The sequence below is a fragment of the Ammospiza nelsoni genome, chromosome 15 (genome assembly GCF_027579445.1).
Source record: "Ammospiza nelsoni isolate bAmmNel1 chromosome 15, bAmmNel1.pri, whole genome shotgun sequence".
NCBI lineage: Eukaryota > Metazoa > Chordata > Aves > Passeriformes > Passerellidae > Ammospiza > Ammospiza nelsoni.
This window is the reverse complement of record NC_080647.1, coordinates 14,598,073-14,659,020: the sequence shown is the minus strand read 5'-3', so window position 1 is coordinate 14,659,020 and position 60,948 is coordinate 14,598,073. Positions and strand designations below refer to the sequence as shown.

Sequence of the window (60,948 nt, the reverse complement as noted above, 5' to 3'; positions counted from 1 at the left end):
CCAGAATTCAAGGATCTTCCTGAGGTTCAAGGCTTGAAAGCAGATTCTGCTCATCAAACATATAACAATTGGATTAAAATGTGGGGCAGTGAGGCTTTCTTTAGCATTTTCTAATCACAGCTCCAGAGCCATTTTTGGAAGAGAAATATGCAGCACCGGGCTCCCGGTCTCGTCCCGCTCTCGGGATGCCTCTGTTGCCAGGAGGATCGCGGTCCCGATCCCGCTTGCGATCCCGCTCCGATCCCAATCCCGATCCGCTCCCTCAGCCCCGGCAGCGCCCCCTAGCGGCACACGAGCCCTCGGGCACACAGCCGCCCGCCCCCTCACGGAGCCCCGCCCCTCACCGCCGCCGCCGCCGCGGATTGGTTGGCGCGGCCGAGGGGCGCCGCGAGGCCCCGCCCCGTCCCGCGGCGCCCCCTGCGGGCCCCGCGGCGCCTGCGCAGCGGCCGCGGCCGTTGTTGTGGAGGGGCCGGTCAAGATGGCGGCCGGGCAGGGGGGCGGCGGCGGCAACAACGGCAGCGGCAGCGGCAGCGGCAGCGGGACGGCGGCCGGGAGCGGAGCGGCGGGGCTCGGCATCCCCGCGCACCTGACTCTCTCCTTCTCGTCGGGGCCGCACTGGGGCGCGGCGGCTCTGCCGCAGTCGCACACGGTGCGCAGCCTGGAGCGGGCCCTGGAGGAGGCGGGCAGCTCGGGCATCCTGTGCCTGAGCGGGAGGAAGCTGCGCGACTTCCCCGGCAGCGGCTGCGACCTGAGCGACACCACGCAAGCAGGTGAGGGGGCCCCGGCATGGCCGGGCCGGGGCTGCGGGCGTCCAGCGGGGCCGGGCGGTGGCGGGTGCGGGGCCCGGGAGCGGGGATGCAGCGGGGGGATCCCCGCGGTGGCGGAGCAGGGCTGGGGGCGCAGCCGAGCGGTGAGCCGGGAGCGGCCGCTGTGGGTGAGGAGCGGGGATCCCGCTGGCTAAGGGCACTGGGGGACAGCGGGGAGGCTCCGCGTTTGGGGGGCTCTCCGTGCAGGCAGCGGCGTTTCACTGAAAGGACTCCCGGAGGGATATTGTGAAAGCTGAACGCTCTCTCGGGGCTGCCTTGTTGCGTGGAATTTTCCAGCACTGACAGTTTTATTTTCCTGATAGCATCTGGTTAATTTTCCCTCTCCCGTTGCAGGTCACCTGAGGCGTGGCTACGGAGAAGCTCCTCCTTTGGTGAGTGGATAGGAACCTTTGTGGTGCAGCCGATTGCCAGCCTGGTGGGCTGACTGAAAGTTCCTGTCAGTGCCTTTGTAGCAGCAGATGCTAAAGGATCCCTGGCCGTTTGCTCCTCTTTTGGTGAAGAGCTTTTGAACAGCTACAGGAATGATTTTGCAGACAGAAGATTGCGTGCTGCTTTTAGCCGTGGTGGAGTATTTAACTCACAAGCGTAAGTGGCAATGTCTACTTTAGCCCACTGTTAGTTTGAACACCCCAGAATGCTATTTCTCCTTAGTGCAGCTGAGGATAAATAAGGCCATAATTTTGATACAACTTCCTCATGCTACTGTCTGTCCACAAAGCAGAGTAGCTGCATCAGGGGCTCCTCTAGCTCTGTCTGTCTCCAAAGAGAAGGCTAAAGAGCAGAAGGACAAGGAGGCTGGGGAGGAGGAACAAAGTGAACTTTCCTCTGTTCTCGGAGATGATGGTGAACTTTCCACGGTTCTTGAAGATGTTGGTGAATTTCCCACCATTCTGGAAGATGCCAGCAAAGCTCCAGCAGTGTGGATCGAGGACAGGGAATGTCTTGCAGTGTAGGATGAGGAGTGGGAACATCCTCTGGCACAGGAAGAAGGAGAACAAAGATCTCACAGTGTGGGAAGAGGAGGGCAGACAGCCAGAGGTGTGGGACCAGGACAGGGGACATCCAGTGGCGTGGGAAGAGCACAGTGAACATCACACCATGGGGAAAGGGAAGGGACAGCATCTCCCTGTGTGGGAAGAGCACCATGAACTGTTTGGGAAGAGGATGGTGAAGCACCAGCTTTTTGGGAAGAGGACAGTGACCCTCTCTCTGTTGAGGTATCATGGGCTGAGCATTCTGACAGCAGCACAGCCTCACAGCCAGAGGGGAGAGGAGAGAGGTGCTTCATGCAGCTGAGCACATCTGCTCCCTGTCCTGTCTGCTAGAGCAGAGTGTGAGGTGTGTGTGCCTGAGCATCAGCTGTGCTCAGTGTTCCTCTGCAGCTGAATGTCAGAGTCCTTTGTTGCTCTTGCCCACCCAGAGCATGGAGCTGCATTTTGACTCTCCTGCAGGGTGGGGTCTCCATCTTGGAGTGACCACACCTTTCCTGTTGTTATTTTCAGGGAACACTGTGAGCCTGGGGGAGCCTGCCAGGAAACACACTGAAGCTGAGCCAGCTGGCCAAGGGTAAGTTTAAGTCAGTGACTTCTTGGCAGTGATATCTTTCAGAGCAGGACATGCTGGCGTGGTCTTAATCTCTAAAACTGTTAATGCACCAGCTAAATGCATGGTGATGTCTCCACAATGGGTGGCCAAGAAAATTTGGACCAGACCAATGGTCTCCTGTCCATGGGCAGACTTTGGGAGAGGCTGGGGTGTACGAAAACTAACTATAAACCTAACTGCATCATGGCTGGGCTGCTGCTGCTGGCGCCTGCCACTGCTCCCTTGCTCCCTTCTCAGCCCTACCTTCTCCCCTACTCTTTTTCTTTGTTGAGGATGCTAGGAAGATGAGATTCTTGTTTCCAAAAGCACCTATTTTGCCCATTTTTCAACTGCCTTGCCTTTCTGAAGGTTCTTTAAGCAAGGTTTTCCAGACAGTTGACCACTTTTGTGCTAAGTGGTGCATGGCCTCCTCCCATGGATAATTCTGAGAGTTGTGGAGTTACTGGTGGAATTGCTGAGTTAAGGTGGTGAACCAGCTGGTTCACCAAGTGTTGTGGGTTCCAGACTGATCTTAGGGTGTTCCTAAGCACATTTTTCACATGCTTGCCATGAAAGGCATCTCCTTTTTCACATCTCCTTCTCCTTTAGACTGTGCAGATTTCAAGGACAGTGCAGCTGCAGGAATGTCTCTCCATTTTACTCTGTTGATTTACAAGTGACCTGGAAGCAAGACTCCCCTGCAGTCTTTTCCATAAGGTAATTTAGCTGTGCACATTCTTCTCCATGCCATTGTCATCTTCTTTCAGCTACCTCTTGATGAAGATCTCTGGTTGGTGATGGAGTCCATGGATGGAGGAACTTCACAGGATGTTGTTAGACAGACATGTGTGGCTGAAGGAGGGATGGCAGCTGTCAGCCATGAGGAGAGGGCTCCTGCTTGTGCTGCCCATGGCTTGGACATGATGGTCCTTCAAAAGAGATGGTGAGAACAGGAATGGCTTCATGCTCAGAGCTTTGTTTCTGTGTTGTTTTTATGCCCTGGAGAAGAGATAGCCTCTTAAATGAACTGCCTGTAAGTATCCCTGCACTTCTGCTCTTTCTCTTCTATTACTCTTTCATACTGTTGTTGTACTCTGTTGCTGTCTCTTTTGATTTTGTTTGCTGTTCTCCACTTTACTTTGGACCGTTTGTCTGGAGTTTGTCTGCACTGCACTCCTTGCCTGTCAAAGCAAAGTTTTTACCCTTGTGTTTTTTGAATAAAAACTCTGTTAAACTTCAATTCCCTTGAAGTCCCTTCCTTATCACCCTGCAATTCATCTGACCTGAGCAATGGGAGGGGAGAGTGGGCTCAGCCATGCCCAGAGCTGAGCCCTGGCAGAGCCCAGAGCAGCCTCAGCATCTGCAGAGCTGGGCTGGAAGGAGGCCCTTGATGCTTTCTCGAGTGCATCTGTTTCTTGTTTACAAACTCTGGGTGGTGAAAAATGCCCTGGTGCTGGAGGAGGGCACAAGGAGCTTGGTCCCAACTGTTCCATGCAAGGGAAAAGCACGGCCAGTGGCCGAGAAAACCCTGTGCCTTTATCCCCTCCCACTTCGGCCAAAAACTTGAATCCAGGGCGAGTCAAAACAGGGCAGGGGAGGAGCTCAGGCCGCTCCGTCGCTGCAATCCAAAGCGTCCTTTGTGCGGTTCTGTGCCGTCCGGGCTTTCCTGGCCCCACGGGTGTTCCTGTGGTGCTGGCTCCAGCAGCCCGGGCCCATCCCGGCACAGGGTGGGTGCTGCAGGCTGTTGGCAGGAGATGCGATCCCGGGACACACATCTGGTGGCACCTGCGAGCCAAGAGAAGCATCGGTGTGAGCTCGCTGCCCGTCCCGTCCTCTGCCCTCCTCCTCCCTCCGTCCCGGCACTCACCGGGGATCCCCGAGCAGGTGCTGCCGCAGCCGCCGCTCCCCAGTAGGGAACCCACCCGTACTGCTCCGGCAGGGCCTTCCCCGCGGGCCAGACGCCTCTGTCAGGGCCGGCCCAGCTCCAGGACCCGCAGAGTGAGTGTGCCCCACGGCGAGCCAGGCGGAGCCAGACGTGGGACAGCCCCTGACGGCATCAGAGCTCCGGGCTCCACGGGTGCTCACCCGGCCGCGCCGCCGAGTGAGCCGAGACGGAAGGGGCGGCACCGGGGCCGGGAGGGAGCGGCGGGAGGGACGGGGACCCTGGCAGAGGGACGGGAGGAGGAAGGCGAGAGAAACAGCGGGAGAGCCGCCGCTGCCGCCTCCGCGGGGCCGCCGGAGCGCCGAGACCGTGTGTCCGTTGGTCCATTTGTCCGTTAATCGGAGTGCCGTTGGTCCGTGTGCCCGTTGGTCCGTGTGCCCGTTGGTCCGTGTGTCCGTTGGTCCGTGTGTCCGTGTGCCCGTTGGTCCGTGTGCCCGTTGGTCCGTGTGTCCGTTGGTCCGTGTGCCCGTTGGTCCGTTGGTCCGTGTGTCCGTGTGCCCGTTGGTCCGTGTGTCCGTGTGTCCGTTGGTCCGTGTGCCCGTTGGTCCGTGTGCCCGTTGGTCCGTTGGTCCGTGTGTCCGTGTGCCCGTGTGCCCGTGTGTCCGTGTGTCCGTTGGTCCGTGTGCCCGTTGGTCCGTGTGTCCGTGTGCCCGTTGGTCCGTGTGTCCGTGTGTCCGTTGCCCACCGGCCGAGCCCCGGGGCCGCGCAGGCCACGCGAGGCCGCTGAGCTGGGGGAGACCCGCCAGGCTCGTCCGTGCATCACTGGAGGTCAGTTAAAGACGCCGTGATTGATAAATCGACAGTGGGTACCTGCCCCCCTTAGGTTTTGGCTATCTCATGAGAGGCGAGATGCTCTATGGGCCCTACACTCGCTGATCTACACTTTCTTGAATGAAAAATCCTTAATTGTGTGTAAGAGTTTTAACCGCGGTAGTGCACAAACATGCCACGAGATGGCAAGTTGTGCCTGCATTAGGCGCCTCAAACTCACCTCACAACTCCAGCGAGGGAGTCACCGGGAAAAACCAAACTACGATCACTGGGATGGGGAAGGAACGTTCACAAAACTAATCTCATGTTCCTTTTCTCAAGATTAAAGATAGTTTTGAATCTATTTTCTGCCTTTTAACTTGCTAGGGTTCTCTGACACACGAGGGCTATTTTCCACAGTAGTTTCTGCTTTGTTTTAAAAAGCAAAAATAAAAATTGAGAAACAAAACCTCAGATTCTGTTTCTTAAATATATGCTAAGTATTTTGGGAGCTACTTGTTAAAGTAAAAAGTAACGAACCTATGTTTATTGTTTCTTTTTGTGGGATACACATGAGTCAAAAGCTGAAGATTAGTGACTGTGTTCAAGAGCAGGAATACAAGAACATTCCTACCTGACCAGTGCCATTCCTGTCTGATTCTTACCACCATCATTATTTTCAGTGGAAGAAATCTGTTCAGTTTTGGCCAACGATGACTCATAGGTAAAATTCTTTTTGAGAGAAATTACTTATCAAAATGTGAGGTAATATAATTATTGAATAAAGGCAATTATTACATATCTTATAAAGCTAACATTTCAACAGAAAGGGGGCTACATTCTACACCTTGTTAAGCCAAGTCTTGATCAAACATTTGAAGTCAGTTTAACAAACAATATCAAGGCTGTTTACCAAACCAAAACTGCTGAAAGGCAAGGCAGGGGAGAGCAGCTGTAAGAGCTTGGAAGTAGCAAGTGTCCAGGTTAGGAATCAAGAGAGAAACCCTGGTTACAATAAAGCCTCAGGGAATTCTGCCTTCAATTTCCATGGCTTTCACTTGCATGTAGTGTGAACAACCCCTGTCAACATTTATCCCTGCCCATGTTTGCTACTTTCTCCTCAGGAAACGTCTCTGCAGTTCATCTTGTCTGGTAGGATTCATTGTGTACAGCAGAAATCCCCTCAAACTGCCGAGACCCGGCTCCTCCAGCACGGAATAACATTCTCTGCACTCTGTGAGCCTGAGTGACAGCCAGTATCACAGCACAGGGCATCCATTCGTGAACATTTACATCATTCATATCCAGCCCTTCATCTTCCAGCACCGCTGGGGTGGCTCAGTGAGCAGAGCCCTGGCAAAGCCCTGTGACAGTGACGGGCAGTGATGCCCAGCCTGCTGACAGCCTGCCTCACATGGGCTGGTTCAAAGAGCATCGTGAGCACCTCACGATGCCGCACCTCCAGCGCAGCTCCACTGCTGCTGCCTGATCTCACATAAACCCTGAAGGTCAAAACACACTCTGTTTTTGGAATAAAGGGGGTGTCTGCCTTTATTCCAGTCCATGATGAGTGTCAAATCAACTCCAACAGAACCAGGGTTTTATTTAGGGCTTGACTTCAAACATCATCAAGCATCAGCTCCTCACAGGAAGCTGAACTGTTGGTGGTCTGTCTCACTTCCTGTGAAAAGACAGGACAAATTGGGAGTTTGTGCTCTAAATTGCTAGAGAACATAAAATTATTTACTTGTTCATCACTTGTCAACTCCCTGCTTCCTTGTATTCTGGTTTCTCTTTACATTTACTTTACATTTACATGAAATGCTTCGCTTCTGTTTGTGTACATAAAATATATATTCATAGAAATCAACATCCACAGGCCTTTTTTCCACAGAGATTTGAATAAGGTGCAGTTATATCTATATGTTTTATGTTTTGTAATATATCTATATGTATAACACATAGCTATATGTTTTATATTTAAAATACTCAGAATAATTTCTGAATTATTCAGTAATAGTTCTCTTTAGTTACAAGAAACAAAACCTTTATATTTATGTAAGATAGCATTCCATTAACTCTAGTTGCATTTAATTTTTTTGCAGTTAAAGACATTTAATCCCCAATGCTAAGAAGATGTCTTTGGAGACCATTAATTTGAAAATTTGTTTACAACTTTTGAATAGGATCTGAGGATGCTGACTTTCAACCCTGAGAAAACCACCTCACTTTTTATTGATATTAAAATTTCATGGACTTAAAATCCAATTTAAATATTCATGACAAATATGCTCCTTGTTTGGGGAGAAATGCATGCATTAAAAGGCATGCTGATTAAACTCAATGTAGTTTTAATGGAAACAGGTAAACACTTGATTAGTGGCCAGTAAAAATCTGGTTTAATTTACATAAAAACTCATCTTCTCTTTGAACCCAAGGTCTAGCTCATTTAACTTTATGCTGCTCGACATAAATAATTTTAGTATTGTTGTACCATTGCTAATGACTTTCAGCAGAATCTCATCACATATTCTGACACAGGGTTTATAACTTTGATGTTAAAGAGAAGTTAAATAAATAATAATGGATGAAGAAAAATATTTTTTTGCTACATATTTCAGCCAGTGGGGAGTCACCTGTGTGTGTGTGAACACAGACAGTGCAACTCACAGCTGTCATCAATTTACTGCTTGTGGCAGAAATAACCTGACACCCCAAGAAAATGATTTGGCAAAACCGAAACACTTCAGAGTCATCACTCATGGCTCCAGCAGAGCAGAGCTGACTGGGAAAACAATTTGCTGTTGTTGTTTTTGTTTTTTGTTTTTAAACTGAGCATTTGTGCAGTGGCATCTTTCAGTTTAGGACTCGATATATGAAACAGAACAATAAGTTTTAGCATCAGCTATCAAATTCTTATTTAATATGTAGGGTTCAGAATTCAGCAATGAGACAAATCTTCCATTTTGCAGGAATCAATATCTAATTTACCTTAGCAGTACTTCAGAAGCATTGGAAGTTATCACTGAAGTTGGAATCTGTGCTGCTAGCTCATGCTCATTCACAACTTATAACTCAAAAATCTATTTTAAAGACATGTTATGCAGTATAAAATATTACACACAAATGAGCTCGAAAGAACTGGAATATGTTTCATTAGCAACTCTCATCTTGTGTATGCATTAATTCCACTGCCCTTTGTGCAAATGAATTTAGATCCTGTGTGCTCTGGGTCAGTGAAGTACCAAGGCCTGAACAGGCCCAAGCCAAAGCTGACCTGTACATGAACTTTCCAACTAAATGTTAAATATAGTTGCTCATTAACAAAGTATCATTATATGTGTTTATTTATTGGCAAAACATGTTCACCTTTCTGTATCTAGAAACAGCATAAGGCTACATCTGGCCTAATTAGGGGGTACAGGATCAAAGATCCTCCCCTAGATCCTCCTTGAGCCCTGGCCAGGCTTGGGGAGAAAGCTGACAGGAAAATGAAATTAGAAATGAGGCCAGCTGGTTTGTTTAGCAGTGTAAAACCCGGGCCACTGTCACAGCAAAGCGGGGGAGCCCCGTGGCCCCCAGAGGAGGAGGCCCTGCAGGAGCTCCCAGCTCCTGGCGTGGTTCTCCAGCCCTTGGCTGTGACAGCTGCCCCCAGAGCTGATGGCTCTTGGGCCTGGGTGATGTGTGATGGATCTTCCATAATCACTGTAGGCATTCTTTCCTAGCAATGATTAGCATTGCTCAGCTTGTCCCCTTGCAACTCTTTGCTCATGGTTAGGTGCCTTGCTTAGCTTCTCCTTTTGTGATTCTTTGCAGTTTTCCATCATAGTAAATGCCACCGTTCCTTAAGTTGGTGTCTGTGTCTCTGACCCTACTCACCAGCAGAACACTCAGAGAACACATACATTTTCCACCCAAAATAAACATTTCTGTTTGTTTCATTGTAGTGTGAAAATTAGGTTTGTTACTCAGCAGTCAGCATTTTAAAGATCTAATGATTTGTTACATTTTGTTTTTTCACACATCCTGAAGTCATTTGAGTGTATTTAACCACAGAAAAATCTATCAGTAGCTTTCAAATAGGTTATGAACTACTTAGTAGTTTTTTGCTCTTACCTATCACCAGTTATTTCAAAAGTAAACCCCAGTAATGCAATTTCAGTTAAAATAAAATAATCTTCACTCCCCAAATTAATTTTACAAATACCTGGAGAGGAACTTACAAATTTTCTGTATTTGATGCTTAGGGATGTATTCTCTTGAAAATATAAAATCATAACCAACACAAGCCACAAGGTGACACTTTAGGACTACTGGAAAGAGATTATCATCATGACAAAATAAATAATTTTGACACTGGAATGAACTGGGGCAATTATGAAGTACACAGCAAGTGTGAAATTGGTCTAGGTCTTTTCTGAAGGGGATTGATTGCTTGGCTGCAAAGAGGCAGGCAGCCAAGTGCTGTATTGACCCACAAGGGGAAGAAAGGAACTCAGAAATTTTTTATTGAGGGCTCTGCTTTCCTGTTGTCAAAGCCATAAACCAGTTTTATTTATGGAGATGCAAAGCAAATCAGAACAGTGTGTATAACTTGAAAGTCTAGCATTTTCAAGGAGAGCACCCCCAAACCTGGCACTTAGAAGTGGCAACGTGAAATAAATGTGTGTGTAGCTGGAAATCAACTGCACATTCAGGAGTCTATAGATCACTGACACTTGTTTCAGCAGCTGTTCTCCAATATGCCTCAAGTGAAAGAAACCAAGTGAGGGGATATCATTTTACAATGTGCCTTGAGGACAGCTCTGCCACAAGCTACACAATCAATATTGGGCTCTAACAGCAAAGTTGGTATTAGAAAACTCTTATTCAATACTAACCAATCTTTCTAGCCACCAGTTCTTATGAAATCTTTGATAAAATTTCCTTAAAACCCCAACACTTCTATAACTAATAGTGGCATAAACACTGAGCACAAATATATACCTATTCCAAAACAAGGAAAGAAAAAACCAACACACTTGTGATTGTTCTTCTTGTCTTTTCCAGACCTTGCTATAGTTTCCCAAAATTATGTTCCTCCAAGATGCCAGCACAGGCCAAATTTATACACTTGAAATGAGGTGCTGATGACATTCTAACAAAGTGCCCCAGGCTCCTCAGCTGAGCAGGAACTGGAGTTCCCTCTCACTGCTCTGTCAAGTGATCCTGGAGCTTGTCTAAGCTGAAGAACCCAACTGAGGTTATGTAGTTCCTTGAAGAGGAGATGTACATTATTTTCCTGTTTCTTTATTGCTCACTTTCTACCAACTTGATTGTCCTGCTCAGACAGGTAAAGAGATAAAGGATTTGGGAATTTCTTGGACGTTATTCTGCTGTGTTAGAAAGTGCAGTGCAAATCTATCCCAACTATTTTTCCTAAAGTCACAGCCCCTGTAAGACAGTGCTGTGTAAAGGAAAAAGTCAAGACTTTGCTTTTTAAAACTCTGAGCATACATTAAAAAGCAAAAGTAAACAAGACTAACAATAAATTTTTTGAGTATGGGTAAAAGTTTAAGAACACAGCAATACCATTTTTTCTCTGTAAATCTGACAGAGATTTACAGATTTTAAAACACTAATTTTTTTAATGTTAATTTTAGCTCATTCTTGTTTACTAGGAAAGTTTCCTTTCCCTACTGATTTTACCATTTTCCATTCAAGAGCTACAGATTTTCTTTTTCCTCCCATTTCCTACAGGGAATAGGCTATCATGGCAGACTTTTGCTTATTTGTTTATGTACCTTTGCATTATTAATAAGCCCTGGGAAGAGGTTTTGTTACTTAAGCTCCCTCTGCTGGTTCTTCAGCAGCAGAAACACAACAAATGAAAGGTTTTTCACTTGCATTCCCTTTTCATTAGTGTTGGAGCTGGGAAGCTGCAGTTGCCAGAGTTAGCCCTTCCCCACTAAGGAAGTGCATAGGACTTGGAATACTAATGTAATCAAGAGGCTACAGGAACTGGGGACAGCAGCATCGTGTATAAAATATTACTTAGGTAAGGCTGTACTTGCTGCTTGCAACACTCAAGCAAGGCACCCACAAGGTGAGAAATGCATTTCCTTCCACCTTGCATTCTGACCTGCTTAGGATTTATAATACCAGTTGTGTTATTGACAGTCAGAATTTGTCTTGTTCTCTTGTTAGGCAAAGCTTTCTCAATTAGGAATATTTCACTCCCACCATTTCAAAATGTTACCTCAGTGCACAATATATACTTTGAATATTTAGGTAATATATACTTTGAATATTTAGGTCCTCACAAAGACTTTATACAGACTTTGCAGCTTCTCAGATTGAAATGAGTACAGCTGTTCACAATTTGAGAGTGCATCTTTGGAGAATAATCACATTTTCAGTTGCAAGCTTATTTTTACAGTTTGTGGAAAAATCTAACCTATGACCCCTTCTGGACTCTGCACCCTCTAGTTATCAGAATATTTTCCCCATATTTTCAAGCATTTTAGTTATTTACAGTCCAGATAAAATATAGGCACTGTCTTGCCTTGAAATCTCCAGGAATATCCTCTGTCTATGACCTTTGAGTCAGATTCCCTGAAATTCAGGCACATCTGTTAAATGGCCTCTGGGTGGGCATGGAGTCACATCAGGCTCACAGACAGAGGAGCTCCTCCACAGACTGAGGTGGAATTTTTTTTTTCTCCCTGCTAATTCCAATTACATAATTAGTTTTCCATTTTAGGTATCTCATCGTACTGGGCCAATCTTGTTCCACTTGTCTGTTTGGCAGTGAGGAAATGAGGACTGATATCCTCTCTATTCATTCCCTAGCAGAATGCTGATGTAATTTCAAAAGGATCAGTATTTTACCTTAACATGTGCTTTGAAATTACATTGTTCTTTTTGCTATGCTGGTTTTTTATTTCTTGCTGGTTCTTCATTGCAATCTCAAAAGGTATAAAATTCCTCGTCTTCATCCCTGTAAGACACTAACACATGAAACACTTTCCTTGGTTTAAAAGCAAAGAAAAAGTAAAGAAAAAGTATTTTATTTTCCTCTGAATTCTGCTCCAGCTGTTCCACCAGGACTTCAAGGATATTACTTCCCCCCTCCAGGAATATGTAAGAGTCTTTTAAAAACAAAATAATATTCTAGAGTCTGCAAAGAAAAAACCCAAGAATACCGTCTAACATTCCTCTTGATTCACAGCTTCATCACCTGATTTATATTAGCTCTCCACCTGCACCGAAAGGATCTGGAATAATTCAAAGCATATTGTTGAAGCCTGATAACTAAGCTAGGACACAAAAGCACCTTGAACGTTCTTGTAAAAGCCAAGAAGGATTAAACAGACATATTGAAATAAATAGGGATGTATAAGAAGTTAAAATCCATAGGGAATAAAGAATGTTGTTATTTTGGTATTTGATTTATATTTCAGTTATATTTAAGTTCATCAAAAGGACTGCCTGAAGACTTATTCTCTTGAGGAAAACAGAAACATCCCAACTTTGTTTCTGCCCTCAGTAAATGGTTTTTAAAGTCTTCTCTGAATATTCTTGCTCTGCAGGAATTTTAAGAAATGACAACACCCTCCCCAGTTTCTTTGCTGGAAGGATAAGGAACAGGCAGAGGGTTCATAGTGCTCTTTCCCTACTCAAGGCAGAAATCCCATCTCAGCTCTGCCCTGCATCTCCTCCCCTTCTCTTCAAGAGCTGTGTATACACCCTAAGCTGTTTATGGCTAAACTCATCACTTGACCAAAAGCAATGGAAGTTTTCCCATTTATTCAAAGAATGCCTGAAGGTTTAATTGGGATGGCAAACTGGTTCCTTCAAGTGTTTGACCATCCAGTAAATGGGCTACTCTGTATGAAACTAATCCTATTTCCCAACAAGTTTCATGCAGGTCTATTTTTCATTACAGGACACTTGGAGCTCAGAGGTTCTTATGGACATGCCTGTATTTTGACACAGTCACAATATAAAGATATTTTAAAAGGACGGTCACGTTGTACAGATCATCACAGAAAGCAGGGATGCACGGGGAGAGCAAGGCAGCCTTGGCTCCAGGGCCTTCTGACATCAAAGAGCTCTGATCTTACTGCATTGCTTTTTAGAATTCCCACAAGCCTGTTTTTAACCACAGCAAACACTTGCTGAAGCCTTTATGAACCATATGCTCAGGATGGCAAATGCTCCACTCTAAGAAAAGCCATAAATTCATTTGCATTTGTCAAAACTCCACAATCAGTTCATTCTTCACTATAAATTGCCAAATGGAAAGTCTCTTTCCAAGAACACAAGTGAAATTTGTGTTTTATTGCACATTTCATGCTGATGCACAGCCTTGTATCACTTAAAGCACTGGGGTTGTGAGCACCTTGAGGTTTACTCTGGGCGGGAATCATGAATGCTGGCTTGAGGAAATCCCAGATCAATGGATATATAGTTCTTTGCAATGAATATATAGTTATTTGTACTTCCAATAAAGCCTCCCTCTGTCATAAATGTGTGGATGTAATTTTTTTTTCCAGCAGAAACTCAATACCGAATTCTTCCTAAACAAAAAATTAGCCCAGTTTCACTGTTGTATTTAGAAATAATGGTAAGGAATATTGTTTAAAACTAAGAATTTGGAGTATTTGGCTTATCAGGATAGTTATAACCATGTGCATAAGCATGGTGAATATTCATCAGCATCTTACACTATTTCAAATGTAGCACATGCAGTTTAAGAGTCACTACCACTGATGTAATTTTGATTTCATTCATATTTTCTATTTATGTTTATGTTGCTCCTTCACTATTTCTCCTGTAAACTCCTCAGACTAGGTGCAATCTCTTAATCCATCTGTACAGTGCCCAGCATGCTGCAGATGAGTGCCTAAAGTAACAGCAGTGATGATTTCCAGTGGTTGCTATCTATCAGAAGCCATTTTAAGGCTTCCAGCAGAGGCCACAATTGCTCAGCAGTTCCCAGGAATGCTTTTCTGTACAGAAAACTAATTTCTGAAATCAAGGCTAGAAGATTTTACTGCATAGCTGAGACTTTGCTGCAACCAAACGTGCATTAGATTATTTATTGGTAAGGAAAAAAGATGTATCTAATTAATAATTGCCTCATATTTTGGGAAGCTAATGAAGTAGCTTTGGTCTCTTAGAAAAATAATTTGCCATAAAATATGAAGTCTCTGAACTAAAGCAAACCATTTCAAAGATTAACTGCAAATCAGTATTAATTTGCTTATGAAAAGGACACTTGTATTAGAGAGGATAGCTTTAATTTATGAAAAGTTAAGGGTTTCACTATTGACAATAAAAAACTACTTAGAGTTTAAACTCTGGATTTTCATATTTGCTAACAGCATTTTATGTATTCCTCTTTTATATCATAGGCCTACTTTGATATATACAAAGTCAAATTATTCTCACTATTACTGGATGAAAACTAATTATTTCTGTAGTAGAAAGAAAGAAAAGGCCCCCAAAATTACAAAGTGAAATAATGGAGAAAATGGCACCAGGCTTTTTTAGAGTTAAAAAACCAAACCAAGATAGTACAGACAAGGGGATTCCAGCTGAGTCAGTGAAAGTGTTGGGATAAAGCAAGATCAGAAAGAAAAGCATCTGGTCAGAGAGCAACTGGGAGTAAAATGAGGAATTAAAATGAAGGACAAAGAAGAGTAACCTGAATTGAACTAATAGTGCAGTAAGTCATACAGATCACAAAAAATTTTCCTGCTAGTTTACACCTGATTCTTAACCTTGGTCCAGGCTGCTGCTCACTAAGGATTTCCCCATTCATGCAGCCCTTGTGTCAGTAGAGGCTCTGCTGGGATTTTTTCCCCTCCATTCTTGACTTCACCTCCCTGATCATAATTTCTCCTTTCTGTCCTCCTGCCTCTCTTATGGATAATTCCTCACCAATAGTTTCCAGTCCAATTTACCCAGTGGCTTTGCAATTCCCATCTCACCCTCTCCTGTTTTTAATTCAGTCCTTGAAATAAGTTTTTAAATTTTAGTTATGCAGAATTCTAAAGAAAACAGAAATGTGATTATTTCTGTGTGTGACAGTCCCCATTACATAAGTAAGAAGAAGAGTGGGATACAGTTCTTGAGCAAAAGGTCACTAGAAAGTAATTAGAGCTATGGAAGCTTCAAAAAAATCTGCCTCCCTTCATTTTATTTTCAAAACAGTTACAGAATTTGAGTGAATGAAATGTGTAGAATAGCTAGGAAATGGAATTCATATCACCACAATTAATTCTTTCTTCATGTCACCACCAAAAGGCAAGCTTCAATTTTAATCCCAGCCAGAAACAAAGTGGTTTTGTTTTTGCTTTTACATTTGCAAGGATGAGGAATAATTATGTGCATACCTGCCACAGGAAAGGTAAAGTATCTGCCAAGCTCTTTTTGATATTACAATACATTGTGGAAAAAGAAAGTCTAGCCACATTTTATTATGCATTTATTTATCAAGAATCTGTCATGCACACCTACCCTACCCTTGAAAGGTAAGAACAAAGGCTGTTTGTTTTGGGTAAAGTAATCTGCAGAAAAACTCTATTGCTGTACTTAGCAAATGACTTGCATCCTCTGCAAGGGCAAAAAGGGAAAACAAACCATCACCTCAGAGAGAATGAGATTTATTTCATCATTTTAAAGTTTCTTGAATGTAGTTTACAAACTGATTCAGTCTACTGTTATTTATTCAGTCCTCTTCCAAGGGCTATCAGATATAATAAGCTGCATAAAACTGAATTTTCCTTCCATTTCTTTTATGGGCTGCTGTTTGAACTGGGTACAGAAACTTCACCTTTTTAGGTATTAATTCAATGAAAACAGAGGTAAGCCCATATCAAACTAACTACTAACAGGTTCCTGAGTCTATAAAATACTATAAAAAATTTGAGGGAAAATGCTGAAAACAACTCTGGGATAAACAGCTCATGGCCCAGTGTCTAATTGCAATTTTCAGGACAGTTTCTGCAGAGCTGGGTACTGAATATAACAGAACTGGTAAAATTCATCAAATTTTGAACACCTTTATTCATTTGTGCTTACATTTTTTATTTTATAGAGAGCCTTATATACATCTTGGAAAACATCTACTATATTAAACCTCCTACACTGATGACACTAATATTTTCTTGATAAATGAACCAGAAAATTAGCAAAAACTGATTTGGAGCTAATGATAAATGTTACTGTACAGATCATGAATGGCAATTTTCATACCAGCCCTAAAAGCAACACAGGATTTGGAAGAAAACATTTCTACCACAAAATCTCTTTGGCTACTTCAAGAGCAATAGCATATCCAACAAAATCCAGAGTTATTTTATAAAATAATAGAAAAAAATATTGGGTTTTGAAAACTTAAACATATGTCTCACGTGCCAATGTGCGCTGGAACACGAGGGTGTGCTCTGATGGTGCAACAATGTTCTGACCAGAGAATGATGTGTAAAAATAGAATTTTGACAAGATCTCACATCTCCCTTGAGTTCTCCCTCTCCTTGTTGCTTCCCCCAGAAGTGCAGCTCAACAGCTCTTCAGGCACTTACCCAGAAGCACAAAGCAGACTCAGGCATGAAACACCTCAGAATGAAGTTCCTAGCTTTTGGTACAAAGCTGGTTCTGTGAGGGGTGGGCCTGTATACCAGTTACTCTAGAAAAAGATAAATTCTGCTTTTTCTGCAAGTGCGAGGTTCTATCCAGGGAGACAGGTAATAATGACAAAACCAGACAGGGCAATGGGATTCCTCAGGCACACCCACTGACAGAATCCCCTGGGTGAATTGGGTGAGTGATTCCAGCCCTGGCCCTGTGAAGCTGCATCTGAGGGAATCCAGTCCTGGTCATGTTGAAAAGCTGTAATGTGGATTCCCAAATTCAAGCAAGGAAAGAGTGCTCTATTTAGCAAGAACAGCAGCAGAGTGAGAGAAAACAACTGCACATTCACATATCAAGTAATTCAGTGACCTTTAGATGCACAGATTTTGATCTAGGAAACAATGTAAGAAAGTGAATGGACAGAATACAGGTGTTGCTTATTTCTAAAGCTTAGAAGGAGAAATCTTGTTCTCAGGTAACTCCAGGCATTGCTGGCCCTGTTATTTTGAGCTGCTAAACAAAACCCAGCTGAGAGAATATGAGACCTCAGTAGAAGCAAACTCTAAAACAAAAATCAGAGGGAGAAGAAGAAAAAATAAACAAGTGTCTGCAGCAGTCTGGGCACAAACTAAAGGCACGTTACTAACATGACAGATCATTCTGCAGTGACTGTTCTTAGCAGGACATTCTCCACAGAAGAGGCTCATTCCCAACTGCTGAGCAGGTCCTGTAGGACCTACATGGACATGGTCCATGTGCATGGTCCTGTAAGGCGCAAGATGGCAGAAGGACCCCTAAAGCTTACGGTGCACTGGGCATGGACAGCAAAGCACACAAATTCTTGGCACATTTTCTCCACAGAGCATGACAGCAACATAAGATGGGATGAATCATGGAGCTTATAACAGCCTGATCCAATCACCAGGGCTGAGATGCATTAACCTTGGACAGAGCTCAGCCTTCGAAGCAGAGGATCTGCTGGAAGCCAAGCAGGAGATGTTCTCCTGCCCAGGGGAAGGGAACACTGCCTAGAGCAGCTGTGTTGGAGCACTGATGTAAGGGTCTCCTCCAGCCAGGTCCTATAAGCTCTTGGAGATCTATATCACACGAGATAGCTCAGATGGCATAAAATCAGCAGGATGGCTTCTGTGGCAGTGTTGGAAACAGAAAAGTTTTAATATAAGGCAAAATAACAAAGCTCTTTACAGAGAAAAACTGAGCCAGGGCAAGAGGCTCTCACTCCTGGTAAAACACCTCATAAAAGTGGTTATCTCCTTTTGTTATTTTCTTTTTCTAGTAAATTGCTTACAGGACTTTTTGGCTTCTGTCCAAACGGCTATCCTTAAGTTTGAGGTGAAGTCCCCCAAGTCCTACGAGGTGTCTTTTTACCAAATTGAGGAGAGAAACTTCAGAGCTCTTTTCCTTTTTTAGGAGATGAGGGATAATTTTGTCACTCTGTGACCAGGGGGCACATTCCTACAGAGCACCAGCAGTGCAGTTTTCCCTGGAGCACAGGGCTGTGAAGGGAAGTGTCCCCTGGGGAGGGGGGCAACACCCACTGGGACTGATGGGAGCCAAGGCCCTCACTCCTCACTCTGTGGTGAATTATTGTTTTTCTGCCGGATCCCCCTGAGGGGTTCTTTGGCCCTTTGGCTGGAACAGCTCAATCTGCTGGCTCTCTTGAGTGAGAGGCGTCCATGTGTGTGAGAGGAGCTTTGGGCCATGTTCCTGCCCATGCAGTAACTGTACCCTGGGCACAGCCAACCAGAAACCTGGGAGTTCACTGAAGCATCATCATGGATTCATCTTTTTTTGTCAGTTTTGACCACAGAATTTGGTTGTGAATTAAAGTTTCTTACCTGTGAAGCTGTTTTCCATGACATCAGTACATAGTTCATGTAGAAGATGACAAAAACCCTGTTTGTTTATGTTCTTTTGGCTGAGAAACAATCTTGACCATGCAGCATTCAGGTTAGCAAGAATTACTGATTAACCTCTCTGGCAGACAGGCTGGATAGCCATGATTAGCCAAATTGGCTTCCCAAGCCTGCTGTCTGAAAACACCTATTATTGGAACTCAGATAGAATTGGGGAGCTTATCTCTCATAAGGGATTAGAACTGCAAGTGCATCTGCAAGTGTATGTTTGTGAGACAGCTAAAAAAAGGTTTGTTACTCATTGCAAACAGAGGAACACAGCTGAGTGAAGGAAAAAGGATCATTTCATCTCAGTGCTAAACCCCACATTCCTACTGGCTTTCTCAAATGGTGACAATTAGTTTGATTTTTTAATTAAAAAGGAAAAAAAATTTAAAATAGGAGATAAACCATAGTCACTCAAGACCAAATGTTGAAGATTTGCTCCTAATTTTCACCTTCAGTTCAACATTCATTATCAATTATGGTGACTATGGCTGAGTGATTATACAGTGAACCCAAATTGCCAAATTCTACCCATTTCTAATGGTCAGAACTGGAGGCATGATGAGAAGCTGAAGCACTTAACCCTGAATGTTTATTATGTTTAAACACATTCTTGTGCAGCGATATCAATATACATAAAATTTGATAGATTTTGGAAAAAAACCTTGTAAACGTGTACATACATTTGCATATGTGTGTCTCTCTGTCCATAGATAAGGTATTCAGACACACAAAGTCACTCAGAGAGGCTTTATGGAACACCAGAGCTCTGGGCTCAGCTCTCAGTCCAATCCCAGCCACTTGCTGCAGCCCTGGGCTGTGAACATCCCCTGAAAACATCAGTGAAGAGATGAGCAGGTGAAGAAATGAAAGCAATTATCTCTCTGTGTGCACGTTCAGCTGCGTGTCTGCCAAGGCTCTTTTTGAGCTTCATTTCTTCTATTTAATCTTCCTTATTAAGGTTCAAATCAAGATCACCATCCAGATCAAGACAGGTAACGATAAAGGGAGAGCTGTAAGCATTGCGTATAAAACTAACTTTTCAGATATACAGACAAGGGTGAAAAGGAAATCATAGATTGTCTAGGCAATGGATACTTGTTTTAAGTTCACAGGAGGATCTTGGAACAGCATTTGTTTTAGTAGTGACAAAACTATGGGTAAGCAAATTCTGGAACAAGTGCATTCTTAGTAACAAATCTGCAATGAAGAGATACCTCAGTTCTGCAGAATCCAGCAAAGTGGAATGACCTGCTCATAAAATCCCTTTTAAAAGCTGACCCTAGAGCAAAAATATTATTTCAGTTTAAGTTAAAAAAAAAAAAAAAAGATAAGATAGACTTAAATGGACAGTTATATATTATTTCCACCTCCAATATCATGCTACAATTCTCTGTTGAAGAAAATACCTATCTATTCTCAGGGCACCTATCCATCAGGCTGGAATAACCCTGATAATCTCTTTCTGAGGAAAGCTGAAGACTGTATATGTAGCAAGGCTTAACAAGGCCATGGGTATCACAGCAGGGTTTAAAGGTAGATTGGTCTTGCTGGAGCAAGACACAGAATTAAAGAAAACACTGCTGTGCAAAAAATTAGGCTTTATTAGATTGAAATTTTAACAATATGTAAGCAATAAAAGGAATTGCATTGTTCTTCTTAAGTGTCCTCTTTATATTGTGGCCAAACAAAAGAAAGCTTTCCATTTGGGAAGCAACTTTAACAATTCTTATTTTTAACTGCATTAAAAGTTAAAAATACACGGAAAGAAAAACATTTTAAAAACAAACATTGCAAAACATGATGTCACATAATGGAAGACCTGTTATTAATTTGAAGGGTATAAACTTAAAAGCCAGAAGAAGCTTTTAAAAGCTTCATTTAAAATATATATTTAGAATACTTCAGTAATGATTCTACGTGAATGCTAATATGAGATGAGGGCTAAAAGCTTGTACAAAAAGGTATGTTTACTAAGTGGATGCACTGATCACTGAACTTTAAATTTTAATGAGTGATTTGAGAAGCCTTAGTTGTTTATAGTTGTTGTCAGAACTGTAAAAAATCCTATGAATTTACATTTACAGACTGTTTATCTCTTTGTAAATGACAACATTTTAAAAAGAAATCGAACAAAACCAGAAAAAAAAAGTGCCTCTGATCAACACTAATGGCCATCTTGTGTATGCCAGTAAATACATCAAAACCTGAGTGGTTGGGAAACTTTTCTGTCCCGCCCAGCTGAGAGGGAAGGAAGCCAAACACACTTTTAGCAGAGTGCCTGTTGTTCTTACTCTGCATTTACTGTGTAACTTGAAGGCCTCACTGAGCCTCACTGGCTCAGCACTGAGTACTGAGTAAACCAAGAGCATTAAAATACTCAAAGCCTTGACTAGGACTGAGCAATGGGCAGAAGAGAATGCCAAGGGCCAGAATATCAAAATTATTCCAGTCACCAACTCAAATCCTGGGGATGTGACAGCCTGGTCAGAGACAGAGAAAGCTGGATAAGTTTACCCAGAATCAGCCTGGGAAGCTGTAGGGAGCTGGAGATAAACCATGAAAGCCAATTATTAAAAACAACTTGCAGGTGTTTTTCTGATTGCTGTTTTTCTGTTCTTCTCACAAGATTGTTGATAAATGGGTGTCTTGTTAATTAGCCAGTCAGGTGAAATGCATTGATTAAATGACCTATCAGGTCCAGCTGTAGTGAACTATGCTATAAAAGAAGAGAGGCTAGACTAAACAGGGCTTATGCCACTTTGCCTTCTGATCTGACTTTGTGTCATCTCTGCCTCAACAGTGACAAAAGCCAACCCAAAGCTTGCTGTGAAGAAATGTGAGTTCTTGATTTCCAGGGTGAATATTCCGAGACTTTACTAATTCAAAAGGTGGAACTCTCTTTCTGGCATAGTTGGATACGGCCACATTCCTAATTCCCCAAAACTTATCCCAAGCTAAAGAACTTTTAAGTAACTCACCTAGAAGAAAACTAGTTTTTAGTCTGACTAATATATTGAAAACAACAACAACAACAAAAGAATCTTACTTTGAATATTTGCAGCATTGCAGAATATTTGAGCTATTCTGCTCCCCAGCTAATTTTGTTGCTTACTCTTTCTGTACATCACTTATCCAGGGGATGTACACAAGTATATCCAAGTGCCCAAGTGCCAGAAATCCCAGCTAACTATTTGAGAAAGTCTGTTCATGAATAAAGTGGAATAATAAAGAAAAGGTAAGAAATTATGTGGCTTTTAAAATTGCGCTTCAGCAGACTGCATTCAAAAGAATGTAGATTTTTTAAAATGTACTACAATGTCATTGCTGTTTTTCAAAATGTAAACCATCAATACAACTGAAAAAAATAATCCAGGGATTTAAGTCTTTTTAGACTGCATATATATAAGAAAAGAATGAGATAGAAGAAAAGATAAGTCATGTACAATGCTAGTAGTTTATTTATCTGATGCAGAAATACTTATTAGAATAAAAAATTCACTGAATCCAAAGAGTTTTTTTGGGGAAAGCAGTACTATTTATATTAACAAGGGTCCAGAGATTCTTACAGCTGATCTATGCCACTTTGCAAACATTAGCAAGCCACTATCCGAGATTTTAATGAGGTCCACCCACAGCAAAGCTGAATTAATGCTGTATAAAAGTGCTGTATACCCATATTTTTCCTTAATATCCAATTTTATAATACTGGAGTATTATCTACATTGCTGCTATAGGTAATATTATGCAAATAAAAAAACCCAATGTAGAAATGAACAACTCATAATAGATTTTTAAAAAATAAATATTTCAGTAAAATGAAGTGAGTTTCTAATGAAAATAACAAAATGAAATGCTGATGTTTGGATTAGCTTTATAATTGGACTTTAAGGCAAATATTGCAATTATTGTTCCAACTACATGTTGTGTCTTCTGGTGAAAAATTTCCCATCTTAAATATCCTTATTTAAAATCAATTCTTCTCATTGCCTCAAACAGAGGAGGAAATTGATCTATATAAAAATCTATGCTCAGAATGCCTCCTTGCTAATATTTCTTCTTTACTGGAAATATTAACTTTCTATTTAACCAGTAATGGAAGTTTAGATTTTGCTAAAAAAAAACAAAACAAACCAAACTGTCAACTAAAATTCTTCTTCTCAATTGACCTTCCTCCAGAAAACACAATTGGAATGTGAAAAGTAGGCTTTCAAAAATGGGCATTTTTGAAATTTTTAAAAGCCCTGAGTTGCAGAAGTGGGAATGATAATTGCTATCATAGCATAGTGAATAAACAAAAGCAATTTGCAATTAATTCATTGGAAATAATCTCAATATGGCTGCTGTCATGAAACTTCATTTTTGAATAAATTTTTTGTAAACAGAATAATGGAAGGTTGTACAAAGGCTGCACAGGAAATGTGGCTCTAGGCTACAATCTGAGCTCTCAAGCATGGGTAAATCTTTTAAGCATAGGTTCAAAGATTGGCTCTTTAATGTCAATATACGTCTCAAAAGTTCTTCTATTGCATGAAATGGCAGGGCAACAAAGCAGAAAATTAACTACATATTTCTGGAATTATATTCCTTCTTCTACCACTACACAAACCCCTCTTTTAATAAAACAAGGATTTTAACTAAAAGTTCAGCATGTGACATGAGCTACCTCAAACTTCAGAGCTGTTCAAATTTAAATTTAGCTATTCTATTTTTAAAAACTGTGACAAAAAATAGTACATCTGTGAAGTCTATGAAATCATAATGCAGTACTCCTGAGTATATTTGCAAGATTCCAGTGAGATCTAGAGGTGGGACAAAAAAAAAAAAAATCACAAATTAAATGTTTGTTGTTGCAGTGGATCATAAATTGGAATAATTTCCATAGCAACACCTCTGGTCTTCTCTCAGGAAAGATTGCCACGTTTTGTTTGCTCCTTATTTAAAATGCAATCTTTTATATGCTACCACATGAATAATTTCTTCCATACATTCTGAAAAAAAACCAAAACCCCAAAACAAACCAGTCTCTTCAGTAAGTCATGTCAAAGGTGTAAAAGTTGCCCAGGAGTTACACGAACCCATCATATCTTAAAACTAACTGCAGATAATGTATTTACAAAATTCGTGCGTATGGAATATGTTCTGATTTTTGTGTGGAATTTTGTCTGGGAGAGTTGGATCATGTGTAAAAAAGGAGGAACAGAAGTTGCGGTACAGCAGCTTTGGGAACAGAAATGGGAACTGTTTTTCCCTGCAGAAATGCAGAACAGTGCAGAGCTCGCTCCCCGCCCAGCTCAGCTCAGCCCCGCTCCCTCACGGCCTCCATTCCGCCCGTCCCGCTCGCAGTGCGGGCCCCGGGCCCCCCAAGCCCCGCCCACCCTGCGGCCCCGCCCACCCTGCGGCCCCGCCAATCCCGGCCCGCCTTCCTCCGCTCCGCCCAATCACAGCCTCCCTTTCAACCGGCCCGCCGAGCCCTGTTCGCTCAGCCCTGCCCCTCAGCCGGCTCTCCTGAGGCGCAGCTCCCGCTGATGCCGCCGCGGCTTCTGGAGCCGGCGCGGCCGAGCTGTTGGGGCCCGGGAAGGGCCGGCGGGAGCTCCCGTTCACGCCCCGGCCGGGAGTTCTCCCGGGGGTAGGAGCGAGCGGCGAGGAGTGGGCAGGGTCGTCCCCCCGGAGTGGCGGCGACCTGGGGGCGAGGCCTGAGAGGAGCGGGGCTCGGGGAGAGGAGCAGGCGGGCCGCGATTGGCGGGGCCGGGGGCTGGGCTCTGCCTCGGGCTGGGATTGGCGGGGCGGGACGGGGCTGGCTGTGCCGTGCACTATAAATGTGCGCGTGTGGGCGCGGTTCTCCGTGAAGCTGTGGGGCTGTAGTGGTGCGCGGTGTGCCTCCTGTGCCACCCGGGAGCGCCGCTGAGCCGGGACTGCGGGCTCGGGCGGGCGCTGTCCCGGCGCCGTGGTGCTGACCCGGCCCGGTCCCCGGAGTGCCCAGCGGAGGAGCGGCCGTGAGCCGCCTGCTCCGCCTTGCGGGGCAGTGCGGCAGCGGCTAGTGCGGGGCCTTCAGCACGGCGGGGGAAGCGGCCGCTGCCCAGGGGAGGAGGCTCCCTGAGGGAGAGGGCTGGCATGTGGCCCCGCGCGGTTGCGGAGGTTAAAGTAGTATGAAAAGTAAGGGCAATAAAACCGTTTCACTTTATTATTACTTTGTTCAACTTTTATTTTCTCCTCCTACCACCTTATGTTATTTTAGTGTTCTAGTTATTATTCTATTAATGTGTTATACAATGGCATTACTGTATTTTTAGTACTTGTTTGTTGTTTTTTTTTTTTCTTTTCCCGTTACTTGATCCATGATGCTTATTAAATAAAGGTGGTAAGGCTGAAACACCAATTGTGTTCACCCTGGGGCAGGAGCCAGCCCCAAAGTGATGTGGAGGTGAAATAATCCTGTGGGGAAGGGACTGCAGGAGAGGCTTTGGGGCCTCTAGACCCCAGAGGGATACCAAGCACGAATGCAGGAAATGTTGTGGAGCTGCTGGAGCCAAACTGAAGATCCTGCCCTGAGAACCTGGAGTAGCTTCACCTGCCAACGTTGATAAATGCAGAGCCGGAGCTGAAACGGCAGAGCTGGCAGGGAAATAAAGCTTTTGGGATGGAGCTGAAATGACTATGGGGCTGGGATAGGTATGCAGGAAAGGGGAAACAAGGCAGGGGAGGTGTTGGTGGGGCAGGGCATGGGAAGGTTGGGCTTGGCAAGGCCGGGAGGTGCAGGAAAGGAAGGAGAGGGGAAGGCAAGGAAGGGACAAGGGAGGCTGGGAAATGCAAGGAAGGGTTGGGCAAGGGAAGGCAGTTCAAGGGAGGGTTAGGAAAGGGAAGGGATTGCTAAGAAAGACGAGGCCTTCATTTGTTGAAAGCAGAGAGTGGTGCAGTGACAGGGGATGGGGAAGAAAATCCAGTGGTGCTTAATGCATTCATTTCTCAGTCTTTAATGTCAGGGCCAGTTGTCCTGAGGATACCCAGCCCCCAGAGCTGGACCATGGGGATGGGGAATTGAGTGTAGCCCCTGTAACCAGGGGGTGGTTGTTGATGTGCTCTGCCAGCTGTGTGGAGGGGATAGAATGTAAGAGAAGAGTGCAGAAGGCAATCTCACCCCTGAGGAGTTGCAGCTGTGCCAATCCCCAAAGAGTAGGAACAGGCCTGCCCTTAACAGGGCACAGCTGTGTCCAGTGAGGATGGGTGCTACAAAAGAGTGGGTTAGCTGGGTGAGGAGAGAGATGGACTTTGGTGGCTGTGCTGTGAAGAAGGAGTCAGTGCTATGGGGAGATACCCATGAGAAATCACCAAGAAGGTATGGAACTTTGCAATAAAATGACAACACAGTTGGATACTCATGGCTCTGTGGGCTCTGATGGGATCCATCCCACAGTAGTGAGGTAGCTGGTGAGAGAACTTGCCAAGCCACAGAGTTAAGGTGAAGGCAGGAATATATTCAGTTTACATGTACAGAAAATCCAAGCTGCCCTTGTTACCTGCTGCATACAAGATACTGAAAAACATAAGGCTATAAGGAAATGTAGTTTTTAATGGATTTTAATGTTAGAGCCTACCTTGTAATAATGCATGTATTACAAACTAAAAGGAATTCACTAAAATGACAGCTAAAATGTTGTCTCATGTCCAGTGACCAGGAGTTTTTGGAGTATAATGCAATTGCCTGTTACACCAGCATAACAAAAGGATGTAAACAGTTTCAATTTCAGTATCCATGCCTACTGCTTGAAGTAAAAAATTGCACTAACTGATCTAGACATTGTCCTATTAGAAGGAGACCTGAGAAACTTTGCTGATATCTTACAGATGTACAATCTCTACCAGAGCACCCAAAGGTAAGGTGAAAACTGCTTTAAAGCTACTGGTGACACAAGATCATGTTTCTCCTTAATGAACAAAATAATATATGACTCATCCAGAATAACGGGAATATTTTACTAATTCTGAAGCAAGACTTAATGCCTCTCTGATCTTCAGATAATTATTTTTAATTAAAGCAAGTAAAGTGAGAGCAAATAGAGCTATAAGGGATAATTATTGAATGAGAAATATGCCAGTCCTATATTTCTGAGCACAATTATACAGGGATAAATTTGCCATGTTATGTTGCCTTTTATAAGATGTTAGAAAGAGCCTTACCAGCACATGTACAGACTCTCAAAAAGGCCTTGAGAACTGTAAGTCCTTCCCAAATTACATTAATAACAGGAGATTTTTCAAATGTACTGAACAGCAAATAGAACTATTAATCTCAGGGGCTGACAGCATATATTTCACCCAGGATTGAACAGTGAGAGAGAAAAGGCCACCTGGGCTAAGTGACCTTGCTGCTGCTTTGCACTTGGCTGTGGGGAAGGGGGTTTCCCTTGAAATGCAGAGTTATTTAGAAAAAAGTGCCTCCTTTTTTTTATTAACAACCTCATAATATCAAATTGGATAAAGCAGTGCAGCTTTAGGCACATCACATGTGAACACAAAGCTCATTATAAGGTGGCTGAATTAGAAATGTGGGGAACTGAAACCCTTTGAGTTCCAAGGGAGCTGCCGGGTTCCATAAAGGGGCTGTGTTATCACAGGCAGAGGCATCCAGGGGTTAAATTAACAATTGAACCCTGAGCCACTGGGGTCACACTCGTCCCAGTCATGCTGCCCTTTTCCCTAGAGAGGAAAAACACCATTTCTGCTGCAGTTACTGCCAGCACTGAGCAACCTGTGACATTATGGTCCATGAACAGGACAGATTTCAGCTCATCTGCTGTTACTCTTAATTAGTTTGTTGTACCAGTTTCAGCTTTTCCAACATTTCCCTATGCTTTAAGAGCAAGCAGTATGTTAACAGGGGTACAAGAGGGTCAAGTAGTGTTAAGCTCTACAAAATGAAACTCAGCAATTCATTCTGAGGAGTCAGAACTGGCCTCAGTCTGCTCCAAATGCCCGACACATGAATATTGTGTTAACACTCACTACAAAACATTGCTAAGGATTTCAAATGTGTTTCTGTATTAGAGTTAAATGATGTTTTGCTGTGTCGTAGCCAGTCACAGGCAGCAACACTTTCAGCAAACCTTCTTTAGAAGAGGTAGAACACTGCCCTGCAGTGAATCTCAGTTCTGATGTGCAGACTTCTAATTTCTAGCCAGGTCACACTTGTCAAATTTTGGGCCAGCATTTTTCCCTAAATTCTCTTCCATTCCCCTCTACCCTTAAAGAATGACTATGTCTTTTGCCAAAACAAACCAACTTCTTTTTTCCTCCTTTTTAAATCAGGACAGTTTTCTTACTCCTGAAAATCTCACGAACTCTGTTTCATCCTTTATTCATCATTACTCAGCATGAGTGATTGGAATTTACACAGTATCTCAGATTAGATCAGTAATTTTCTGGTAATGTTCAGCTGTAACTCACCTGTTGCTTAAACAGTAGCAATAAATTAATACAGGATATTTCACAGAGTTCATTCCAGCTGTAGGCTGGGTAGGAATAAATTAAGACTCACCACTCACATCCTATATTATAACTTTTAAAATGTAAATTACTAATATCATAATAGCAGAACATTACACTCTGTTTCTGTTTGATGCAAAAAAGACACATTTCAGCATTATTCCTATGCGTCAATGGTGTTGCTGTTATGAGACTTCCAACTGATGGGGACATTTTGTTCTCAGTAACAGCTGTGGGAATTACTGAGGAAGACAAGAACAGAATCCGTCCAGACAAACCTGTCTTGTGTTTTTCCTGCACGGTGCTGAAAAGGTTTTTTACTAAACCAATTTAAAGCAAGCCATTAAACTAGTTGCACAATGAAATAAACCAATTATTTCGTAAACACTTAGGACTAGAAATGATTGGGACAGATGAAAAAAAAAAAAAGGAAAGGTTGTTGGAATATGATGCCAAAATATTTCAGAGGTGGTATCTGTTCTGTAACTGGAAATATTTTTTGACAAAAAAAAGCAGTGAGAGTGCCAGCAGCCTGCCAAACTGAAATTTACCCTGGTTCATGCAGTGACTGCGGTGGGAATCAACAAAGGGATCTAATCCATATGAGAAAATGCTGCCCCTTAACTAAAGTTGATATTAGCTGAGGAGGAATTAAAAGAGCAATATAACGTTTTCCTGAATATTTGCCCTGGTTTGTAAAGTGAAAGCAGCAACTGCATGAGGCTGTTTAAGATGGAAGACCTCCTGCCTATGTGATGTATTATGCAATGCATGCAGGGCTTGTCTTAGAATTAAAATGTGGGTGGAGGGTCAAAGTGAATAGAACATAAAATAGAGACACTTTAATGAATCAGTGTAAAAATACGGTTTAACGTTATTCAAGGCACAGTGCATGAGACTGCTTTCTAAATTTCAATTTTTACTGGCTTCAAAAAGAGAAAATCACAGCAAGTACCAAGGCTGTGGTTCTCGTACTAATGTGGAAACTGTGCAATTTTGGCTTTGTGTAAAATAAGTGTGAATGTGCTCCTGAATATCTGCTACAGATTCTCTTTAAATGGAAATGTCAGTGAAGAGTTCAGAGATGAAGCAGGAGTAGCAACATTTCCAAGCCCTAATGTGTTTGTAGAGAGCACAGGAATAATTTCTCTAGAACACAATAAAAGCCCCTCAAGGTTAAGATCACAGAGGAATGTGAATGAATCACACACCAGGAATAACTTGAAATGTGGCTTCTATCTTAATTGTCTCAAATGCAGAAGCAGGTTTATTTCTGTCTGTAATAGTTGCATTTCCTGTACAAACATCAGTTTGAAGCTCCATCTGTTGCCAAGGACCTTTTGAAAATGTATGTTTCTTGCCTCATTTTTATGAGTCAGACAATGTACCAATTGTTGGTTTAAACCAATTATACAGAGAAATGCTTCCTGGATAAGTGTTTATATTTGTAAATTTAAGTTTTGCTTTTGCAAATGGTTCAGCTTTTATAAGCTGAAAATTCACTTTCCAAAGCATTTGTACCAATAAAGTTCAATACTTCAAGTAGTAACCAAATGCAAACAAATAGAAATTGAGCACAACCAATGTGTGTCTGTACATTTTATGGACAAAATTATTTTTTACAATATTTTCTAAGGTCTAAATAGGAATGACAAAAGAAATAGCCTAAGGAACACTATTTATTGCAATATTAAACTTGGCTGTTTCAAGAGCATACACTGATTTGAGAAAATGTAGAGGCACGCATATTCCAAAATACAAAAATTCAGTATTTAAAAGCCTTCAGAGGAGTAGTTAATGATCTGATTTTGGCCTCATTTGAAGGTTTCACGCTAGGTTAAAAGTGAATGAAAGCAACAGGTTATGCAGGGGTAATAGCAGTGCCACCAGAGCAGCTCCTGAAACAGCTGTTCTAAACCTCATTTAGCATTTCAGAAAATCCCCTGAGTAGAACACAATTAAACCTTAGAATGCGCCTATTCCTCACTCCCCAGCCAAGCCACATGTCCCATAATAACACTCCTTTACTACTTACTGTTGCTATAATTCTTATACCATAAATTTTTATGTTTTGCTGTCAGTTTTGTGCTCCTGGGATGGCGTCAGAGGTGAGGAGGAGCTGGAGCTGTGGGGAGCAGAGGGAACCCCCAGCTGCCCTGGGAAGGATCAGTCCCAGAAAATGAGCTGAGAGCTGCCTGGGAGCAGCTGGGGGTGAGAGTGCTTGTGAGGCTCTTGGTAAAATGATTAATTATCTGATGCACTGCTGGGGAAGAAGCCTGGCTGCTGGAGCCCGTTGATGTGGCTGATGGCTGGTTCTGAGGAGATGGAGACCCTGGGATTTGTTTCCAGAGCTGTCTCATAGGAGTGAATAAGTGATGTAAACCAATTAATCTTATTTACCAGTGAAATGATGTGGATAAATAAATCCAACAACAGCATTAGGCACGTCTGTATTTGTTTTAGCATCATCTAAATATTGTTAGTCTAAGATAATTGTCGCTGCTAATTATTTTGTAATTGCATCTGTGAAAGGACACACTATGGAGAAATGCTTTTCCATACATTTTTAACAGAACAGGTTATGAAGACTCTAGAGTGAGGGCTTCCTTCCAGCCAGACTGATTCTGCTGATGCACTGTGGGACTTCTGAGTCACAGGCTGGGGGTGGAAGTGCTATGTCTACATCAAATGGCATTGAAAACCTTTTCCCTGCAGAATTCTCCTTGTTTTCTGCCTTTTAATTACAGAAAAGAGCATTTTCTTCCTCGTGGCTGGTTTATTTTGCTGTTTGTTCTGTTTTGTTTGGGTTTTTTTAACAAGTCAGGAAGGAAGTTTTTAAGAGTTAACTTGTACTGGTACTTGCTATGTAGTCCTGCTTAAGTCTGCAGAAATTATGCATTTCTGTAATTGTGGAACTCCTCTGCCTGTGACTGAGAAAATTTAAAAAAATAACTAAATTCACATCTATTAGAAATAAAACTTTTAATTTAAGAAGCCAGGCATCACACATGAAAGCTGTGCCACAAGGAGAACCCGAGTTTTTAGGTAAATATGTTTTCAGGCGCTCTCTGTAGTGCTCTTTGTGTGTGCACCTGCAGGTCATGGTAAGACCCCTTTGTTGGTAGGGCTGAGATGGAATTCAGACTGCAGGATTGTGTTTTGAATAGTAGCATGCTTTTTGGATAGGACTTGCTGAAAAATGAATTTAAATATTAAATGCACCAAATTTCAGATTTAAAAAGTGTGTGTGTTATGTGTGTGTCTGAACAACAACATGAATTTACCCACTGAAGGATTTCTCTAGAAAAGGAAGCGCCTGTCTGTGTACTCAGGTACCCCTCTACATTTGTAAATGGAACCATACAAAACAGTTGCCCTGCTTGTCATATGCAATTTTTTTTTTAATTTGACTAAAAGCTCTACGGGTTGGTATTTCACTGGAAAGCTAAAAAGCTGGATACAATGATTAAAATAACCAAACCACAGAACTGTTTCATGAGCTGTGAGAATGTAGAAAAATTCAAAAGGTAGCAGGTCAAGTACCAGTTTGCATTTTGAGCCATGACTCCAGCCCATTTCAGTGTTTCAGGATTTTTTTTTGAACAATACCTTGTCTCTGTTATTTCAAGTAACCCTCTTGCACTGCTGAAGGAAATAGACTTGACTGATACCTGACTTCAGCATCACCTTTTGAATCCCATAATCTTCTTCAATTACTCCTACTGTGTCAGGTTAGAAGTGGAGCTTGTCTGGCATTGGTATTGTGAGAAAAACCAAAACAACAACAAATCCCCTCTCTGTTTTATTTTCAGCAGCATTATTGCTTTTTGTTTTGCTCCTCCATAACGTGCAGGGAGAGGGCTGAAGTTCTTGTGAGAGCTCCAGAATGGGGGTTCTGGGTTTTATGGATGGGTTTGATGAAATTTGCTAATATATATATAGGCAGATATTTCAGCAAGTATTTCTGACTCAGTTGATTGCAAGGCAGGGGTTTTGTATCTGTATAGAAAAAGTTTTGCTCCCTGAAGCTTCCCTGTCACCTCCTTGTTGTTCCATATGCATTTTTGAGATGCTAAACCAGACTTTGGGGAATCTTGGTTGTGCTGTCTCTTGATTTCTCTTTTTGTCAGGACTATTAAGTGTAGTTTTTTGCTCACCTTCCCAGGCTACAAGGGCAAACTGCCTCTTTCTATCAGAGCCTGCCTCTTTCCCAAGCTTAGTAATATTTCAAGGGAGCCCTGAAATTTGCTGTTAATGCTGTTAACAAAATGAATATTTCATACCAAGATGAACACTGGTTCCTAGTCTAAGAGATTGTGTAGTACCAAACTTTAAATTAGGAAATGAAATATATTTAAATTATGTTGAAGAAGGCTCTGATTAACAGCCATTAGCATTAAACTTGGCATTTTATTAAAAACACGACATGCTCAAGAAGAAGTCTGTATCTTCTTAGAAGTACTTTTCTGTGTACATTTGTCTTCTTTTTTATGCATTGACGTGCTGAGCACCTTACAGAGAGTTTTATAAGTACCTGTTTTACCTGATGCAGCCAGAACTGCCTTTAAAATACTTGAATATTGTGATTCTGTAGTGTCTCATTTATGATGCATTCTCTGAATCCTATCCCTGTGCAATTAATCTCATACCTTTTTTTTGCTTTCAGGAAATAAATTATATTTAAGTTTAGAGCAACTCATTGCCATGGCATGCTCCCTGATTAGTAACTCTGGTCACAGAAACAGTGAGCAGTGCCTCCTAAACCTTGTTTTGTACCTAGACCCCTGTGAGGTAACATGGACTGTGATCTACCCTTCAGCTGTGGCATAATTTTTTTAAAATTTAAGATTTATGTTTTATGTTTACAAATATGCCTTTTAAGGTAATGACCTTTAAGAGTATATGTGCCTTTGTGAAGGTACAGGCAAGAAAATTAACATTCAAGAAAGAGAAAAATAATCTGCAGTCTTTTGTTTCCAGGTTTACCCACATAGCAATTGTAAAATTTTATTTGTGTGTTTTTAAGAAGTTGACAAATATACTCCTTGGGTGAACAAAAAGTAATGAAACCTATTCCAGAGATATAAGCTGAAATGTTGCCTGGTTTTGCTAGTGGTGAGATAACTAAGCATTGAAACTAGAGGCAGCAAAGGAAATATTTCATATTCTAAGACATTAGGTGTCAAGGAGATAAATGAAAATTCAAATGAAAATTGTTAGCAGTGTATCAACTTCAAAAAGTCCACAAACAATAGTAAGGTGGTGTTATTACTTTGGTTTTATGCATGTAAAATAACATCCTTTGGAGACCAAGTTGGCTGGCACATAGCTGGGACTATTAAATGGGCATTGGCCTACTAAGTGTTGGTGGATTATGGCTGGTGCAAATTACTCTCCAATTACATTTTCTTGTGGAATAAAGCAAACAAAGCTCTGTATAGGAACTGATCAGATTTGTTGGATATTCTTTAAAAGCAGTTTTAGGAACCACATCCCCAAACCAAAGCACTTCTCTTTAGGATGCAATGTAGGTCTGAAAGCTGGGTTGAATCTTCTAGTTGAAAACTTGATATTCTCATGAAAACGTTTGTGTGGTGTACAAATAAAGCATAGATTATTTGACTGAACAGTAATAATCATAATAGCAAACCAGATTAAGCAGAAAATCCCTCAAAATGAAAGAACCAACAGAAATGTTATTGCACACATACTTTATTTAAAGATTACTATCATTATTTGTCTGTTGTAGGTTTTACAGACAGAGCTTATTACAGCACTGCCAAACAAAGAGATGTGAGTTTAATGCATTCTACAGGAACAGCAGCTTTGTGCATCTTGATTTAGGAGCAGAAACTCATCCGTCCCCATGAATTATGGGGCTTTGAGTTGCTTCTTTAAAAATCTGGCTGCAAATAGAGCTGGCAGGTTATTGAGGGCAGAGAGGAGTTTCTGCTGGCTGGTGATAAGAGGAGCCTGGCAGCACAGGCTCCATCTGATAGAGGGAGGACAGGCTGAATGTCAGCACCGCCATGTGAGCAATGGCAGAAGTCACTGAAAGCAATAGTTTGCAGAAATTTCACTTGGTTGCTTCCAGTGTGGTTCATTTTCTGCCATCTGCTCCAAGACATCAAAACAATAAGATGAAACATGCAATTATCTGCATGTGTCATTTGCATAATGAGGATATAGATGTGAGCTGTCCTGTCTAACTGTTCAGCCTGGGCCAAACCAGGCTGTTTAACTTACCAGTGACCTGTTCACTCAATGTTAAAACATGGCTGAAATATTAATCAAACCTAGATACTCAGAGCTAGGAGTAAAGAGCTGTGCAGAGATTAAAGAGGGACAATTTCAAAAGTGTCATGTTTAGTTTTGGGTTGACTGAATAATCCACTGTGTAACAGCTTAATTTCCCATGCTTTAAAAGAGTGGAGAACATCTAAAACTTGCACTGTGAGAGTGAGTTAAAACCATTTACAGGAGCTCCCAGAGAGGCACAGAACGTGCCAGAAATCACCTGCAGCATCACCTGGAAGCTGGACTCAGGTATTAATTATCAGCTGTTTATTATTTCTTATCAGTAAAACAGTCTCACTACTCTGAGTTCGGCAGCTTTTCATTAGAAGGCACAAAATGGCCAACAGTCTCTTGTTACAAGGGCTTTTAAGACTGAACTATCCAATTAAGAACAACACCTGGATTATTTTCCCTTTTACCCCAATAACTGATCCCACAGAGCCCACAATGGGGACTTTTCTGCCCAATTACAAAATGCCACCCAAACCCATGGAGAAGAAGGAAGAAGAAGAATGAAGAAGAAACCCAGGACAACACCCTGTGCCCTCCATCTTGCTTCCATCCACAACACACTAAAAATCCCAAAACCTCAATTTCTCACTAAGTGATACACCTATGCTACTCTCTATAATCTGTTTCACACTTTTGTGGATTCCAGTCTATCTTGAAGTCCAGGAAACTTTCTCCATGAATGAGGGTCAAAGTCAGTGCAGAGAAATATTCCCAGTGCCCTGGGTATCCACAGAAGCTAAAACTGATTCATCAGGGTACCTGGGGCTGCCAGAGGTGAGGCAGCACAGGAGATCAGCCAGCAAACACCTTCCTTATGCCTCAGTATTCTGCACTCATGGTCACAAGGCATTTTTATTTTAGTTGCTTTAAGAGGAATATTGTAACTGCATGGCCACTGACGAAGGAAGGAACAATGAGGAGGACTCCATCTTATCAGAAGGCTAATTTATTACTTTATTATACTATATTATATTAAAGACTAATATACTATACTAAAGAATACAGAAAAGATACTTACAGAATGCTAAAAAGATGCTAGAAAATCTTGTGACTCTTTCCAGAGTCCTGACACAGCTTGGCCCTGATTGGCCAAGGAGTGAAAACAACTCACACCGGAGTTCAATGAAACAATCACCTGTGGGTAAATAATCTCCAAACACATTTCAGATGAGCACAACACAGGAGAAGCAAATGAGAAAAGGACTGTTTTCTTTTCTCTGAGGCCTCTCACTGCCTTTCAGCTTCCCAGGAGAAAAACCCTGGGCGAAGGGATCATGTTCAGAGAATGTGAATGCCACAGAGGAAAAACTCCAAGAGGACTTTATCCTTAGCGGTTGTCTAAAAAAAAAAAAAATCACAGAAAGCTCCAGGGCTGCAGCTGTGGATGCAGGGAGTGAGAGAAGTGATGTTTTTAACTCTAACCCTGCCTTTTTCAGTCATCCCTGTGCTGTCAGCTCATTCTCACTGCCCCAGAGTGATGCTGAGTTTCAAATGCCAACGCTGTAGCCAGTCGATTTAAAAAGAAAACAGAGGTTTGAACATATTTTTACTTGTTGTCAATCAGTTCTGAAGCCGGGGGCTGGCAGGGCAGGCTGAGCAGGGGTTGGCGCCACACGGTGGCACTGATGGCTCGGCAGAGGCTGAGCTGGCGCTGCCGAGCATCCTCAGTGCGGAGCTGAGCTGAGCAGCCCCCTGTGCCCTCCCTGGGGACAGCAGCGCTGTGGCACGGGCTGGCACAGCCGGGGGGGCTGGCACTGAGCACGGACACGGCCCGAGAGAGGCCCCAGCTCATCCTCAGCTGGGGCAGGGCATGGGCGGAGGGTCTGTAAGGGGGCAGCTGGGCTTCAGTGTCTGTATGTGCTCTGTAGTAATGCCTTCTCACTGATGATTAGGGGAAATACCTTATATTTCACCATTATTAGGTTTTCTTCTTCTCTCTCTTTTTAAAGTTTTAATATTTTTTTTCTTTTAATATTGCTTTTCTAAAAATGCTGCTCAAAATACAATGAAAAAATATTTTGACTCAGTTTTCATTAAGAAGCTGATAGGCAAAGTTTCCAGACCTGTATCCCCTTTGGTCACTTGAGTGCAGGACTGAATAAGTTACCATCACATTTTTATGTGGCACAATGTGTTTGAATTACTTTTTCTTGTAATTTTATTTTGTTTTGCTGATTGGATTTCTCCCTACAAGTTCATATGGGGAACTAGAAAATAGCATTGAATTCTGTAGTAATCTGATCTTATTTTCATCTCCAGCGTGCTTCCTTGTATTAGGATCAGAGAAGAGCTTACAACATAGCCAAGATGATCTCTTACTCTGTGATTGAATTCTTTGTACTTGGCCTTTAAAAATGTTTCTTTAAATAGCTGCCAGCATCCTGGGACAGCTTGTTTCCAGTCCTCACTTACTGAGAACTGTCTTCCCAAAAGCAAAATTGTTTTTATTGCAGTATTGGTTTTTTTGTCAGTGTTTTATTATTACTTTTTACCTGTCATCCCCTTTGACACCCTTAACCTTTTCTTTGCACTTTGTGTGACATCCAGAGGATTTCCCTTTTCACCACCATCTACCAAAAACCCCAGGAACCTGTGGGATTCAACAATCTGCAGATTAGTAGTGCTGAATTGCTTGTCCAAGAGCTACCCCTACAGACCCTGCTGAATCAGGTTTTCTGATTGTAGGACCTGCTGTATACCCTCACCACTGGTTGTATCTGGGACCTTTTCCTATTTTATTCCCTACCTGGTCATTTTCAATGGTCCCAGTCATTCTTTATAAACTGGATCTCAGAGTAAACATAACCCCCTTTGCCATGCAGCATTTTCTGTTCAGTCTGAAGAGGAGAAGGCTTTGGGGAGAGCTTATTGTGGCCTTTAAATGTAAAAAAGGGCCTTATAACAAAGAAAGGCATTTAACCAGGGCCTGACAGGAAAATGGGGTGAAAGAGGGTAGATTGACTTGGATATAGGGATGGAATTTTCGTATGATGAGGGTGGGAAGACATGGGCTCAGAGAAGCTGTGGCAGCCCCATCATTGCAAGTGTTCAAGACCAGGTTAGAGGGGCTTTGAGCAACCTGAGGTAGTGAAAGATGTTCTGTCTGTGGCAAAGAGGTTGGACTGAAGAGGTTTTGGAATACAGTCTTTAAAAATTCCTTCAAACACAAACCATTCTATGATATCGCTAATATATCATCTTAATATAACAGTTGAGAGAAGCATCCATGAGAAGTTAATGTGCATTAGATCAGTGAGAGGGTTACCAAAATGTTTATTTCTTTTCAAATATCAAGTCTCATCTATTTACTTGCTATGCAGTAAGTGTAATTCATGTTTTATGGAAAATATGCACACACATTTGGAAGATATGCATATGTCACTGAAAAAAGCCCTGAAAGTAATTGCTGCAGATGAGAGTTAGTGCTATAATCTATCTTGGGTTGTAAAGTAACACAAGACTGTTTTTCTGAGCTTATGTTTTGGAGTAGGAGAAAGAGTGAGTTCAGTAAAGGGTCCTGATTTATATGGTGATTTTTCCCCCAACCTGCTGTGCAGTCTTTAAACAATGTTAATTATTTTGCTAAAATGAAGGAGAGACAGGAGGTCGTTTCCCCCACAGACAGGAAAGAATTCTGAGGAGAAAGATTTGAATCCTTCTCCATGTTAAGCCCATACATCTGCCCTTGCCTGGGACTGCTTGGGAGAAATTCTTCCAAGTGATTCTCTGTCTTGGCTACACAGAGGGGAAGAGGACGAAACCATGGTGTTGTTCTGAGCTAGATAAGATGCTACAATGGGCTTTTAGACCTCTGTGAGAATGGCACAGTCCTTCTTGAATGTGGCAGCCTCAAAGGGATCCTGCTGGCATTTTGCCTCTGTTTTCTTTTCTGAGGCATTCCTCAGAAGCTTGTAGGTCTATACAGCTCTTGGGTTTGGATAACGTTTGCTGTGAACTTGCAAATATTTAGAAAATAATTTTTCATAAAACACAGAGGATGTTTCTAAACTGAACTGACACATCCCAAGTTGTTACAGCTTTTACTTACCACGTTTATATTGTTTTCACATGTCAGAGGAGAGAAATGTAACTTCAGAAAAACATTAATGTTCTGACAAGGCTTTTAAACCTTACAATTAACGAGGAAATGACTAGATATTCATGTCCTAGGTACATTGTACCTGGGCATCTTACAGACAACAGCATCTCAAAGCTGGTTAACCATTATAGGCTGTTTTCTTTAGCGACAAGCATATTTTCAGACTTCCACAGGAAAATGTATAAGACCTGTGTGACAAGAATTAATCAGAAAGCTGAAGATTTAAGGCTTAATTATAATTCTGCTCCAAAGCAAAGGACTGTGTGAACTGCTGGTACTAAACTGTACTGTGCAAACACTGCATACTGATGGAATGTGCTTGTCAACCCCAGTGGCATTTCTTTGCACTGAGCTTGTTGTTCTGTCACTCAGCTGCATCACGGGAAAAGATGAGTATCTCAGGGGAATGTGATCTGCATTTTTAAGAAAAAAGTCAACCTCAAAGATGCTACAGAAGGACTAACACAGATTAAAGATAGCTGGCTTATTGACTGTGGATTCTGCATGCTTCCTAGGTGATGACACACGTTTAGCTGCTAAAACTTCAGCTGAATATATCAGTTTTTGTGTTTCATTGCTGGTGAAATGATTGGTTAAAAAGTGCAGTGTTAAACAGTCACTAAATCCAAATGATTCTCAAAACTTTCTTAGCTGTTCCAAGATTTGTGTTAGTTTTCTTTACAGCTCATACCTTAAATTTGTGTATAATGTTCTCCTCCCACAGAAAGAGAACAAGACTCATGACAGGTATTTTAGCCTAGTGTGCGCAACAGCAAACTAGACTAAAACAGAGTAAAGGAAGTGAGACTTGAGCAAACTTCTCTTCTGCTTTCAAGTTAGAGCACTAGATTATCCTCAGAATAAAGAAGAAAGGGCAAGTTGAGGTCAGGTTGTGACTAAAAACATTAGTTCAGAGCTAAAAGTCAATGAGTAAAGTGATTCAGCAGCTTCTCAATTTGGTGAGATAAATTCTTTTAAACTCCACTGGCATTAGAAGGACAAATGTATGTCCTCAGGTGTGGGCTGCAGGGATGTAATCTGTCTTTCAATGCACTTGATGATGAATACAAGCTTTTCACAACTATTACTTGACTTTTCAAATTTACCTCAAGACTTTCTTCAGTTGTGTTTTCATGCCACACATTAGAGTTTCCAAAGAAGCAGCAGAGATGTTTTGCCTCTCAGCTATTTGTGCTGCAGAAGGGCAATTAAACTGGGAATATTTATGGGGAAGTTTGGTACCTTTGCTTTAATAGATACAACAGTGCCTGATTTTGCCTCTCTCCAACTTTATGGGAGATTGCAATTGATTTTGCTATTGGGAACAAAACTGGGCCAGGCATTTTGAGCTGTAAATATCATTGGCATTTTGAAAATGGAAGTACTGTTAAATTGCAGTGCTGACAATGGATTATCTCACATTAAGCAGGTTTCACTAAGTTTTATGTGTAGCCTAGCCATTATAATTCAAGATTTCTGTGTGTGTGGGAAGCCTAATACACTATGTTTTTTACATAGCCCTGTATATATGTAAATGGGGTTGTGGAACTCCCTTAATGCTTCAATAAATATGCCAAATGTCTGTAGCAACCTGCTGTTCACTGTGCCCAGATTGCTTCTTTGTAAGTAGGTATCAATCTTCAGCACTTGCTGCATTCAGCCTCTCCTGGTCCCTGATCAGGATCCATCTGTTCCACTGTATTTGGTAGTGTGGATTTTTTTATGATAGATATAGGTTTCAAAAATGTTCATCTCCAAGTGGTGCCTGATCCCTACTGGGTTGTATTTGTCAGCATAATAGTTTCAAATTGCAAAGAGATAAAGTCATGCACTTCCAGGTAAGAATGTATTTTGTGGCTCGGTACATTTACATAGGCAGGGTTAAATTTTTTTTTAAATTTTTTTTGTGACAATTTTTTTTCTCAGTTATAGCATTATGAATCTTAAAAAAATACTACTTCTTTTTATTCTGATTCACTGGAATAAAGCTGAAAGAAATGTTTTTTTCTTTTTTGGAAAAGAAATGTTTTTTCTATATGGATATTGAATATTGGAAGACAAGACTGGATGCTTCCTGGGAAAATAATTTAATTGATTTTTACACAGTGTATCTTTTTCTTTGGTCTCTACTTTCTTCCAGAAGTGCTTCACCATGTCTGTTAATATGTGAAAAGTGTGGGAAAATCTAAAGTGAGCACATGGATACATAACCTTGGAGGATTTATTTGAAAATGAATTGTTGAAGCATTAGTTCAAATTTAGAAAATATATTATAGGTGTGCAAGTGGGTAAACATGAGGTTCTGCTGGGAATGGTTTCACAGATGTATTTGTGATGTACTTGCTGCACAGAAATGCAGTTTTGTTCCTGATCTGATCTGCTTGCAGTAATGAAGGCATTATCATCTGCAAATGGGCAAATGCTATGTGTGATTGTGAGTTTGACACTCAGCATCTGTGCCTTAGGCCGTGGTTCACAAACACTGAAGCCCATTTCTGTTCTGGTGGCACTGGGCTGGCAGGGCTGCAGCTGCCTGGCTCTGTGTGGTGTGTGGGGCTCTCCACAAACCTGAGCAGTGCCCAGAGGGAGAGCCCAGAACAGCCCAGCCATGGGAAACAGGGCCTGATGTCTGGCCTGGACTGAGGATGGTTTGAGGAGGTTTTGTTGGGAAAAATGGTATTAAGGATTGCTGTGATTTGAAATTTATATGAACAGTTTTTAAACATGAAAAGAGGTAAAGAATTTTTCATTAATGCTTTGCAATGCCAGGTAAGACACATGTCTGAATAGTGAAGGATGCCAGAAGATAGCATTTAGTCCTTTAGTTTGAATTAAATAACCTCAAGCATTCACTTCATGCTCTGAATGGTCGTGTACCTGCTCTGGATATACTTAGCAACCCTGAGGCAAGAAATTTATCCTGAAGCTTTGTAATAAACTAAGCTTTCCCTTTCAATGAATTATGCAAATCAGCATAAAATTGAAATTCTAAATTGAATATATGCTTGCATATTTTAAATGTTTTCAGGTTAAAAATGAATATTTCATACTCACATATCCCTTATAAATAACATCTAAGACTTGGTTAATAGGATACATAAAACTTCTGAAAGGCACAGCAAGCCTGGCATATCAATGGCAGGGACTAGCCACGAATTCTTCTGCAATTTTACAGTGCTGCACAACTTCAGAGAGGTGGAGCTGATCCTTTATATTTCACAGAGGGGAAATTCCTCTCCTAGCAAGTCCCAAGGACAGGGTCACTACAGACTCTGCAGAGCTGGGCTTTTTGTCTCTTTGGCTGGGAGCTGATTGCATCACTAATTAACTAATTTACTCGCATGTTCAGCATGGTGGGGCCAAGGAGAAGGAATCACTCTGCTGGCTGTGCTGTTCTCTTTGGGGTTCTTGGCTCACACAAGGCACTGCTGTCACCGTCATATCTTCTGAAAAATCCTCTTTGCCCAGGATTTCTCTCCTGGGAAGCTGAGAAGCCTCAGAGGAAAAGGAAAACAATATCATCCCATTTGCTTCTCCTGTGTTTTGCTGTTCTGGAATGTGGCTGGAGATTGTTTATCCAACACGTGAATTGTTTTTACTTAATGGCCAATCACAGTCAGGCTGTGTCAGGATTCTGGAGAGAGTCAGGAGTTTTCATTATCATTCTTTGTAGCCTTCTGTCTGTATCAATATAATATAATATAATAAATATAATATAATATAATATAATATAATATAATATAATATAATATAATATAATATAATAGCCTTATAAGAACATGGAGTCAGATTCATCTTTCCTCCCCGTGATGGGGGACCCCATGATGACCACACACTGCAACTGCTTTAATATTTCTGAACATTTATTCTCACTCTTATTTTTCTTACCAGTCACAAAATAATCTGAGTTTCTTCATCTCCTCCACCATAAACTTCTGTTTCAGGGACTTAATATTTATTATAAATCTTTGCACACCACTGGCATTTGAAATAGCTGCTTCAGCTGATAGGTTCTGCTCTTGAGAAAATATTTCCATTTTTTAAAGTTTGGTCATAAACTTGGCGTCTTTGTGGCTTTTTGTGAATTGGCCAGTGTGGTAGCCTTATTTTTGAAAATGTTAGGAATCGTTCAATATCAAAATATTAGCTTTTTTTTTCTAGGAAAATACTAAATTCAGGAAGAAGATATTTTGATGTACATTTTTTAGGCCTGCACAAAGAGGTAAATTATCAAAAAACCAGTAGAGATAACCAAAAAGCAGAGAAGGATGTAATTAGAACACAAAGAAAAGGAAAGCAAAGCATCAACCCTCCTCCAAACTATAGGAGTGTTCTTTTCATACTTTCATTTTATTATCACTTTCTTTTCTACTTCATTTGACACTGAAAAGGGTTTTTAATGTAAATTTTCAACTCCCCATCACAACCACACACTCAGATGTAATAAATACACATAACACACATAAAGAATACAGGAAAATGATTTTTTTTTTGGTGTTGTTGCTGTGATTCAGGTCCATATCTACAATCCAGGTGCATACACAGTAGAGGCAAGCTGGAGGAATGCTCACTGGGACAGAAGCTGGTTGACTTTTTCACCCCAGCATTGCTCACATTCATCTCAGCCCTGAGCTGCAGCTTTGCCCTCTGTCTGCCCCAGCAGCACCTCTTGCACTTTGCTTTGAAACCCCTTAGCAGGAATGGGGGCCTGCCAAATGAGCCAATCTAATACTGCACTTCTTGTGTCCCCTTTTTTACTGGGAATAGAGTCAATCTATAAATAACTTGGTCTTAATACATAGTTAATCATATTACAAAAAAAAAGTCCAGGTAGTATGTGGAAATTAATTTTATTTACTAGACTTCCTGTAAAAGTAGAATAGGAAACACAAGTGTTTTTCTTTCCCTGCCTAACAGCCAGCACTGATGGCAGCTGAGTAGCTCTGTATCACATACTAAAGTATGATACTGATAAAGAGAATCAAGTATTTGTTTCTTTGTGGTTGTTTTCAAGGATGATTTTCCCAAAGTTCAAAATTGCAGATGCTTTGTATAGTGGCATATAAAACCCAACTTTGAACATGCTTTAATCCTGACATATCTCTAGAGGAGAAATGATAAAGAACCTGCTAAAGATTATTCCTGAAATTCCCATGAGCTTTTATAAAAACCTGTAAGAAGGTGAGCTTGTGTGGGCTGAGTGCTTAGCTAAAGCATGCCTGAAATTTGCTTGAAACTTAGCATGGAATTCTCTTTTGATGTGGGGAATTTTCGCTAATAGCACCTGATAAAGTCACTGCACTTTGTGATGCTGGGCCTAATTTTCCCTAGCATAAAAAGAGAGAGAGAGAGTCTTTAATTTTCCTAAATACTTTGTGGGATTAGAGTTTTCTTAAGCAACAAACCTACTTTGTAGTGCATCCACTGCTCAGACAGGCCATCTATAATGTATGAACTGATTGGTTTTTCCTCTGCCATTTTTACAGAAGCAGCTTTCTAAGCAGAAAGTTTGAAGCCAAACCATTTTCTGTAGCTAAAACCAATGAGTGTACCACGATTTGACCCTTCAAAAGTTCAGTTTTGCTTCACTTAAAATCTGCTTATTTATGGAATGTTACGGATGTTCAGCTCTTGGCTATCATGTATCACTTTTTAGAGCCCTTTAAGTTGATAAATGTCCATGTCTGGGGCACCCAATGGAGGAAATGAACCTGAGTCCAGAGGAGCCACTTGGATGGGCTGGAGCACCTCTGTGGTGAAGACAGGCTGAGTCAGGGGGAGAGGAGAAGGCTCTGGGGACACCTTAGAGCCCCTTCCAGTACATAAAGGGCCCACAGCAGAGCTGGACTTTTGACAAGGACAAGGGGAGATGGCCTTAAGCTGAAGGAGAGAGGATTTAGATTAAATATTAGCACAAAATTTTTTCTTCTAAGGGTGGTGAGGCACTGGAAGATGTTGCCCAGAAGGGTTGTGGACTCCCCATTCCTGTGTTCAAGACCAGGCTGATTGAGGCTTTGAACAGCCTGCTCTAGTGGAAGGTGTCCTTGCCCATGCTGGGGGGTTAAACCACCTGTGGAGGCTGTTCCTTCCATCCCCAAACCTTCTGTGATTTTACATAATTGCTCAGCAGCTGTTTGCCCCCCAGCCTGTACTGATGGATTTTCCATCCTCAGCACAGGACACTGCATTTGTCTTTGTTTCAGCATGAGATTCCTGTCAGCCTGTAGCTGCAGCTCAAGGTCACCAGCTGATCAAGCACTCCTCCCAGTTTGTTCCTGTAAGCCACATCTCAGGCTCTGGCAGACTCCAGCCCACAGGGAACCCCAGCTGCTGTGACCCTGCTCCTTTTCTCAGTTGCCATGAATGCTCATAGTTCAAACCTTTGTGAGTTGCTGTTCCTCTGCAGAAACTCAGAAAATCCTGAGTTGCTTTGTTCAATTTCTTCTGGATTCTGCTGATGCCAGGAGCTGTAGGATGCCTCTCTTTCCCCTGACAGCCTGATTCAAAGATGCAGGGATGATGATGAGGTTTTATGCTACTCGGGGTGAGTCAGTTCTTACCTACTGAAAACCCTCTAAGCTGCTTCCTTGCCTCTGCCCCTTTTCCTTGGGAGCCACAGAGTGGGAGCAGCAGCTTTGCATGCCCAGAGTGATGCTGTGTGCTCAGCAGATGTCACCCACATTGCTGGGTGCGACTACACATCATCAGCAGCTGTGTGCCAGGCAATGCACATCAAAGGGAAGAATAAACTATGCTGGAGTTTCTGGTATCAGTGCTTTCCTCAGTTTATCCACTCTAATATTTTCTCTTGAAAAAGTGGTGACAAAGAAAATCAGAAGTTCTGTGTGATTGAAAAGTCATCATGCACTATTCAGATGAGCAATATGGTTACTGGATATTATCCCCTGTCCTCACTGGGCTAGTTTGTTGCACTTTGGCTCTTTTAATAACAGCTTTTTTATCTCTTGCATTCAGTGGTTAATGATTTTTGTACAAGAAAAACTGCTCCTTGGTCTTCAAAACAGTTTTACAGTACTGTGCTCATCAACACTGAAAACTCAATGTGAGTCACTGTACTTAAAAGATACTGAGATGGAGAAGTAAAACAGTAACAAATGGAAATTAAAAGTGGTAGAATGTCTTTTTTAATAGCTCTGAGGGATGATGTGCTTATGTAGTAATGAAAAGTTACAGCTTCTCATTCTTTTTTATTTGAGACAGTGAAATTGCATCTAGAATTTCAGAGCAAAGAGTGGAGCACCTCCATGATTCAGACACCACATTCAACCTTCCATCTCTGCAGCTACTTGTCCTGTTATTTGGTAGTCTATACAACATATTAGTAGATTTTGGGAATTCAGGTGTGACCTCCAGAGGAATTTAAGAATTTAGGTACTGATGCTCTGAGCTCCTTTGGAAAGCTTAGGGAACTGAGAGTTCAACATTAAGAACTGAGCCATATGTTTTCCAAAATCTATCCCAGTGCTCCAACACACCTGATGCTAGAGCTTTGTAACCACGTCACAGTGGTTCAAATTCAAAACTTGAATTCCTTCCAGAAGCACATTTTTACCTTTTAGGAAGGCTGAAGAAGATCTTGTTTTCTATTTGATAGAAAACAGGAACAGTGAAGGAACTCGAGGGAATACAGGGAATTTTTTTGTGTTACTACAAATTAGAGAGCTACAAAACAGGAAAGAGGATTTCAGAGTTGCAGAATAATAACTAACCTGCCTCTGACTGACCAGGAGCTCATCTGGAAGGGTGCACTTTATCTCCTGAGTTTAGTTCTGGGTCCCTCACTTCAGGAAAAGCCTTGAGGGGCTGGAGCTTGTCCAGGGAAGGGAACAGAGCTGGGTAAGGGTCTGGAGCAGCAGAGGGAGCTGGGGTGGTTGAAAAGGAGTGTTGGGGGAACCTTCTCACTTGTACAAATGCCTAGAGGAGGCTGTAGGCAGGTTGGAGTTAAATTTCTTTCCCTTGTAAGGAGTGCCAGGAGCAGAGAACCCTGGCTGAGTGTGCACCAGGTGCTGAGGGATGCTCCCAGTGCAGGTAACTCTGGGTGGAGCCCCAGGGCAGAGGCTGGAATTGCCTCCCTGTGGCTGACAAGGGACACCTGTGGCTCGTGTGATCTGAGGCTCCTGTGCTGGGACTGCCAGGAGATAAAAGCCCAGGGGTTGCTTCATTCAGGATCCTGTAGGGGGACAGAATATAAGTAAATAAAGGTAGTATAGAATGTAATGTTACCCCCTAAAGAGTCGCAGCTGGGTTAATTATTAAAGATTAGGAGCAGGCCTGCTTTTAACAGGCCACAGCTGTAGCCAATAAGAAAGGTGTTATAAAAGAGTGGATTGGTGGGAACTGGAGTCAGTTGGCTGCTGTGAGGACAAGGAAGAGTCAGAGCTAGAGGAGATGACTACAAGAAACATCAAGGAGGTACAAAACTCTAGCATTATGGAACCATTGCAATGTAATGGCAATAGAACTCCTGTAATATAATAGGATCCCTCCTTAGAAGTAACAGCTCGAGCTGTTACTTTATTATTTTACCAAGAGTAAATAGTTTGAAGGCTCAGGATGGCTGAGACTCTGCTGTGGGAAGCCAGAGCTTGAGCTGGAAACTTGAGGTGGTTGTGAGTGTGGAGTGGCCTCTTTCACAGCTCAGCAAGTGCTGGTGTGGCTCCTGGATACTTGGATAGAGGAGGTTTAGATTGGAAGTTAAGAAAAATATCTTCTCTGAAAAGATGGTCAGTGGTGGAGCAAGCTGCCCAGGGTAATGGTGGAATCAGTGTGGCTGGAAGTGCTCAAAAGCTGTATGGATGTGGTTAATGGTGACCAAAGTGCTGCTGGGCTAATGGTTGGACTGGGTGGTCAGAGAGGCCTTTTCCAACCTTAAGGATTCTATGACTCTGCACCAGCTTTCCTTTCAGCTTGTGAGTAGTGATAGCCTCATGATAAAATTGGTTTTAAATTGAGGAATTTAAAAGGCAGTATAGCACTCTGTAGAAAATAATTTAGAGAGTCATCAAGAAAATAAGCGAAGGGTTTCTAGGGGTTTCAAATTTCATTGCTCTTTAGTGCTTTTCATTGGGCCATTTTTTCACATCTGGTGTGAAATCCAGCTGAAGGCAATTTGAATGATTACATTTGCCACTGTCTGTTAGCTCAAAGGCCTCCCCTGCAGCATTGTGCTGTCAGCCTCAGCGGAGGAGCTGGTGGGTTGGTGAGGGAGACTGAAATACCTTGTGATGCAGACAGGTGGTATTTCCAAACCAGGCAGGGCTGGCAGGAGCAGCACAGGGAAGCTCTGGCTGCCACTGCCTGCAGCTGGAATCCTTTGGCTCCCAGAGCTGTCAGTACAGAACTGCTCATGGACTCTGAGATCAGGACACAGAAAGGGAAGCAAGGGCTTCAAAGCTGTGCTGTGCTCTGAGATTTTACATGCAGCTCGAAGATCCCAGTATTTCTGAATATGCACGGCTTTAATCTAAACACCACATGGTTTTGCTGACCTATGCAATGTTGATATTTCTACCCTAATTTGTATGTGTTTCTCTGTGCACTGCCTGATTTAGTTCTAGGAAAATGGTTGGAGTGCTGCTGAGTCAGTGCAGCTGGGATAATGAGTCGACCTACTTTTCCTGTCTCATTGGGACATCCATGTGTTATTGGAAGAAAAAATTAATTGCTACAGATAATCCTTTCCACGGTAAAGTCAATGTGGAAAATCACTTCACGTATCAATGTATTTGTCCCCAACCCTGTCCATAAAAGCAGCCTACAGCAATAATACAGGGAACAGCACTAGCTGAGAAAAATATGAAAGTGGTGTTCATGTATAACAACTGTGCAGCCCAAGGTGATAAAGCGAGTGCACAAAGCACCAATGGGTGGGCTGCAGCAAACTACTTTTTGTAAAGCTTGCAAAGGAATGGTGACTAAGTGCAAAGTCTTAATTCATGCAGTATCTTTTGATACAAGATATTCACTTTTAAAATGAGCAAGGATCTATGCAAAAAAACCCCTTGATTTTTATCTGCAAGTCTTTTATGTGCTGTCTTTAAGGAAAAACACTGTTCTGTTATTCTGTGTATAGAAGTGTTGCAACAACTAGAATGTATTTCAGTCAAATAGGTCTGAAATCAGGGTGACTTCCAGGTTCATGAAGTTTTATACATTTATTACACATTGCATACTGACCACACCTGGCTAGCTGTGGGGGGATAGAATGCAAGAGAATAGTGCAGAAGGCAATCTGACCCTGAGGAGGTGCAGCTGTGCTAATTACTAAAGATTAGGAACAGGCCTGCCATTAACAGGCCTCAGCTGTGTCCAATAAGGATGAGTGCTACAAAAGAGGGGGTTAGCTGGGTGAGGAGAGAGCTGGAGTTTGTTGGCCGTGATGTGAAGGAGTCAGTGCTGTGAGGAGTTGACCATGAGAAATCACTAAGAAGATATGGAACTTCTGCAATAAGATGACAACAACTAGCCAGGATTTGCCACTTTATGTGAGAGTTCATCTGACTTTGGGGAGTTTTTTCACAGAACTCCCCTATGGTAATGCTGGTAAGGAGAGAGCACCAAGATTTAGCACAGCTTTTTGATGGTGACAGGCACGCCATCAGTTTGGGGATTTCTGTGCTGTGTGCCTGCTCAGAATCATCCCTAAAATAGCCCTGGGATGTTTGCCAGGTGCAGGGAGCCATGCCCAGGCTCATGCAGAGGTGCTGGCTCAGGCCCTGGCAGCAGGGCAGTGTATCTAGGACACCCAGTGTGCTACCCCAGGGTAGTTTGTGCCTCCAGCTCTGGAATGAGACCTATGGTGGAGTTAGCTGAGCTGTCCCAGCATGGTGCACCCTCACGCAGTCAGAAATATCCATAACATGATCTGTGCAGAGAGATCCCTGCATCGTCACTGCCCTGATTAGGCAAGGGAACAAACCTGAGCTGGTGTGGAACATGGTGCTCTAGAAGAGATGGCATCAAAATGATTAAAAAAGCAAGAGGTGGCCAAAGCACAAGAGTTTGTATGGAATTGTGGGCATGAAAATTACCTGGATGGCAGCCATTTCACTGCTGAATTCACCCTGGTACCCTGTGTTTCTAGAGCTCATAAAAGGCTATAAATTAACAATGCCAGCTGCCTGCGTGGAGCACATTTGTGGTATTTGCTATGTAACAGTGTCTTTCCAACAAAGCTACTCAATTTTCTGTGCTGTGGGCAGAGCTCTGTGTTCCTGCCATGCCAGCAGAATATCTGCTCCTCTCCTGCCAGCAGAGTCTGGCAGCAAACCCAGTGTGCCTGGCACAGGGTGACCAGAGCAGATTTTCCTCCCTGTGAGGAGCAGGTTTGCCTGCTGCTCTGAACACACCTGGGCCATGTACCCTCGCTGTGGGACCTGCGTGGAGGAAAGGAAGAGCAGCAGCCTCTTTCTTTTAGCAGATGTAAATTCATGGGTTTTAACAGCTTTTTTTGGTTCTTTAGGCCTGAGGGGTATTTTATCCTATGAGGATTTCATCTGTGTTATGGATGGATATGGGGAAAGAAAAGATAATTTTGGATAAAAAATGCTCATGGTGTGCTTTCTATGACTTTGGCTAAATTCAGTCACCCTTCATGAAGGCTGAATTTAATTCAGGTGTGTTTTTCCCCATACACTTTCACTGGTCTGCTTGTATCTTTTAAGGTCAGTACAAGGTAAAGTTATCCTGCTTTTATGTAAAAATACTTGTACTTCCTGTCTCTTCATGTATTTGCAAGAGAAATTCTTGTTTTCTTTGTTAGGTTTTGAACCTTGTCTATATTTCTATGATATTTTTTCCCTATTTGTATATTTTGCAGTGATAGTTTGTATTTGGAAGCATTTGTATTTTCAAGAGCAACTGCAGTGCAGTCTGTCTAAATGCATTGCAAAGCATGTTTGGTGTGATTGCAAAGAAAACACAGTCTAATTGCAAGATATTCCACTTATTTTTAATTGGAGTACTGGCACTAGAGCTGTGGTGAAGTGTGGCTGTGAGGTGCTCTGATGGGTAATGTGCCATTATGCATGCATTGAGTTTTCCTCTGTAAAGCCAGATAGAACAGGTACCCAACAACTGGAGAGAAATCATGCCACTTGTAGTGTCTGGGCAATGTAAGAGAGCATTTCCTCCTAAATTTTGTTACTTATGAAACTGATAATAGGAACATCAGCCTTGGGTCTGATATATGCTTACCAAACATAATTGAAAATAACATAGAAGATTACTGAAATGGAAAGTGTTTCTTTGTTTGTCTTGATCTATAAGAAGTGCTTTTTATTTTGGTTCTTTCCCTTTTCCATGTGCATATAATTTTCACTTTGCCTTTTTTTTTTTCCCCTCAATTATGTAAAATGTTCCTTTAGGCCTTTCAATGGCAGTTCTGCAAGGGGATAAAACAATGTTTAAAATCTCTCTGACCATGAAATTATTCATTTGTCCAAATAAAAGGCCAATATGTTGGGTTCTTTGGTGGTGCAGCATTATTTTAATGTTTTCATAAAAAGACCTGCTTAGCTAATGAAATTTAAAATTAAGGCTATAAGTATTTAAATAACCTGATCTTTAACTTTCCTGCTCTAGATACATCCTATGCCCACTTCAGTAGAATTCCAGTCTCATTAAAAGGTGAATATATAATAAGCTGAAGCAAACCTGTTATGTTTGCCTGACAGATCTGTTTGCAAAGCTATCAGGAATTTGATTGATTTATCACAGTAGTTCTTGCTACTCATGCTGTTACATGAACAAACCATAGTTCCAGCTATTGGAGGGTAGCTGAAATATCCCTAAATTTTAGGAATATACATTAAGATTACTTTATCAAGTTACTATTATAATTTATAAAACAATATCTTTTGCTATAAAGTTTATATTAAAATATAGTTTGTATTTTCCTTCTGGAACCTCATTGTAACTAGACAACACTACAATAGTTGGTTTCTGTTCACACTTTTCTTATTTTTACTTTTTTAGTGAAGAATGCTGCCTGATCTAGACTACTCTCATTATAATCCGAGTAGATTTAAATTTTTTTAGGAGTATCATGTAAGGCAAATGAAATTATGAAAGGAACAGCCTATTGGGTTGTTAAGGTCATGAATTTTATGCTGTGCTCTCATTTGAACAATCAGAGTTTATGCTGTATTTTAAGGAGCTTTTTTAATGATATGGTTTGCAATTTAGATTAGTTTATCCCTGAATTTTCCTCTAAAGTTATATAATGTCTTCAATTACACAAAAAGCTAATAAGTAATTAGTCCATTTTGCACACATAAAACCTCTAGGTGAAATGCAGTAATTTGTAAAATATACTGCTGTCACACCCCCATTCTGTGTGATCTCCTTCCTGTGCCACTTCAGTCCTGCCTTGGAGAAAGACTTTTCTCCAGAGCTTTAGACATTTTCTTGCTCACAGAAGAATTTATAAGGGAGTACATCAGAAAAGGCTTCTGGACTCATGAATCTCTTCCTCATGCAAACTTGTGTTCCTGATTGTTGAGATGCTCAGAAACAGTATTACTCAAAATCAGCGTCATCTATTATGTAGGTATTGATGAGACCCAAATTCCTGCCCTGTATTTTAGTGGGCTGGGTGAAGAGTTAGTTATGGAGACTGAGAGGCAGAAAAAAATGTGGTGCTCCTTCCTATAGTGCATTGTCAGGAATACAGAAATGAGTTCCTGGGGAAGGAGAATCAATTGCATTGTCTGAAAACCCGCTCTGAAGGACAGTGATTCTTCCAGAGCACACAGAACTGTGCAATTAACATTAATAATGGAGGGGATTAAACATTTTGAAATTGATTGTACAGTACCAGATCTTAAGGCTTTTATTTTATTACTTCAACAAGTTCCTAGTTTAAATTTGTCTTTTAAAATGCTGATATTCAATTGTATGCACAGCTGGTCTGTGTAAGAACCTCCTCCTTGAACGTGCTGTGCTTCTCATTCCCTTCGTGTTCATCACTCTACCCCTTGCATATCTCAGCTTAAATTAACTCCCTGAGGGCCGGTAGTGAAACAGAACTTGGGTTTTTCAGCATTTTCAGTAAATGTAAAATGTGTAAGGGCTGCGTGTGCCCCCTGTGAAATTATGAGGGAGAAATGACCGGGAAATGCTTGATTTAAATAGGAAGGAATGACCTGTGAGTGTTAAACACCATAAAGTTTCTTTGGATTCAAAGTGTTACCCTCTGATGTGTCTGGAGATGTAAGTTGTGCAAGTTTTCCTGTTCTGCAAAGCAACAGGGCATTTAATGTGTGAGCTGCTGCAAGAGCTGGGAAATTTTGCTGCCTGGAAGGAAAATTTTGGAGCACTAATTAAAGCTCCCTATTTTACAATCTTTCTGTGGTTTTATTTTTAATTTGTGTGAATGTGCTAAAACCCAAAAATGCTTATCTTGATATTGTAGCTTGTATCTTGTAGAAGAGTTACAATTTGAGAGCCTCTGATAATATCAACAGCTCTGCCAGCTGAAGGGGATGAGGGATCTTGGCTGGAGTGGGAAGTGTAAATTCAGGTTACACAGCAGCCACTGGAATAGAAACAAAGCTGCTTCTCCCAAATCCTGATATTTGCTGTTTTTGCGTTTTGAAGGTGTTGGCTATCACAGCTAAACTCTTTTCCAATTGTTTTGGGAAGAGGTGTTGCCCTGGAGTGATGGGTTTTTCAAGCATGGCACATTTGAGTGTGGTTACCATGTCTGAGCTCCTCTTGCTAGTGAGAAACTTAATCAAAATCAGCAAGGGTTTAGCATTTCACTGTTCTATAAGTTGTTGGCAAGGATTCAGAGGTCTTGCAGGGCAACTGGGGAAACTGAAGGTGTTCAAGGACTAAGAGAAGAGCAAGAATAAGAGAGCTTGGCTGTCTGCTTGAAAATGCAGGGGAAATGTACAGGGAAAACAATGGTGCCACGTGGGGCTACACCACATAAGTATAACTGTGCTGAATTGCATTCCAGAATAAATAACCCACATCTGCTTCATGATGTTTGTAGTTCAGTGTGGCCACAGCTGCATCTAGATGTTTAGAATTCTGATATTATTTTTAACTGACTAGAGCAATCTTTAAATTGGGTAAGTATATGAGCAGATTGAACATACTTGTGCTGTTTTACAAGGAAAATTGTTCTTCAGCTTCAGATTTTAGGGATATTTAGGATTACTTTACCAAATTACAATTATGATTTATGAAACATAACAATGTCTTTTTGCTATAAAAGTTGATATTAAAATACAGTTTGTATTTTCCTTCTGGAAACTTTGTGTAACTAGACAATGCTGCATTAGTTGGTGTCTGTTCACATTTATTTAAGAGAAAAACGCTGCCTAATCTAGACTACTCTCATTATAATCCTAGTAGATTTTAAATTTTTTTCAGAGTATCATGTAAGGCAAATGAAATGATGAAAGGAACAGCCTATCTGGCTGTTAAGGTCATGACTTTTATACAGTGCTCTCATTTGAACAATCAGAATTTATGCTGTATTTTAAGGAGCTTATTTAATGGTATGGTTTGCAATTTAGATTAGTTTATCCCTGGATTTTCCTCTAAAGTTATATAATGTCTTCAATTACACGAAAAGCTAATAAGTAATTAGTCCATTTTGCACACATAAAACCTCTAGGTGAAATGCAGTAATTTGTAAAGTACTTGTAATAAACCCTATATTACACTAATGAAATAATTAAATGAAGATATCTGCATTACATATTTCATCAGAGATTTTGTAGTGTACTTATTTTTGCTGCATATAGATACTAATGGGAGAGGGCATTCCATTTTGCCACTTTTCATGGGTGGATTTTTTGTTTCATGCTTTTCTTAGATTTTAATGAACAAAATATTTGAAAACTACAGGTGAATCAGGGATGAGGCGAACAGCTGATGAAACTGTGGAGTGAGACAGTGCAAACTGTTCCTCATGGAACTCAGGATGACCTCAGGGTGCCACCTGTCCTGTACAAAAAGAAAATGCAAGTATTCCTGTATTTAATCCGATCATTAGCCTGGAAATCCCAGCACAAAACTTTAAAGCCACATTCAGGGCTGGTTGTGCTGACAGCTACAGAGTTGAGCTGTGTGGCTTCACCTCCCTGCCCTGCTGCTTCTCTTGGATAGTGGGAGATTGTTCCAGGGGGGAAATGCCTCTCTGCAGGCTGAGGATGATAAACTGTCTCATCGAGTGAGAGTGTGGTCTGGGAGAAATGAATGTAGAGCCCTTTGAGACATGTCACAAAATACATGCGAGAAACAAAAGTCATGGAGGGATTGTCACAGGATGGATTTTATAAACTCAATGGTTTGTGTCTTCTCAGCACTCTGGTCTTTTTTCTTTCGCTTTTTTGATGCACTAAGTAAATATTCTCTGAACTCTGTAAAAATGACGTTTTTTTGAGTTGGAGCCCAAAACCAGCTGAGCAAAGTATTTTGCTCCAGTGCTGACCTTAGAGCAGAAAAAATTCAAGTACCTTTCAAAGCAGGGTCATCCCAATTACCTGGAGACTCTCTCAGCTGCTTGTAGGATTTCTTCTGCTGGACAGGAGCAGGTACAAACCCATCCCAGTTCCCACTGCTGTATAGCAGGGAGGTTATTTTCTATAGCTAATTATTTTAACCCCTGTCTTTTCTGAGTCCTGTGAATAATTTATTTACAAACTTTGAATCTGTAAAAACACTGTGTGATGCTTTGCAGCTCCGTGGTCACCTTGTCCCTGGTCCCTGTGCTCCCCACACTGCAGTGCTGCTTTCTGCTCAGCCCAGTGATGGGAGCTCCTGTCACTGCCTGGGGATGATGGAAGGGCCGTCACCTCCCCTGCTCACATCCTGCACTGAATCCACTCTCATTCTGCTGCCTCTATTCCTGCTGGGAGCAGACTCCTCCCACACAATACCAAAGCTATCTCGGAGTGCTGCTCGTTTCATCAGCATTTCCTTTTTGTTGCCCATTTGGGTTCTGCAACTCTTCTTGCCTCTAAATCCCTTTTTTTTTCCTTTTTTTTTTTTTTTTTTTTTAGTTCTCTTTTATATTGTTCTTTCTGTTTGGAATGGGATGCACTTCTCAGTCCTCAGGAATACATTTCCTCTCTATTCTCCATTATTTCCCCCAAGCTCAGAATTTGATGCTGATTGCTTTAGCCTCAGTACTTCATTGTGCTTAAGCAGCTGCTCAGATTTAAGGATAAGAAGTTAAACTATTAAAATTTTAACACATGCTTTTCCCAATTCAGAATGGATGACACCTTAGCATTTTCCTGAATGGGAGGCTAAAAGCCTCAATATGAATATAAGTTGAATTAAATCTTAAGTGAACATTGAGCACATACCTATAATATATATGTATTTAAGTGCTTTCCTATGTATAGGCATTTTACCCTGATTTGGTATTTTCCTATATATAGGCATTTTTCCCTGATTTGAAGTTCTTCCCAACAAGAAACATTCTTGTTTCTCTAATTAACTGCAGTTACTGGCTGGAAAAAAGATCTAGTACTTTTACAGATAATTAGGGGAGGGTGTTTTGCTAGCTCACTTCTCTGTTTTCTCATTAGACAGGCATCTATTCATCATTCTTGGCTTCTGTAGACAAGTTTTTTTCTGCTGACTTTGTACAAAGTGCAACTTATACAGAGCTGGCAGCTAAACCTTGGTTATAGCATTATTTTGTTGTTGGCTGCTATTCCTGAACTGCTCTTGTTAAAGAAATGGTATATATATATTTACTCACCTCTTTCAGTGATGTAAGAGCATCTGAAAAATAAGGGCCAAAACTGTAAAATTAATGTTTAAAATTAGATTTTAAGACAATCTTATTGCATGTTATTTTGATATGCACTGAATATAGACAGTTATTACTTCCCTCCTGCCTCAAATTTTTTTGAATACTCTACTTCCTGGAAAATATTTGTTTATGGACACCAGAAAAATCAAAATAGGTTCATACTATAGCAATAGAATTAATAAAAAATTCAAGATGAAAAATTCTCTGAAAGTATTTTGTCTTGATTTGCTTTGAGAGTCTTGCTTGTCTGAGTAGAATGACTGGAAAAGGGTATTGTGCAGGAAAAGCCCTGTTATGAATGCATGAAATTTTTGAAGTTATTTTTGAGTAGATTGATTCATATTCAGATTAGCTTCCTGCCAGATGGAGGGCATTTACAGTAAATCAGTTCTTGGCAGGAGAGAAATAAAAAATGAACATCATCTGCTTATTTATAAAAGTTGTCTTATTCTTTTTCGGTATTGGTAGGGCACAAATTACCTACCCAAAGAAAGTTTTATGGCCAATAAGCTGTGGAACGTTAAAGCTTACAGGGATGAGAAGGCGTTTGTGTTTGCAGGAGAGGCTGTTTGCAGCAGAGCATGTTCACAGATTGCTCACAGCACCTTTGCACAGCCCCTGCTGCTCAGCACCTCTGTCTGCTGAGCCCCAGCTCTGGCTCTTGGAGCCAGAACAGCCTTGCCAGAAGTTATTTCAGGCTGTGATCTTGCAGATGTGTCTCTGTAGGCAATCTCAGAGTCAAACATTCCACATCCACAGAGGAGGAAGGCTCATGAGTATGCAAACCTGAGCAGCCTCCTCCTGACCCATGCAGACCAAACTGTCCTGTGCTCCTATTAATATTTCTGTTTTCCCAAGTTCATACTTTGTAAGTTGGGTATTGGAGAGCTCAGATGTGAGGTCAATATATTTGACTGCTCCTTTGTAGTGACCTTCCTGTGGTGGGTGTGCCTGGGTTTTAATGAGCAGCTTGTTTACTCTATTGGCATTTTAATGTGCATGTACATAAAAAGAGAAAGCTCAGGCCCTCTCAGTGTCGTTGATGTCCAAGTGCTGGCTCAAAGCTGCTGCAGCCAGAGGTTAGATGGCTGAAGCAGGAGCTAAGAGCATCCTTCTGGTATGGATAGCTCACAGAAATCTTCCAGTAATTGCAGCTCATGATCAACAAAAGCTGGAAGCCACAGGCGATGACAAGACACAGTTATATTTCCCATAGCTAACTTTGTTTACCAGAAATACCATGCTGTCCTCTACCCACATATTTCTAAGTAGAAATAGCTGTAGAATGGTATTTTGTAGTGAAGTTTAGAGGTAAGACATCATTGGAATGTTGGTAAATTTATTTCCTTTTCCTCACCAACCAGTAGATTCCTGAAGGAATGCCTGGCCAGAGGAGCAGAGTGGAGACAAAACCACCATTGAGACTGGTCCATGCTCATGGATCGTGGCTCAAATGTTTATTAAAGGTGATCCCTAGCTGCAAATCACTTGAGCACTTTAAAATCCTCAGCAGCCTCCTGCCTTCAGCCCATTTCTCCAGCATGGCCCCTTCCTTGTGTGTATGCTGCTGGCCTTGGGCTGTAGGCCCTGCTGGCTCTGAGTGGATCCCAGGGCTCCTCTGCTTTTCCCCAGCTCAGGAACCCCCCTGGTGCTGCCATCCCCTGCTTTGCTGTGGGATGCAGCTGCTCAGGATCTGGTCACCTTGGTGAAAAAAGTCGCAGCTCCCATGTCTTTGTGAGATTTACATGGAATGTAATCATCTATGGCAGATTTAAGATGGAAATTTCTCCTCTTCTTTGTGAAATTCTATCATCCTGACCTAGAATGCCAGACATTTTGATTTCCCCCCCCCAGTTAAAAATGTAATTATGTCAGATATTTTATCAGCAAATCTACCAGGAGATATTATTGCTTTCTATTTTTCAGACCATGCCTGTCAAAGGACTTAGAATTGGCACTCTTGTCCTTGGCCAAAAAAATGCCAAGGTAATAATCTCAATGCTGATAGCCAGAAATGCTGATGAATGAGGTCTAAAGTAATACAGTCATTAGATTACATTTCCTCTTTTCTAAATGTATGTGTACAATACTGCTATTTCTTCTTGGGTAGTAGAAAAAATGTGCTAATGTAATTTGAAAATTACACTGGGAAAAATGCATAGTTTCAAAAAATTCCCACTTTATGTTGGTGGTTGATATGCAGAAATTGTAGGTGTTCCATAAAATGACTGTATTTTGGAGACTAAATTTGAACTTGAAGTGAATTAAAAGATTAGGCCATGATTAATGTTTAACTTATTCTGTAAAATATGTCTGTTAAGAAAGCAGCGTTATAGAGTAGTTATTTAGCATGAAATTCAGTGAATTTAAATAGGTATATCAGCAAGGTTACAGCACAAGAAGACCATGGCTATCAAAGGTGAAGCAGAAGAATTTTGTAAGGACCAAAGAACAGTGGTAAATGAATAGAAAATGAAAATGTCATTACTTTAGTTTTAAATTGCTTTGCAGCCCAAGGTCCTGTGTCTTTTAAATACTTGGATAACAGGGGTGTTCCACGTGGTGGATGCTGTAGGGAAGGGGAGCCAAGCAGGGTGTTTGCAGCACCATGTAATCTGAAATGGAAACTATTCTGCAATTTCTTCTTATAGATTTAAAGCCTAATCCTGCAAGAGACACTCATACAAACATCAGAGCAACTTTTCAGGGCAATTTGCTACCTTTTAGAGAAACTAACTGAAACAATTTCAGATTTGTAGGTGTTAAGGGCTAAACCAGAAAGAGGTAGGCAATGCTTCTCCATCATGTATCCTCAACCTAAAGTTGCCAATATTATTGACATTTTCTGGCAGTGAAATGGAGTCAAATAATCACCCTGGAGCCCCCAGAGCTGCAGGAACGTGTCTCTTGAGCTCCAGTGTGTGGTTTGGTTTGGTTTTCCGCTCTATGTCCTATTTTTCTTCCTGTTTCTCAGCCAGGTCTTGAACTCCTGCAAGCCTCTTTGTTTACCAGAAAAGTGTTGGGACAATACTTGCACCCAAGTATTGCAGGTGATTGTTTTTGCCCTCCTTAGGGACAAGGGAGTTGCAAGCAGTTGGTGCAATCAGCTCCTGAGCACATTTCCACTTTCAGAGTGTGCAGTTATGAACACAAAAGAAAAGGGGAGGAAGCTGGGGACTTTCTGGTTAACAGCAATTATAATTTTGTGTGTGTTTCTGAACATTAGATTTTTGCTGAAGACCAGACACTGTAGGCTGTGCAATAATTATTTCGTATTCTATCAGGGAATGCAAAACACATCACTGACCTTGAGTATCTCAGCAATTGTATTCAAGAAAATGAAAATTCATTTATGCAAATAATAAAAGATAATAATTAGATAACACATAATTTAATGCTTGGAAGATTTCTAAAAATTAATTTGAAGTTACTAATGGTGTAAAATGTCAATTGCTTTTCACAAACGTGTGTTTTCTTACAATTCATGTTTAAGGAGTTTAATCTATACATTTTTGCATATGGTAATTCAAACCTTTCTTCAGTAAAGTGCTGGAGCACATCAGCACTTCAATTAGGGAGCATTCACTGATATCAGGGCAATTATTTACCTGAAAAATCTCTCAGAAATGTTTTATTATAATATTTTTGGAGTGGCAAAGCAAGGGGCGAGGTTCTGCAGTTAAGTTTGCAGCTCTCTGGAATTCTAACTACTCTTTCAAACACGGTTTGCTTCTTCAGACCCTCCCTCCTTGTATTGGAAAGAGAAATAATGAGGAAAACTGAGTAATTTTGGGGCATGATGAAAAGTGGAACAAAACAAGCTGCTTTTTCATGGGGTTTAACAAAAGCTTTTATTTTTAAATGCCTGTTGAATCATTTTGCTGGGCATTGATTGGCAAACATTGGGAATAATCCTTTGTTGTCCATTATTGACATATGGGTTGGCTAGACATGGTTTTGGACCTCTGCAATTTTGTTCTCAGTCTGCAATAACATTTTATTAGACATTTTATACCATAAGTGAAGGAACAATTTTGAATCCTGAGCTTTCACTATGTATTTGCTTACTCACTGAAATGTCCTGGAGAAAATTTGACTGTAGGAATATTAGGATGGGCAATGAAATTTGAACTGAAGTGAAAATAATTCTCTAGTCAAAATGCAGTTTTCTTAGTGCATATATCAAAGAAAAAATGGAAGAGTTTAATTTTAAAATGGCCTCAGTGTTCAGCAGGAATGTTCTAACTGAAGGCAAAAATCAGTCTGTATTGCCTTTGAGGTTTTGGTTTATTTTAAACAGTAATACAGTAAGTATCTGTATTCCCTGATGTTACAGGGTTCAAATTCTGAGGATAAAAAAATATTTATGCCTTATGTAAATATACTGGAAAACTGAGTTTCATAAATGGCACTTTTTTCTTTCCTGCTTCTTTTTTCTTATCCCTACATGTTAATTGAGAGAAAAAGCATGCATGTATAAATGTATGGGGTTCTTTTCAACAAGGGAACTTTTCCATAATCTTGTTTTCCTAATTTGACCTAAGAATGGGGAAGTTTGCTCCCTGTGTTTTGTCAGAACTCATATTTAAAACAGAATCAAATTAGCT

At 41.5% G+C, this 60,948-nt stretch overlaps 2 long non-coding RNA genes across 5 annotated transcripts; both read left to right on the top strand.

The window, feature by feature from the left end:
* The first annotated feature begins 1,215 nt into the window (after positions 1-1,215).
* LOC132080059 (uncharacterized) lies at positions 1,216-3,651 on the top strand. 3 transcript variants are annotated; one of them, XR_009419492.1, is made up of 4 exons: positions 1,216-1,412; positions 1,549-2,165; positions 2,330-2,393; positions 3,179-3,651. It is a non-coding gene; the product is annotated as an uncharacterized LOC132080059 (long non-coding RNA). The 3 variants fall into 3 exon arrangements; XR_009419491.1 differs by lacking the exon at positions 1,549-2,165; XR_009419490.1 differs by having other exon boundaries at positions 1,216-2,165.
* A 22,263-nt stretch (positions 3,652-25,914) lies between these two features.
* LOC132079813 (uncharacterized) lies at positions 25,915-28,943 on the top strand. Of its 2 annotated transcripts, none has more exons than XR_009419466.1 (3): positions 25,915-25,983; positions 26,458-26,521; positions 28,355-28,943. It is a non-coding gene; the product is annotated as an uncharacterized LOC132079813 (long non-coding RNA). The 2 variants fall into 2 exon arrangements; XR_009419465.1 differs by having other exon boundaries at positions 25,932-25,983; positions 26,493-26,521.
* Positions 28,944-60,948: the final 32,005 nt, after the last annotated feature.